Consider the following 72,089-nt stretch of genomic DNA (forward strand, 5'->3'; position numbering starts at 1 on the left):
AGATATGTTCTGGTGTAAATGAAACTCAATTTTTCGGGATTTTAGGGATTTTCAAATAATGTCTTAGTGCAGTACCGAGGAACGATTACCTCCCCCCCCCCCCATGGCACTATAGCTCTTGAAGGGCCTTGGCCTACCAAGTGACCGCTGCTCAGTCTGAAGGCCTGCAGATTACGAGGTGTCGCATGGTGAGCACGACGAATCCTCTCGGTCGTTATTCTTGGCTTTCTAGACCGGGGCCGCTATCTCACCGTCAGTAGCTCCTCAGTTCTAATCACGTAGGCTGAGTGGACCTCGAACCAGCCCTCAGGTCCAGGTAAAAATCCCTACACCACGGGGCCGGCGAGGAACGATTACTTTTATCAAATCATGAAATCCATGCGAGTAACAGTCAGTAACTTATAATGAAGAAAGAAAGAAAGCAAACGAAATAAAAAGAAGTCCGGAGTAAAAAAAAAGAAAAGGTCATAATGAAAAAAGTAACATACAAACTGAAAAATACAAGCAATGCATAAACAGAGCACAATATATAATAAAGTAATGGAAATACAAGTATGGCCATAGACAGTGATCTATGTACATGAGTTCTTCTTTCTGTGGGGTCATGGGTCATACATGTAGATTTGGCCCTGTTTTACGGCCAGATACTCTTCCTGACGTCAATCCTATATGGAGGGATGTAATCACTATTGCTTGTTTCTGTGGTGGTTGGTAGTGTAGTGTGTTGTCTGAATATGAAGAGGAGAGTGTTGGGACATACATAAACACCCAGTTCACGAGCCAGAAGAATTCATCAGAAGCGATTAAAATCCCCGACCCGGCTAGGAATCGAACCCGGGACCCTCTGAACCTAAGGACAGTATGCTAACCATTCAGCCAATGCGTCGGACGATCTATGTACATGAGTTAAAAGTTAAATAGTATATATATTTACACTGTAAGAATAAAAATTGTCCGCCTCTGTGGTGTAGTGGTTAGTGTGATTAGCTGCCACCCCCGGAGGCCCGGGTTCGATTCCCGGCTCTGCCACGAAATTTGAAAAGTGGTACGAGGGCTGGAACGGGGTCCACTCAGCCTCGGGAGGTCAACTGAGTAGAGGTGGGTTCGATTCCCACCTCAGCCATCCTGGAAGTGGTTTACCGTGGTTTCCCACTTTTCCTCCAGGCAAATGCCAGGATGGTACCTAACCTAAGGCCACGGCCGCTTCCTTTCCTCTTCCTTGTCTATCCCTTCCAATCTTCCCATACCCCATCAAGGCCCCTGTTCAGTATAGCAGGTGAGGCCACCTGGGCGAGGTACTGATCATTCTCCCCAGTTGTATCCCCTGATCCGATGTCTGAAGCTCCAGGACACTGCCCTTGAGGCGGTAGAGGTGGGATCCCTCGCTAAGTCCGAGGGAAAAGCCAACCCTGGACAATAAACAGATTAATAATAATAATAATAATAATAATAATAATAATAATAATAATAATAATAATAACCTAATATTAATTATAAGAAACAACAGTGTTCTTCAGCTTACAGTAAAATGGCAATGTTACTAGCCTACCTACCACAATCACACAACCTATAATACGTCAACAATGACACAATCAGCGATATTCAGCAGGTAATCTCTACATGCAGTCTTAAATTTTGATACTGAGTTCTTGAGTTCTTGACAGCATCATAAGTTATGAATTTCATTATGGTCCGTACTGACAACTGATCACTATCAAAGGGTAGGAAGGGTCCACCTATTCAATACTATTAGTTTGTATATTGTCTTAGAAAACTGGGACTAGTTTCGACCCCATATATTGTACCCGAATGAGACGGGTACAATATATTGGGTCATTTTCAGCCACGTTCCAATTGGAAGACAGAACACATATAACCAATAATGATATAAACACTGATATGGCACAATTTATAGCCTTAATTTAAACCATTGATGAAGTCTGAATAACATATCTACACTTTAAACTAAATAACACAGCAGCTGGTAGTGAATTCCGAAGTCGTGACCCAGCCACAAGGAAGGAGCTAGGAGGGATACATTCTCTATTATTTTCTGTGGTGATTTGTGATGTAATGTGTTGTTTGTAAATGAAGATGTATATTGAGACGAACACAAGCACCCAATCCCCGCGGTAGAGGAATTAACTACAGTGGGACCTCGATATCTCGAATCATCCGGGAGCTGAATTTCGAGTTATCGAAATTTCCAGATATAGAGAATACCGATTTTGAGCATGTATGTATGTTGGGTATTCAGCCCGAAGGCTGGTTTGATCCTCTGCAGCTCCGCCAACAGCTGTCATAAATAGCCTAGGCGTCACTGAAGAGGCGTACTAGGGAATGAGGAGTGAGGTAGTTTCCCGTTGCTTTCCTCACCGAGCCAGCCGCTGCTATTACATATCAGTCTGCCAAGCCCACTGAAATGCATGCACCAACCGACCCTATGAGCGATATCTTCACACCATTCATGACAGGGACTGGCTGCATAAGCAATGGTATTACTAGCATCACTCATACCTCAGTCACTTTCATATTGTCAAAGCCAAGGATGAGGCTGAGACAGGTCAATGAAAGTAACACATTTGATATAGCCCATACCAGGAGACACAGTGCACTGTAAACACTACATCTCGCCAGCAAAGGCATTTTGAGCATGTAGAGCACATAATTGAATCATGTATCTACGGGCTTGTACTGAATACATTAGTTTTAACAGTACTTAGAAATATACAAACAAACTGTATTTTACGGCATAATTTTAATCGTAAAACTTATTATAGCAACTTTTAGAAGGCTGAATGCTGTACATACAATAGTAAAACAAGAAGTATACGTCCGTTAACACCTTTGGAAAACATCCACTAGTCTCTTCTGTTTGTTACTGTTAATCTTACCTCTCTTCACGTTGAAACTTCTCGTCAATACCACGCAGCCGAGATTCGTAAATGGAGCTTGTCATCCGTGACTTCGGAGGTTGCTTTCGTACGTGACTGGTAATTAATTCACACCCGAGAAACAACGAGGCTTCGCCGATTTTCCGATCACTAGAAGTTTTATGTTCGATTCCCGTCATATTGGCTCCCAGCATCACTGCAAGCCTTTTTTTGTTTGTTAACTGTTCCTCACAAACCACAAATGCCGTATTGCACAGTTAATATAGCACAAAAATCGAGCTATCGATTTTTTGCTTCGAGGAATCGAGAAATTTATGAAATCGAGATATTCGTGTAACCGAAATTCGAGTAATAGAGAAATAAATACACGCAAAGAATAGGACGAACGGCCGGGAAATTTAAATTACTTCGAGATACTGAAAATTCGAGTAATGGAGGTTCAAGATATCGATCTTCGACTGTATATGCAGTTACAATCCTCTGCCCGGCCAGGAATAGAAGCCGGGATCTCTGAACAGAAACCCAGAACGCTGACCATTCAGCCAAGGAGTTGGAAATTGTGACAGGCAGGCAGGCTATATCACTCTTGCATGAAGTAAAGCCTTCTCCATGCAGGCTATAAAGGCTCCGGGAGCTGTGGAGATAAAGGCTTTCACCATCTGTAACCTCGGCACTAAGCAAATTAGAGTGGTTACTCCTAAATCTAGTCCGGTTCCATGGCTAAATGGTTAGCGTGCTGGCCTTTGACCAGAGGGGTCCCGGGTTCGATTCCCGGCTGGGTCGGGAATTTTAACCATCATCAGGTAATTTTGCTGGCACGGGGGCTGGGTGTATGTGTTGTCTCTATCCTCATTTCATTCTCATCACGACGCGCAGGTCGCCTACGGGAGTCAAATCAAAAGACCTGCACCTGGCAAGCCGAATATGTCCTCGGACACTCGCGGCACTAAAAGCCATACGACATTTCATTTCATTTCCTAAATCTAGCCACAGTGACAGGGGCTGAGTGAACCCCAGAACTGTGTGTCTCTGCAGAAATGGAAATGGAAAAATGAAAATCCACAGATTCTTTCCAGTCAGGAATAGTATGATTTAAGCCCCGTCTAGTGGCGAGGGTAGGAACTGTGTCGGCTGCCGAAACCTGTCGCAGTCTTCTGGAGCAGCGATTAATGGCTGACAGATGAAATGAACTGAAATGATATTCGAGAGTGTTGCTAGACTGAAATATGACAGGAAAACCCGGAGTACCCGGAGAAAAACCTGTCCCGCCTCCTCCTTGTCCAGCACAAATATCACATAGAGTGACCGGGATTTGAACCACGGAGCCAGTGGTGAAAGGACGGCGCGCTGCCGCTTGAGCCACGGAGGGTCTCGGGGCCCCGATTACACATGGCATCAAAATAATACCATATTACAAAAATAAAAAAGAAGTTGAAAATGTTGTGCTTGTAGGTCAGTTATTATTTAATTGAGCGGCCTTGGGCTTTTCTGATATAATTTACAACATTGTCTAGTGTGAAAACTTTCGCTTCATGTACGTAGAACGTTTTCATACAACTTACGTATGAATACTACCTGAAGCTGCAGTGCAGTGAAGTATTTAGAATTTGGAATTGCCTCTACCGAGCGAGTTGGCTGTGCGGTTAGGGTCGCGCAGCTGTGAGCTTGTACTCGGGAGATAGTGGGTTCGAACTCTACTGTCGGCATCCCATTTTCACACCAGAGATGGGCTGGGCTGTACGTTAAATTAAGGCCACGGGCGTTTCCTTCCCACTCCTAGCCCTTTCCTATCCCATCATTGCCATAAGACCGATCTGTGTTGGTGCGACGCAAATCGGAAACACCTGTTTCTTAACCTACCGAGTACTGGGCCGACACAGTGCATTCGGGTAATGTGGCAAATACAGTCAGTCCTCGGCCTAGTAGCGAGCAAGTGATTAAGGGCGAGACGGTGGATAGAAACATGACTCAACCGCTCGGCCGAGTAAGTAACCCCCGCCCCCCTCCACCCCCACCACCACCCCCACTCACCTCGGCGCTTCAATCGGTCAGTGTAATAAGTCAAGTCAGTTGTGTAGGAGTGTTCTTGTTTTTTCTGGCGCCCATTGATTCGATTTCTTCAATAGCAATGGCTAAATAGAGTAGTGAAACAACGCTAAAATTCATTCAAGAGTACAAAACATACCAATTTTAGGAGTTATCGTTTCAAGCAAAATATCAAACTCATGTAACGACAATCTCATAAAAGATCTGTATTCTTTGAGATCTTCAGTTTCAAATTCTCTTAATAGCCAGGTTCTTGTCCATAACTTAATCGTTTTCTTGTATTGCTAATATCATCTTCGATTTCCTCTATTATGGCAGGTATGATCAAGTTGCAATAGTGTTAAAAAATCTCTCTTAATTGTTCTTATTTTCCTGCTTCGCGGAATCGTGTTTACCGTGCCCTTTAAACACTTCAGTGCACTGACTCGTCTACTGTCTCTTCCTCATGTGATCACATCTACTCAGTAAGTTACTTGGCCGAGTAACAAAGCGAGTGACTCGGCCCAGTACTCTGTAGGTGTAATTCCGGCTTTACATCTTACGCATGCATAATGCATGAAGCATGGTACGGCGGGTGGTATAATATGAGGGGCAAACGAAGCTACTACCTGCCTCACAAACATCGCGCTCTATGTACTTCAAGCTCCTCCCTGAGACGAACCATCTGATATTTTAATGCTGAAAAAAAATTCTGAACAGAGTAGGTGTCCCCATACTACGAAAAACGTAAATTAGGCAATTTCATCAATTGTGTCGAAAGTTGAAGGGCTGAAGAGCCTGAAAAGGTTTCAAATTGTGAGTCTCGGATAGCTCTATCAAACTAGAAAAACAAATTTCGAAAATCACTGCCGGCCTAATTGCAGTTCCGGAAAAAAGCCTAACATCGTTTATTTCTTTACTCGTTTTATCTTTTATTCAAATCCTAGCCAAATTAACTTATTTACATAATAATTTCTGTAATGTATTCCTTGGTTCAATACATTCAGGCGTTTTTTTATTTTTTTAAATATCCACACCGAATGTAGTTATAAGGGCTTAAGTGAAACTGTGCGCTGACTCACATTAGTGCTCGTAGTGGTGTTTAAGTGAAACAACGCATTGACCCACATTAGCGCTCGTAGTGGTAGAAAAAGACAAACTGCTGATCTTATCGACCGGATGACGATTAAGAAAATAACTGTAATTTTTGGGATATATTCTCATACTTTATTCTATTGTACGACTCGTTGGCTGAATGATCAGCGTACTTGCCTTCGATTCAGAGAGTCTCGGGTTTGATTCCCAGCCGGGTCGGGGATTTTAACCTTCATTGGTTAATTCCAGTGACCCGGGGGCTGTGATGTTTCCAACATCCCTGCAACTCATACACCACATATAACACTACTCTCTACCACAATAACACGCAGTTAGCTACACATGGCAGATGCCGCCCATCCTCATCGGAGGGTCTGCCTTACCAGGGTTGCACTCGGCTAGAAATAGCCACACGAAATTACTATACTTTATTATATTTTATTTACCTAAAATTCGTAGGTCATATCCCTAGGATGTTTTCAACATTGAGTTGCTTGCCTAAAGGGCTAGAACTGTGGATTTTTTAACTATCATATTTTACGATCTGCATACCTACATTTATCCGTACCCTCCGTGAGATTATTTGTCCTTATCTTCGAAACAACCTGTATAGTTTCGTCGGACGAATCTACATTCCACCTGCTGGAAAACAGTGACAAAATCTTTGCGATTTAGAGATAAATGTTTTAAGGAATATATTTTCACCATGGTGTGCACGTGCTATAAAATAGCAAGTCCCACCAAGTCACAAAATCAACATCTTACGTCACTGGCATATTAAGAGGGTTAGAAGTTCTGAAGTGAGGGGCGTACCCAGGCCATATTTCACCAAATAATGGTGTTCTAATGTAACTGTGGCAACATCAGCTTACGTAATAGAGAGCAGCATTCCAATTAAGCTTTGGTTCACTACATTGTCATTCTTGGGTAATATATCACATGTGAAAAAACAGTTGCTCGATGCGGCCATAAACTAATGGATTCCGAATGATTGTGAAATATGCCGGTGGTGGTGGTGATTATGATGATTGGTGTAGCCCATATTAGCACTAATCGGTTGAAAAAAGATTTTCGACACCTCTAAGAATGAAGGTAGCAGCTTAAGAAATGGAAGGGTCATGAAAAGTGTGTAAATGAAATAAATACTCCCCAGATCTCTCAAATATAAGGGTGTCGTCTCGGAAAACAAAACAAAAGAAAGATAGTGGGACGTAAAACCAATAACAGTAGTAAATTATTATTATTATTATTATTATTATTATTATTATTATTATTATTATTATTATTATTATTATTATTATTATTATTATTATTATTATGTATTCCTTTCTTCATCCGTTTACCCACCAGGGTTCGTTTTTCCCTCAGACTCAGCGAGGGATCCCACCTCTACCACCTCAAGGGCAGTGTCCTAGAGCGTAAGACTTAGGGTGGGGGTGGGGGGTGAAACTGGGAAGGAGGAGCAGTACCTCGCCCAGGTGGTCTCACCTGCTATGCTGAACAGGGGCCTTGTGAGGGGAAGGGAAGATTGGAAGGGATAGACAAGGAAGAGGGAAGAAAGTGGCCATGGCCTTAAGTTAGGTACCATCCCGGCATTTGCCTGGAGTGGAAGTGGGAAACCATAATTGGTTCATTTCGCTGCATGGGGGCTGGTTGTATGTGTCGTCTTCATCATCATTGCACCTTCATCACTACGCGCAGGTCGCCTATGGGAGTCAATCCAAAGGACCTGCACCTGGCAAGCCGAACTTGTCCTTGGACACTCTCGACACTAAAAGCCATACGCCATTTCATACCACAGAAGCGGACATTATTATTATTATTATTATTATTATTATTATTATTATTATTATTATTATTATTATTATTATTATTATTATTATTATTATTATTATTATTATTATTATTATTATTATTATTGTCGTCAAGTCTGGAAACGCACTGTAGTTGACTATGGAGACTAAATAGGAAAAATAATTTCTTGTGCCTAACATTATTAGTCTGGTACTGTCTTCGTAAAGCAGACTTGCCGATGAGGAATCTGCTTGTTTGTGTGGTAGATGGTAGTGTTGTTTGTAGTGTTGTAGGAATGTTGAGGAAAGCACTAACACCCAGTCTTCGAGCCGGGGAATTGAACCATTTACGATCAAACGTTACACGGACGGTCGGGATTCGAACCCGGGACCCGGAGGTCCAAGGAACAAGACTTCAACCTATCAGACACGGAGCATGACGATGAGAAAGATGTAAGTGAGGAGTCTGCTGAAACTGTGGAATGTTAGCTGCTAACTTATGTGGCTATGTTAAAATGGGGCTAAGACAGGGAAGGAAGTGGTATAAGGTATGATATATCCCAGTATTTACCCCTAGGATGGCACAGGTTTCTTTCTTGTCTTCTTTCTTTTCTTCCCTCACGTAGCTATCTGCTTGCATTCGGGAGAATGTGGGTTCGAACCCACCTGCCGGGAGCCCTGAAGATGGTTTTCTGTGGTTTCCCATTTTCACACCAGGTAAATGCCAGGGGTGTACCTTAATTAAGGCCGCGGTCGATTTCTTGCCATTCCTAGCCCTTTCCTATCCTAGCGCCGCCATAAGACCTATCTGTGTCGGTGCGACGTAAAGCACATTGTAAAAAGAAAAAATCTTCCCTCAGCAGTTACCTCTGTTTCAGGTTATTCAAGACCCCTCGAGAAGTGGAAGGTAAAGCATCCCGATACGTAACTTTAATATGATGTTAGCTTAATGCCCAGCCGCGTTTGGGCCCAGAAACTAGTATCGGTTGTAGGCTGAGTAAACGAGTGGACGTTTTAAATTCTGTAATGAGTTTAACCTTTTGCTATTTGCTTTACGTCGCACTGACACAGATATGTCTTATGGCGACGATAGGATAGGAAAGGCCTGGGAATGGGAAGGAAGCGGCCGTGGCCTTAATTAAGGTAGAGCCCCAGCATTTGCCTGGTGTGAAAATGGGAAACCACGGAAAACCATCTTCAGGGCTGCCGACAGTGGGGTTCGAACCCACTATCTCCCGGTTGCTGGATATTGGCCGCACTTAAGCGACTGCAGCTATCGAGCTCGGTGAGTTTAACCTTTAATCTGGGATTTAAATGCCCAGATATCACACACTATACGGTACTTTTAAGTAAGTAATTAACCTTCAAACACCCCAGGTCATTTTATTTCCTAGTGAAATGTACAAATAACTTTCCTGTGCTCTCCCCACTCTTGTACCTTTATGGCTGGATCGCCGCAGAAAGAGTCATTCTTACATTAACTATTTTAAAATCTCCAATTAATACAGTAATTCATATTTTACAACAGAATGATATGTGGGGTGGAAAGCACCCCCACGCGTGTGTCTGCGTCCTAAGATCTGGCGCGTGTGCTTGAGGGTTAAGTAAGTAAGTAAGTAAGTAAGCATTCTCAGTCGTCAACAGCTTCACCATAATCTTTCATAGATAGCTTAGGTGGCTAGGAAAATGAGGAGTAAAGTAGTTTCCCGTTGTTTTTTCTCACTGAGCCAGAAGACGTATTACATATAATTGTGCCAAGCCCCAGTGAAATCCAATCGCATACCATTCATCACAGGAACTGGCAGCAGAAGTAATTGTATTACTGGCAATGCTCATACCTCAATCATATACAAACCAATGATGAGACTTGAGAGAGGTGAATGGAAGTAACACACCTGTTCAAGCCCATACCAGTAGACACAGCGCGCTTTGAGGACTGTGTCTCGCCAGAGATGGATCTGGGTTGTTTTAAGGCATATAATCCTTAGTTTACGTACCAGGCTAGGCTTCTTCATTATTATTATTCTTTTTCTGCGGAGTTCAGTTCGAAGATAGTTTTTGTAGCTGCCTCCCATGTTGCCCGCTCATTAGCTAATCTGTTCAGTTCTACCTGCGGCAAGACTTGTCATTCATTGTTTAACTGATGTATGCGAGCCGTATTCGTCTTCTGAATTTTTTCTCTTCCACACTACCTTCCATAATTGTGTGCAGGAAACTTTTGTTCCTTTATAAATGGTCTATCCATTTGTCTCTTCTTAGGATCAGAATATTCCGCAAACATGGGCTCTCTTCAATCCTTCCAAACGTTTCTTCATTCACGTCTTCTTCTTCTTCTTCTTCTTCTTCTTCTTCTTCTTTATCTAGTTACCCTCCAGGGTCGGTTTTTCCCTCGGACTCGGGGAGGGATCCCACCTCTACCGCCTCAAGGGCAGTGTCCTGGAGCTTCAGACTCTGGGTCGGGGATACAACAGGGGAGGATGGCCAGTACCTCGCCCAGGCGGCCTCACCTGCTATGCTGAACAGGGGCCTTGTGGGGGGATGGGAAGTTTGGAAGGGATAGACAAGGAAGAGGGAAGGAAGCGACCGTTGGGAAGAAGGTTACCTTGCTAACCATTCAACCTCTACAATGTATAAATTGCTCATGTTTTTGAGTAGGCCTACTCAGCCCGAATATTGGCTGGATCGTCAACAGATCCACAATCAGCCTTTATAGGTAGCTTAGGCATCGCTGAAGGTGTGTACTAGAGAAATGATGAGTGCGATATTTTCTGTTGCTTTCCTCTCTGAACTAGATGCTGTTACATATCGGTCTGCCAAGCCCACAAGAAATGCACAGAACAACCGACCGTGTGAGTGACATTTTCTCACCAGTGATCACGGCGAATGTTGTTACTAGTAACACGCATACCTCACTTTTATATTGCCAAAGCCAAGGATGAGACCTAGCAGAAAAAATGAAGAAAAAAAAAACAACAACCTTGATCTAGCCAAGAATACACAGTGCACACTGGATCTTGACAGAAACTGCTCATAAGAACTGATAATTAAACAATTATAATACGAAGTCCATGTTGATTCATAAAAATACACGATAATTAGATCAGTAATATTCTACACTTCCAGATAATTCTGATTTCTCAGTTGTCGAAGTTTACTTCCTGGGTTTTTGTAATTTTTCCAGTCACATTAAGGTACGAAGAAAGGGCCAGGATAAACACTCAGTGGGAATGAACATTCCTTTCAAAATCATAAGATAATAGAGGTTAGAAAGGCAACGGTTAAGTCGGAAAAAATAAAATGGCAACAGCATTTGTTATTCGAGCCTGGAGTAGCGCAGCTCTAATGAAGGACATTCTCTGCAATTGCTCTCGTAATTACATGAATTATTCGCTCTCTTTTTTTAAATGTACTCAACTCTGTAAAAATAAAAGAACATTGAAGATTAAAGATACTTACCAACAGTGAGTGTCTGAATCCATGACCTTGCTCACGACTTGGGATTTACTTCTTTATCTTGGCAGTGAGACTTTAGCTGCGGTCTCGGTGATAACCAGCAGCAAACAATACGGGAAACAGTGACGTAACTTGCAATTAATGTCATCATGGGAGGGAGTTATGCACGGATTGAGTGGCATTCAACATTCCCGTCTACAACTGGCTTTGACTTGCGCCCTGCCAAACTTTAAAGTGACGACTGATTTCTTGTTTATTTAGGATAATGTTTTTAGTTGGTGCTGTAAAGGACCTGGAAATATGTGGGTTAGGTTTTTTCTTTCAGTAAGTTGAGAGATTTAGAAGTGTGACTTCTACACTTGGAAGAGTACATTGCTCTGGGGTTAGCTCTGCCTACAATCGAATTAATTACCAGGAAAGCAGGAGCGATACCGCCTGCGCTCTCAAATAAAATTTAAAAACCTATGAATAACTGATATAAATTTAATTACAGCAACTAGAAGTAATGCAACATATTTTCAACTTTTTTAAACAAGAGATTACTCGTTATTGTAAGATTATTAAAAATAATAAGCTGCTGAACTGTCAACTATGCACTACTTAGATGCCTGTACATAACGAATTAGTTTCATGTTTCAGTAACTCCATAAATATACTCTGTAACCGATACCGAAGCCCCCGTTATAACTAGGGAAAGGATTTTAAGGTGGAAAGTGTGGTCAAAAAAGGGGAGGGGGGAATACATACAAAAAGGTGCAAAAGCAAGTATTAATGAAATCACCTTATTAAGGTTTAAAACAGTTACATGAACTTTCCTTATCCAATTTACTGGGTTCTAATAATTAATAAACACTTTATATTGGATTACACACAACAATTAAAAGTTTTTGGCAGTAAGTCGTTGGCGCTTTGAGCTCATTAGATTCTTATATATAGAGAGAGAAACTCCGTTCGACATCTACAGAAACCAATAAAGCATATCGTTTTTAGGCAATGAAAACCTCGTCATTCCACTCACAAGAAAACCACTTTTATCAATCTGCCTTTTGAAGGCTTGCTGCTTTGCCTGAGGAGGGAACAGAAGACTCCAATGATCGAATAATTGGCCTATCATTGAGCAATGACAGAAACAGTTCTCCAGCTGACCGCTTAGTTTTGGGCTTCTTCTGTAAACTTTACTCCGAAAGAGTTAGGAGGTTTTCTTTGCCCAGTGACGATATCTAGTCAGCACTCGTAAAGGGTGTTTGCTCAAAGTTCCAAAAGTTTTCACATCTGGATTGTTCTTCAAATTTGATTCGAATTTGTCTTTAGCAAATCCATCAACGTTCTCCCTAACACTCATCAACTTCTTCCAAACTCCGAATCACATCAGCCAAATACTTGTAGCCATGCACTCCAAAAAGTTCCAACTCTAAGTCTTTGTTTTTGAGTAATTGTTGGGCCTGCTTGCTGACTTCTGCGTCCATTGAATCTAGGGCAGAAATGAGGCATTTTATTTTATCAAAATACTAGCCCAAGAAAATCTGTAGAAGTAAAGAAAAAATTATGTTTAATCTTTTGATAACGCACACAAAAGTGTGTGTGGGGGGGGGGGAGAAGAAGCATGAAATAGAATGGAATAGGTGGCAACATGGAGTATTCTCACAAAAAAGATGCAAAAGGTGCAACAAATGGTATTTATTTCGCTTGATTTCATGTCCCCAAATGTATGAAAATATCTATATTGTTGGAAAGGTGTTGCACCTTAAAATCCTTTCACTAGTTATAACAATTTATTCGATAACAACACAGAAAAATATACTGACAAAATTAAAAAAATTGTTCAAGTAAAGTTCGAAATAAATCAAACCCCGCAACTGATAACTCTAGTCTAATAATAAATTCGGGCAGAGAGCTCGTTCGAATCTACAGTGGCCACAGAAAGTATTCGTACGTCTATGGAATGTGATGGAACATCATTACGGCTTACGTGCTGAAGCCAGATTTATAAACGGCATAACGATAGACATCAGATATACAAGCTGAACATACAGATCATTTAAAAATGTAACATGATCGGCTCGATACTGTATACAAATGCAGATCGTACCGCCGTACAGTGCGGATGTACTGTCTTTGTGATTGGTAAAATAAGTTGTCGCACAGTTTTAGGTCACTGTGCTTGCAGGAGGGGTTGTTATCTCTTCAGTCATCATTGTGCTGTCGTTGTCGCAAGGTTATTTAGTATGGGGCGAAAGAAGACGGAACTTTCATTGAGTCAACGAGAGAATATAGTGTTTCTGTGTAAACAAGGTAAAAGTTATCGTTAAGTTGGAAAACCGCTCGGCATTAGCTTTACTTACGGTGAGTTCAATAGTTGATAAATACAAGCACAGCGGAAAAACAGGAAACAAACCCAGATCTGGTCGTCCAAAAGTGCTGACAGCACGGGAGCGACGCAATATTGTGCATTCGGCACAAAAGGAACCGTTCCGAAGTGCTGCACCCATCGCTATAGAACTCGCTTCAAGGTCCAACAAAACGGTGAGTGTGCAAACTATAAGGAATGTATTGCACAGTACGAACCTGCGCAGTAGATGTCCACGAAAGAAGCCACTTATATGTGAAAGAAATAGGAAGGAACGCTTCCAGTTCGGGAAAGAGTATTGTGTAAAGACAATGGACTTTTGGAACACCATTATTTTTTCTGATGAAGCGAAGTTTACACAGTTTGGAACTGGTAGGAGCAGCAAGGTATGGCGGAAGCCAAACACCGAACTTAAACCTCAACACATAAACCCCACGATAAACACGGAGGAGCGAATGTATGGTTTGGGGCTACATGGCTGCGAATAGTGTGGGAAACCTGGCATTTTTTATGGTATTATGGATGCCAGGAAGTACATAGATGTGTTGCGCCATAATTTAAGCAGCAGTTCACACAAGCTTCATCTGGAAGGAGTCTTCCCCTTACAACAGGACAATGATTCTAAGCATTGTGCCATGATAACCCGTGAATGGTTGTTGTACAATGCATGCCACTCCACCGCAGAGTCCAGATCCCAATCCCATAGAGAACCTGAGGGATCATCTTGGCAAGGAAGTGCAAAAACGCCATCCTACTAGTAAAGAACATCTTAAAGAGGTGCTCTCAGATGCATGGTCCAACATATCTGAAGAGTACACCAAACGTTTAGTTAACTCAGTGCCAAGACGTCTGGAACAGGTCATCAAAGCTAAAGGCATGCATACAAAGTATTAAGACTGTGTTTGAACAAAGACTTCGGCAAGTGTTTAAATTATCTAGTGGTGTACGAATACTTTTTGTTGTGTTAACAGTCGAGTTTATTTGTTTATTTGTTTATTACGTTGAGCGCTGTGTAACTCATACCAATTATACAGCAAGGTGTCTTTTCTGTATACTTTTTTTTTTTTTGCTAGGGGCTTTACGTCGCACCGACACAGATAGGTCTTATGGCGACGATAGGATAGGAAAGGCCTAGGAGTTGGAAGGAAGCGGCCGTGGCCTTAATTAAGGTACAGCCCCAGCATTTGCCTGGTGTGAAAATGGGAAACCACGGAAAACCATCTTCAGGGCTGCCGATAGTGGGATGCGAACCCTGTATACTTTCGTCTCAGTGGATATGTTTATATTAGTTCATGGTGTTTAATATACAAAGTATACTTTAAAATGTTGGTGTACGAATACTTTCTGTGGGTAGTGTACATTAGTGTCCAAAAGTTAAGCGTAAGTTACGAGTAAGCAGGGCAACAGGAAATAGACCGCAAATCGCACGACATATGCACCTACCAACCTTACGTGTTCGCTCTGTATAGGAAAGGAGTGTTCCCTGCTTTGACTAGCGGCGTAACCGCACGGTAAACACAGCCAGTGCCTGCGCCCCATATTCCCTCAGTCATGTTTGCCCTATTATAGTGTGCGGAGTGTAGCTTCGTGGTGAACGTAACAACATAATGGCACAATGACGCCATTTGGACACCGTTTTGCAGGGTAGAATACTCGGCCGCCTGGATGCAGACCAGACACAGACCGAAGTCGCCGTATCCTTGAATGTGCCACAAAGTGTCATTTCCAGGCTTTGGAGACGATTTCGGGACACAGAAGATGTTAGTCGTAGGCCAGTACCAGGTCGACCAAGGGTAAGCACCCCACAGCAGGACCGATATATGGCTTTAACCGCCCGGCGAAATCGGAGTGTACCTGCAAGACAATTGTCGGCGGAGCTTGCAGCCGTCTCAGAGGTTGCCGTTTCCCGGCAAACTGTGTACCGGAGGCTCAGAACAGCAGGGCTGTTTGCCCGACGTCCAGCGGTGTGCGTCCCGCTCAATCCTGCACAGAGACCGGCCCGTTTACTGTGGAGCCGTCAACATCGAAACTGGACCATGAATGAATGGAGGCATGTGCTCTTCACAGATGAATCCCGCTTCAGTTTTCAGAACGATTCCCGTCGCACATTAATCTGGAGAGAACCGGGTAGCCGAATCAACCCCAGGAACATCGTGGACCAGGACCAGTATAGTGGTGATGGCGACATCGTGTAGGGCGGCATCATGTTGAATGGCCGTACTGACCTGCACATCTTCATGGGTGGTCCGAGGAACACTGTTAACGCTCGGAGATACAGGGGTGAGGTATTGAGACCACATGTTCGACTGTTCAGAGGTGCGGATGGTCCAGACTTCCTCTTAATGGACGATAATGCCCTACCGCACCGCGCTGCTCTGGTGGATGAATTTCTGATTGGGTAAGATATTCATCGCATGGACTGGCCAGCGAGGTCTGCGGATCTGAATCCTATAGAACATGCCAGGGATGCATTGGGGAGGCGAATTGCATCCCGTCAGCCTCCATCTAGGACCCTCCAAGACCTTCGTATTGCCCTTTCTTAGGAATGGCATCGACTGCCACAAGAGCTCTTGGACCATCTGATAGAGCGCATGCCACGTCGCTGCGAAGCATGTGTGGCCGTTAGGGGTAACCACACACCCTACTAACAGCATATTTTGTTGTGGAAGACATGTTAGTTGTTGTCAAAGGTGTACCTTAGCTATCAGAACCTTTCTGACACTGTCTTTTTTAACAAGTTGTGTGACGTATTGAACCCATAATTCTACGGTGAGAAAATTTTTCATTTTTCACAAATATTTATTTGGCATTCAGGAACTACTGTATGTTTGAGGGCAGCCATTTTGCGCTCCCAAGAGCCCGATGTTGCGTGGGGAGGTTCTTCCTTCCCGGCGAGCTCGTGGATTGCCGGGACACCTCGGTGGAACTCGAGTGCCCGACAATTTTCTAAATTAATGAATTCTGCACAACGAGGGATTTTGACAATATAGTAAAGGAAGAAATAAATAAGCAAAATTATTCATACACCCTCTGTAAAGGTAGTGACACCAGGGACAATTTTAGATGCAGTTAAGCCTAAGTGTGTGTTAGCGTGAGAACAGCGAGCTAGTTACACGTGCCAAGGTCGTGGGCAGAAGAAAACGCGCGAAACGCACGGGCAGAAACAATTTATTTCTCCTGTTGTGAATGCAGAAAAATTATAAAATTAACATCGAACATAAGTACAAGTCTGTCCGGAGTTCTGGGACAAATCTTATCAAAATTGGTCTATTAGAAGCAAATTTGGCAGATTACACCACCAAGCCTCATAGAGGGGATAGCGTCCTTCCGGAAATTATAAAAGAAACCCCCCCACCGTAGATTTTTCAGTGTCGATCTGGAACTTGAAGCCGCGGGAGCTCGTGCCCGTCGTCATTAGAATTTCGCGCCAGATTGACCGACGATAACCAAATACATGTTCGTGGCTAAGGTCCATATACTTAGTTAAGAAGAAAAGTGATTGGAGAAGCTGTGAACGTTTGCAGACGAACTGGGAAGGTGTAGGCTGGTTGAAAATTACACAGCAGATTTTATTTTTATCATTTCCTGTACTCTTGTAAGTGAAGAAGGTCTGGGGGAAGCGATTCAAAATAGTTCTACTCCCTTATCGTCCGACCACCTGTTCTTATTGAAACAACGGAGAAAGAAACCACTGGGAACGCATCAGACAGTTGTAGTCGACTGCAGAGCGAGGGAAGTTCGTGGTGCGAGTTACAGAGAAAGTGCATTATTTATATGGTAGTTTTAATCTCGTGTGTGTGAAGGGTAGTGTTTGGATGAGTGAGATTTTAAAAATGAAAATGTTATCTGTAAAAATGAGTGGCTAAGTACGAGGTTGCTGGGATGATGCAATCAGAATGCTGAGAATGTCACCATTGTGCAGGTCTGTCTATTTTATATTATGTTGTAGTTAGTTATTTAGTTACTGTCTGTCCTAAACAAAATTTCCAGATGATTGTCGGGTGATATTCGTAATTATCAGGCGAAAGGCGTTGTAAATTTTGGTCAGCGTGTGAAAATTTCAGTGTGTAAAATTCATGTCAAGAACGGTAAAATGCGACGCTTAAAATTTGGTGTTGAGATGAGATATCATTCAAAGTGCGGATTTGTGAACGTTATAAGTGTAAATTTGTCGTGGCGAACATTGTAATTTCAGGTGTCAGTTGTATTCAGAAATGTTGAATAATAATAATAATAATAATAATAATAATAATAATAATAATAATAATAATAATAATAATAATAATAATAATAATGTCTACCGCGGGATAAGGAAATTCTTCTATGTCAAATTGCATTTAACCAGTTATTTTTCCAAGGATCGTAATCATATTTAGATAATGTCAATAAAATTTTGTTAGAGTCACAGTCATTAACGGGGAAAAAATTTTGAGACATCGTGTATACCAGTATTGCGAAAGGTCGATGTGTGCTCTTGGATTTTTGAGGTTCGAAAGTCGTAATAATAGTAAGGTCAGAGATGTGCTTAATAATGTTGTCGTTTTCACCAGGGGATCGAAGTATGAAAAAGGGTCTTGAAGGAAAAGGGATTGAAAGCGATGGATTTATATGTACGTGGAGATGAGAGAGAAGTGTTACCGCTGAAATAAAGCGATGAGAAAGAGTGTTGAGACATTTTTGTAGAGGAAGTATTTAGGAACAGGCTGTGTTGAAACAGGCTGTATTGTTTTCCGCAATCAATCCGAATTTGAGACGACTATGATGTGAAGCATTGTAAATTTATAGAACGATTCCAAGTGAAAACGACTCTAGTAAAATGTAAAGGTCTTGGTAGTAAACATCCAGTGATTTTTGTTAAGATAAGGTACGGCCTCACGGATTGAAGAGAAATTTTGACACACGGTTGGGTTATATTTAATTTGTTCATTGGAGAGGTCATGGATAAGATGGTTGGAATTGATGATAGGCGATCTGAGAATTTCGAATGTGATGGTGATGATTATTATTTTGAAGGCATCCACTAAAAGGGAAACGTGTGTTGGGAATTTTCATTGGCAGCCCTGACACTTCAGTGCACAGGCTGAGATTGTGTTCGAGGTGGAGAATCGTTCGTCACGTCTATTTATTTTTGAGTTCACATATTATGATGAGATAGACACTTGTTGTATTTTTTTTCGAGAGGTAGGCACTTACCGTGTTTCGACTCGCATTCTTTTGATAAGAGACGTAGTTCCGTCGTGCGTATTTTTTGTCTGACCAGATTCAGTGTTACTGTTGGAGGTTTGTTGGAAATTGCGGTTCGCCTGATATGTTGAGGGAGACGTAGTACGACCCACTGTGACGCCCGACGATAGATTTAGGACGTCACGTGTTTATTCTTGGAGTCATTGGTGATGAGACGTCCTAGGTCACGCCCGACGATAGGATTTGGAAGGCATCATGTATATACTGATTAGGTTTAGGGTGTACAGATTTCAAGTGAGCCCGACGATAGGTCTGGGATGGTAGCTGTACACGCTCAAGTCTCGGTTTAGATGTTCCTTTTGTTTGTTCTTTTGTGGAAGTGGCCTGGTTGAAGGTAGCAGTTACAGTACGATATGATTTATTGTAGAGGGTCTATGCGAAGCTCTCATTGAGATAACGGGACTGTTGTTGATAAATGAGGGCTGTCCAAGTGTGGGACATCGACCCGATCTAGATTAAATATTTTTACTGTGTTTCTTCGTGCGTGTTAAGCTGTATGACTTTGAGATGTTAATTTATTTTTACGAACTTCATTGTTTCTCGTTTTAACGTCCGTTTTCGTCTGATGGTGTGCATATTGACACTCAGTGTTTTAGAATGAGACTTGAGTTGCGAATGCGGTTTCGATTCGTCAGCCAGTATTTTATTTTTATTTTCACCTTGTCGTATTTTCATTCTTATTCATAGTAAGTAAGTAAGTAATCACTTTACCAGTAGTGTGTTGGGACAGACAGTAAATAGAGAGATCTGTACTGGTAGCATTGTTTTTCAAGGGAAAGAATTCCTTAAATTTGTAGTAAATTTTAGCGTGGACTGGTAAATTTATTAAGCATAATAAACCCATTTCTAACCTGAAAATCGGTTCAATAATAATATTTTCAAGTGACTTTTCACTTTTTGATTAACTTCAGTGTTTGGCATTTCTTCTAAATGCATGATTAGTAAGTGTTTCCTGCATTTCGCAGTTTTGTTCCTTTAGAACGACTTAACGTAAGATCCTCCCGGATCATGTGGTTGTTGGTTCCTTCCGAACAGTTGTTTGGGGTGATGCACAGTTAGCATCGGGATTAACGTATCACTTAAGGGTGTCATAAATGACAAATACATGGTGGAATTTAGGTCAATTGTGAATGATGCTGTTAACTTGTAGTGAACACCATGCTTTCCCATAATATTTCGCAACCTATCCAAAGCAACTGATAGTCAGTTTGGTTCGATTAAGGGTCCATTCGGCGGATGTTTCCGTATCCGTGAAGGGTATTTGACTGGTGGATAACCTTAATTGAGAGAAAATCAGGCGTTCTACTTGTTGAAAGTCAGATTTTCCACGGATCGTGTGGATTAACTCTCAGTTCTCGTTTGGAATGATAGGTGCCCGGTTTTCAGGTCTTCCCTTTTTCAGTTTTTCAGTTTCGCTGTCCACTAACATATTAGCTTCTCCGAAGCAAATCTTCGGCATTGTAAGAAACGAAGTGACGTTATGTAATGTGACTGTGTTTGGAACATTCAAAATCAATAATTTATAATTTTTTTTATTTTTGTGGCAAGGATGCATATTAAATTAATTATGTTATCGTGCTATTTCAGTTCAATAAAAGTTAGTAAGCACATTTTTGCTCCTCATTTCAAGTAGTTAGGCTCTCTTCTGAACCCCATCGTTTGGTTAAGATCGTGACCGAATTTATTCCCGCAACGACCCAAGATTTAAGAGTTCTAAATTGTTCTACTGTAGCAGCCGTGGCCGACCAACGATGGAATGGTAAGTTCAAGGGTTCAGTTGTAGAAGTGGCGCCATCAACTGTGGGCCTTAATGTCACGATAACGATGAGGAGCCCAAAGTCACGATAATGATATGATGCCACGATAACGATAATGAAATTATCCATTGAAAATAAATGTTAGAAAAATATAAAATAATGTTGAGGCTTAAGCCACATTATAAATAATACAAGCGGGTGAAAATTATGGCTGAGCCACAGTTAAACGAATTATGCCCAATGAGAGTGCTAGATATTAACACGTTTAATGAGGAGCGTAACTACTTGGTAGATAATAATAATAATAATAACAGTCACAATGCATTTTAGGAAACCAGTATTTAAAGCTGTATTGAAGCTTATGTCATGTTGCCAATATAAGTTTTGGAAGTGGTAATGCTGAATTACATTCAAAGTTTATGCGTTAACATGTTCTTTATTTACTTAATTTGTGGAAGCGAAACTATTTGGGACATTTATCCAGAGTAACTTATTAACTTCAGAATTTTCTTTTATTAAACAATTTTGTGATACCAGCCATGTAAACAAAATTTTATAAGACAACTGTTGGAATGTTGTCAGTTTCGGTATTAAAATTATAACAGCGTTTGTATGTGAAAACGCAGTAGGTAGTGAATTCTTTCCCTAGTAGTTTGGAGTATTCTGGTTGCATCAACAGCCAGCGTACTCATTATTGTATTCTTTGTGGTATTGTGAGATGGAAGGTCAGGTGACCGTGGATCTGCTAAGGCAGGTGATGGAAGAAATGAGTGGTCAATTGAGAGAGGACATGAAAGCCATGAATGATAGTTTAAATGGTAAGATGGAGGACACGAAAGTCCAGAATGAGAATTTGGGTAGTAAGATGGAGATGTTAAATATTAAGACAAATGAGAAGTTGGATAGTAAGATAGATAGTTTGGATAGTAAGATGGAGGACGCGAAAGTCCAGAGTGAGAATTTGAGAGAGGACATGAAGGCTCATAATGAAAGTTTGGATGGTAAGATCGAGGAGTTACAGAGTAGTATCGAGGATACCCAGGCTAGGTGTAGAGAGTCTAGTGATGAGTTGAAGGCTGGATTGAAGAACGTAGTTCAGGAGACATACACTATTTGTACCGAACTTAAAGAGGAAGTTAGGGGTGAGATAGGTAAACTCAACCAGCGTTTTGATGATAGCCGAGTGGAAATTAGGAATGAAATTGACAAACAATTTGCGGAAGTGCAGGTCAGTTTAAAGGACGATTTCGACAAACAATTTTCTAAAATCCATGACAGTTTAAAAACCGATATGGACAAGCGTTTTGACGAAAGCCACGACATGTACAATAGGTTATGTGATAGTCAGGATGAGATGAGAAAGGAACTTGACAAGCATTTACTGGAGAGCCAGGCGGCGCATAAGCAGCTGATCGACAGCCAGGTTGAATTTAAGGACGACATTACACAACAGGTCGTAGAGATGCGGATCTCCAGTGATAAGGAAAAGGGGAAAACGTTAACCATAATAGAGGAACAACGTCAAATATTATCTGCGGACATTCAGTCACTGAACAACAAGGTAGATAAAATTAGTGTGGAATTGGAGAGTCAGGTATTGTCAAAAACCGAAACCATGGAGAAGAAACTGTTGCAAGTTAATGAGGAAGCAATTAGTAAACTCCAAGCGGCTAATGAGGACTCCGAAATTTTAATTAAAGAAATTCAAGAGGAGCTAGTTGAAATGAAAACTGAACATACCAGGGAATTCAATGACAGGCAAATTAGTATAGAACAGGATTTAAGGGAAATCACGTCAGCCCAGGAAGAGACAGACAAGAAAGTTGGGTTCATTAAGAGCGAAGTGAGCAGTTGGATTAGCAGCGTGGTAGATATGCAGTCCAAGGTGGACAAAGTATTAAGTCAAACCTCGACAGCTGTTAACTCTGACCTCAGTGGTCAATTGCCAAATATCAGTCATGTGAATAGCAACGGTCAGAGCTCGAATATAGATACCAGTCGATCTCAAGGCTCAGGGGTCACAAACGTTATTAACATGATCAAGTTACATGAGGACCAGCCTAAGAAATTTAATGGAGGTCCACATACCACGCCGAAGGGATTTCTTAAGGATCTCAGGGAGTACATCCGGGACGCCAAGATTCCTGAGGAACGTCAGTTGAGGGTAGCTGAAAGATATTTAGAGGGGGCACCACTTTTATGGTTTAAAGGCTTCCGATACCACTTTGATACCTTTGATGAATTCCAGAGGGCGTTTCTCAATAAATTTTGGAGTACGGAAATTCAGCAGAGTCTTAGATTAGAGCTATACTCACGTCGGTATACTGCAATAGGCCCTACAAAGTTCAGTGAATACTTTATTGCACAAATGGTAAAGTTCAGAGAACTTGAGGCGCCGCCCTCGGAGCAAGAGTTGGTACAGGCCATCCAGAAGCAGTTACCTCCCGAAGTACAAAGGATGCTCATTGCATCAAAGGTAGAGACCCCCATGCAGGCAGAAATGATCCTTAGGCAATTGGATCATACCCATAATCAAATAGCACCCAGAGGGGGACGATCGCACGAGCAACATGTAAACACGGTTAGCCAGGTTCCAGAGGGAAGTACAGAGGCACCTGAGCAGGGGAAACCACAGCCGACTGAGCGGAGGCGTGAGTTTCGGAATAACTGGGAACCCTCGCATCCACGAAATGAGGATTGGAAAAGACGTAGGGGTAATTGGAATTATCCACAAAGGAGGAACCCTTACTGGAGGCGATACGATGGGGACAGAGAAAACCAGAGGAATTTCAGGAATGGACTTAATAACCGCAGGGACTGGGGAAATAATCGAACCCAGAACTTCCGCCGTGATGAGGATGAACGGTACCGTGAACGTGTTCAGTACACCGACGGGTTAAGGAAGGACCACGAAAGGAAAAAATGGCAGGGGGCTATACAGCGCCAGGACGTCAACACCGATTGTTTCGGGGCTGAAAGTCTGGAATTCCAGAAGGCACATAGGCAAGATCAGCGAAACTCCGGTCTGAACCCGTTTGCGCCGAATTTCGAGCAAGAGTCAATGTCGACTCTTGATAGAAGAAAAACAACTTCAAATTCCCAGTAGGAAAAGGTTCAGAGTCTTTCATCCCAGATTCTGAAGGAGAGACAACCGAATGACGCACATAACATCAATAACAACAGGAAACAGACTTCGAGCAACTCCCAATTAAATGATGACCGCAACCCAACAAGAAATTTACAGATTGACCATAGAGCCGAAGAGAGAATTCCACTACAGGATGACGCAGCCTTACCAGCTGGGGAAATGGTCACCGAAGAAGAAGAAGAAGAAGAAGAAGAGGTACAACCAGTAAATATGATCGTCACGTCGAGAGGAAGATAGGTCGAGGCACCACTCCAAGGACAGGCAAGCAGCGGGAGTAAAGAAGAGAAAGACGCTGAATGTTTACAATGTTCATTCTTAAGAGAAGACTTTGTTGATGACATCTGTAACGCGATCCTATTGTTGGAAGAAGAAAACAGGGAAATACGTGAAAGTAACAGAGCCCTACGTCAAGAGTGAGATCGGCTGGGAAAGTTTACGTAGAATCATGGTTCATCTGTATCAAAATTCCCATGTACACTTTAGAATTTTGAAGGAATATATCTGTTTAAATATTTCCCCTTTCTGGGTAAACATTTCGTCGTTGTAGGAGGATTATGAACCCATAATTCTACGGTGAGAAAATTTTTCATTTTTCACAAATATTTATTTGGCATTCAGGAACTACTGTATGTTTGAGGGCAGCCATTTTGCGCTCCCAAGAGCCCGATGTTGCGTGGGGAGGTTCTTCCTTCCCGGCGAGCTCGTGGATTGCCGGGACACCTCGGTGGAACTCGAGTGCCCGACAATTTTCTAAATTAATGAATTCTGCACAACGAGGGATTTTGACAATATAGTAAAGGAAGAAATAAATAAGCAAAATTATTCATACACCCTCTGTAAAGGTAGTGACACCAGGGACAATTTTAGATGCAGTTAAGCCTAAGTGTGTGTTAGCGTGAGAACAGCGAGCTAGTTACACGTGCCAAGGTCGTGGGCAGAAGAAAACGCGCGAAACGCACGGGCAGAAACAATTTATTTCTCCTGTTGTGAATGCAGAAAAATTATAAAATTAACATCGAACATAAGTACAAGTCTGTCCGGAGTTCTGGGACAAATCTTATCAAAATTGGTCTATTAGAAGCAAATTTGGCAGATTACACCACCAAGCCTCATAGAGGGGATAGCGTCCTTCCGGAAATTATAAAAGAAACCCCCCACCGTAGATTTTTCAGTGTCGATCTGGAACTTGAAGCCGCGGGAGCTCGTGCCCGTCGTCATTAGAATTTCGCGCCAGATTGACCGACGATAACCAAATACATGTTCGTGGCTAAGGTCCATATACTTAGTTAAGAAGAAAAGTGATTGGAGAAGCTGTGAACGTTTGCAGACGAACTGGGAAGGTGTAGGCTGGTTGAAAATTACACAGCAGATTTTATTTTTATCATTTCCTGTACTCTTGTAAGTGAAGAAGGTCTGGGGGAAGCGATTCAAAATAGTTCTACTCCCTTATCGTCCGACCACCTGTTCTTATTGAAACAACGGAGAAAGAAACCACTGGGAACGCATCAGACAGTTGTAGTCGACTGCAGAGCGAGGGAAGTTCGTGGTGCGAGTTACAGAGAAAGTGCATTATTTATATGGTAGTTTTAATCTCGTGTGTGTGAAGGGTAGTGTTTGGATGAGTGAGATTTTAAAAATGAAAATGTTATCTGTAAAAATGAGTGGCTAAGTACGAGGTTGCTGGGATGATGCAATCAGAATGCTGAGAATGTCACCATTGTGCAGGTCTGTCTATTTTATATTATGTTGTAGTTAGTTATTTAGTTACTGTCTGTCCTAAACAAAATTTCCAGATGATTGTCGGGTGATATTCGTAATTATCAGGCGAAAGGCGTTGTAAATTTTGGTCAGCGTGTGAAAATTTCAGTGTGTAAAATTCATGTCAAGAACGGTAAAATGCGACGCTTAAAATTTGGTGTTGAGATGAGATATCATTCAAAGTGCGGATTTGTGAACGTTATAAGTGTAAATTTGTCGTGGCGAACATTGTAATTTCAGGTGTCAGTTGTATTCAGAAATGTTGAATAATAATAATAATAATAATAATAATAATAATAATAATAATAATAATAATAATAATAATAATAATAATGTCTACCGCGGGATAAGGAAATTCTTCTATGTCAAATTGCATTTAACCAGTTATTTTTCCAAGGATCGTAATCATATTTAGATAATGTCAATAAAATTTTGTTAGAGTCACAGTCATTAACGGGAAAAAAATTTTGAGACATCGTGTATACCAGTATTGCGAAAGGTCGATGTGTGCTCTTGGATTTTTGAGGTTCGAAAGTCGTAATAATAGTAAGGTCAGAGATGTGCTTAATAATGTTGTCGTTTTCACCAGGGGATCGAAGTATGAAAAAGGGTCTTGAAGGAAAAGGGATTGAAAGCGATGGATTTATATGTACGTGGAGATGAGAGAGAAGTGTTACCGCTGAAATAAAGCGATGAGAAAGAGTGTTGAGACATTTTTGTAGAGGAAGTATTTAGGAACAGGCTGTGTTGAAACAGGCTGTATTGTTTTCCGCAATCAATCCGAATTTGAGACGACTATGATGTGAAGCATTGTAAATTTATAGAACGATTCCAAGTGAAAACGACTCTAGTAAAATGTAAAGGTCTTGGTAGTAAACATCCAGTGATTTTTGTTAAGATAAGGTACGGCCTCACGGATTGAAGAGAAATTTTGACACACGGTTGGGTTATATTTAATTTGTTCATTGGAGAGGTCATGGATAAGATGGTTGGAATTGATGATAGGCGATCTGAGAATTTCGAATGTGATGGTGATGATTATTATTTTGAAGGCATCCACTAAAAGGGAAACGTGTGTTGGGAATTTTCATTGGCAGCCCTGACACTTCAGTGCACAGGCTGAGATTGTGTTCGAGGTGGAGAATCGTTCGTCACGTCTATTTATTTTTGAGTTCACATATTATGATGAGATAGACACTTGTTGTATTTTTTTTCGAGAGGTAGGCACTTACCGTGTTTCGACTCGCATTCTTTTGATAAGAGACGTAGTTCCGTCGTGCGTATTTTTTGTCTGACCAGATTCAGTGTTACTGTTGGAGGTTTGTTGGAAATTGCGGTTCGCCTGATATGTTGAGGGAGACGTAGTACGACCCACTGTGACGCCCGACGATAGATTTAGGACGTCACGTGTTTATTCTTGGAGTCATTGGTGATGAGACGTCCTAGGTCACGCCCGACGATAGGATTTGGAAGGCATCATGTATATACTGATTAGGTTTAGGGTGTACAGATTTCAAGTGAGCCCGACGATAGGTCTGGGATGGTAGCTGTACACGCTCAAGTCTCGGTTTAGATGTTCCTTTTGTTTGTTCTTTTGTGGAAGTGGCCTGGTTGAAGGTAGCAGTTACAGTACGATATGATTTATTGTAGAGGGTCTATGCGAAGCTCTCATTGAGATAACGGGACTGTTGTTGATAAATGAGGGCTGTCCAAGTGTGGGACATCGACCCGATCTAGATTAAATATTTTTACTGTGTTTCTTCGTGCGTGTTAAGCTGTATGACTTTGAGATGTTAATTTATTTTTACGAACTTCATTGTTTCTCGTTTTAACGTCCGTTTTCGTCTGATGGTGTGCATATTGACACTCAGTGTTTTAGAATGAGACTTGAGTTGCGAATGCGGTTTCGATTCGTCAGCCAGTATTTTATTTTTATTTTCACCTTGTCGTATTTTCATTCTTATTCATAGTAAGTAAGTAAGTAATCACTTTACCAGTAGTGTGTTGGGACAGACAGTAAATAGAGAGATCTGTACTGGTAGCATTGTTTTTCAAGGGAAAGAATTCCTTAAATTTGTAGTAAATTTTAGCGTGGACTGGTAAATTTATTAAGCATAATAAACCCATTTCTAACCTGAAAATCGGTTCAATAATAATATTTTCAAGTGACTTTTCACTTTTTGATTAACTTCAGTGTTTGGCATTTCTTCTAAATGCATGATTAGTAAGTGTTTCCTGCATTTCGCAGTTTTGTTCCTTTAGAACGACTTAACGTAAGATCCTCCCGGATCATGTGGTTGTTGGTTCCTTCCGAACAGTTGTTTGGGGTGATGCACAGTTAGCATCGGGATTAACGTATCACTTAAGGGTGTCATAAATGACAAATACATGGTGGAATTTAGGTCAATTGTGAATGATGCTGTTAACTTGTAGTGAACACCATGCTTTCCCATAATATTTCGCAACCTATCCAAAGCAACTGATAGTCAGTTTGGTTCGATTAAGGGTCCATTCGGCGGATGTTTCCGTATCCGTGAAGGGTATTTGACTGGTGGATAACCTTAATTGAGAGAAAATCAGGCGTTCTACTTGTTGAAAGTCAGATTTTCCACGGATCGTGTGGATTAACTCTCAGTTCTCGTTTGGAATGATAGGTGCCCGGTTTTCAGGTCTTCCCTTTTTCAGTTTTTCAGTTTCGCTGTCCACTAACATATTAGCTTCTCCGAAGCAAATCTTCGGCATTGTAAGAAACGAAGTGACGTTATGTAATGTGACTGTGTTTGGAACATTCAAAATCAATAATTTATAATTTTTTTTATTTTTGTGGCAAGGATGCATATTAAATTAATTATGTTATCGTGCTATTTCAGTTCAATAAAAGTTAGTAAGCACATTTTTGCTCCTCATTTCAAGTAGTTAGGCTCTCTTCTGAACCCCATCGTTTGGTTAAGATCGTGACCGAATTTATTCCCGCAACGACCCAAGATTTAAGAGTTCTAAATTGTTCTACTGTAGCAGCCGTGGCCGACCAACGATGGAATGGTAAGTTCAAGGGTTCAGTATTGTGTGTGAGTCAGTTTTCGTTTGGTTAACACTCCGTCTGACATTCCTATCAGGCGGTATGGCCTCGTTTAGTGTTTACGCTTATCTTTTGGACACTAGTATAAGTTGAATTATTTTTACTACACCAACTTCTTCCTGGCATTATACATTGTTGTTGAGTACAAGTGTGAAAAACGTTAAATGTTCCACATAATTTCTGCATAATACGATCTCAGGCACACTACACATGAACAAAGCACAGTCAAAACCGTTTGTAGCGACATCTCTTTTAACAACGTTATGGATATAACGGCGAAATGTAATGGTCCCGTTTAAATCTTATATAAACGACGTATGAGGTCGCTTATTACGACATGTCGTATAAAACGACGTATTTTAATCACTTTTTCGGATAAGTGTATCGGTTATAACGTCCAATGTTGATTTTTGTTTGTTACATATTTGGGGACTGCTGACAACAATGTACTGCTTACTATTGCTGATTTCAAATCAATCTGTCGGTTAAATAGTCAATACAAGCATCGCTGTGAAGATAACGCAAAAGAAAAGGTAAGTGTTTAATATTGAAGAAAAGTAACACATAATATGGCGATTAGAAAACGGGGATACAAATATTAGCATCACGAAGGAATTGTGTGTATCACACTGAAATATTTCTACAATTTGGAAGGACAGTGAGAAAAATAAGTCCTATCTGAAAGAATACAAGCGAGCCAGATCATCTAAGCACAAAGATATTGAAGAATATTTACTTAGATGGTTTAGCAAAAGCAAAGCAAAGTCATCTCCGTACAGGCCATGAAGGCCCTGGGAGTGGAGGAAGGTAGAGGCTTCCATTATCCGTAACCTCGGCGCTTGAAGGGGTAGCGTGGTTAGCTCTACGCCCGGCCGCCTTTGCCCCCAGGAATTAACCTGGTACTCATTTTTGATGTAGGCTGAGTGAACCTCAGGGCCATATGCACCTCCGGAAGTGGAAATTCATTTCTTAAATTTTACGACTTCCTGACGGGGATTCGAACCCACGTCCTTCCGGGCGAACCGAGTACGCCTTTGCCGCCTCGGCCAAGCAGCCCCTAACTTAGAAGGTTTAAGCAGCAGAAAATAAGTAATGTACCGATCAATGGACCTATTCTTCCAGCGAAAGCTAATGAAATTCCTCGCAGTCCTACTCCACAAATACTGTACTCTACTGTAAATACAGTACTTAATTCAGTTACATTTTTGAAGCTTTACGTTAATTCATTTAATTAATCATCTAAATGTGAAGCCTAAAACTTCCAGATATGTCATTTTTTAGGAAGGAAAGAAAACTCGGTTTATGCGACTCTCGGCTATAACGATCTTGATCGGTAGTCCCTTCGGGTTCGTATAACCGATTTCGACTGTATTATTTTCTAAGTAAAAGACGATATTTTTGCATCAATTTTCACTGCTATAATTATTTTATAATAATTTGGTGCAGGTCTTTTGAGAGGAGCGTATCGCGGTATTGAGCCGACCCCGTGGTGTAGGGGTAGCGTGCGTGCATCTTACCCGGAGGCCCAGGGTTGGATTCCTGGCCAGGTTATGGATTTTTACCTGGATCTGAGGCTGGTTCGAGGTCCATTCAGCCTAAGTGATTAGAAATGAGGAGCTATCTGAATTTGAGATAGCGGCCCCGGTCTAGAAAACCAAGAATAACGGCCGAGAAGACACGTCGTGCTGACCACACGACACCTCGTACTCTGCAGGCCTTCGGACTGAGCAGCGGTCGCTTGGTATGGCAAGGCCCTTCAGAGTTGTAGTTCCATGGGGTTAGGTTAGTATCGCTGCGAGGACAGGCATTGTTTGCGGCTGTGCTATGTTGCACTGAACACAATAAACTGCTGCTAGATGCAACCAAGTGGCAATTGCTCTACGTACAAATTGTAAAACACAAACAACTATTTCGACTGATTCTACAAAACCGCCCTGATCATTTCCGTGCAGCGTAACATTAGGCTACATATGTTTTATTTTTACTTTTTCGCGAGGAGTCTGCGGAGCCCCTTAAAGGCCCGGCCCACCTGCTTTGCAAGCCCTGCAGGTCATAACGTTTCGCCCCTGCAAGAAAGGAAGTCTAAAGAAGGTGAGTAAATTCGTGGACTCGCTGTAGTACTTTTCAGACATACATGGAAGTGAGCCATATGTACGATTTTAACCACAAACAAGCCCTCCCACCAATCTTAAATTTCTGGCAGTACCGGAAATCAAATCCGAGCCTCCGAGGACGGCAGCTACGGAGACGGGTGTCTAAGAAGGTGAAAACAGAGAAGATGCATGTAACCGAGCAAGTTGGCTACGCGGCTTGAGCTGTGAGCTTACATTCGAGAAATAGTAGGTTCGCCAGCCCTCAAGATACTTTTCCCTCGTTTCCCATTTTAACAGCAGGAAAATGCTGGGGCTGTGATTTAATTAAGGCCACCGTCGTTTCCTAGCCCTTTTCCGTCCGAGCGTCGCCGAAAACCGTCCTTTTTTTTTTTTTTTTGCTTTACGTCGCACCGACATAGATAGGTCTTATGGCGACGATGGGATAGGGCAGGCATAGGAGTGGGAAGGAAGCGGCCGTGTCCTTCATTAAGGTACAGCCCCAGCATTTGCCTGGTGTGAAAATGGGAAACAACGGAAAACCATCTTCAGGGCTGCCGACAATGGGATTCGAACCTACTATCTCCCGGATGCCAAGCTCACAGCTGCGCTACTTTAACCGCACGGCCAACTCGCCCGCTCCTTCCATGTGTTAGTGCGACGTTAAATCGCAATTAAAGAGATTGCAACCTCACAGCTGTGCACCCCTAACCGCATGGCCAACTCGCTCCGTAAAGAGAGAGAAAAAGAAGCTCGTGTAGCTAGTAGTAATGATATGCGTGAGGAAATATCCTAGACTCTATCTATGCCTCTTTAAGTGACATAGTGGGTTGGAACCCCACTATCGACAGCCCTGAAGATGGTTTTCCGTGGTTTCCCATTTTCTCTCTAGGCAAATGCTTGAACTGTGCCTTAATTAAGGCCATATCGCTTCTTTCCCACCCCTTCCCCATCGTCGCCATAAGACGTATCCGTGTCGGTGCGGTTTATAAGCAGGTTTTTAAAAACCTTTACGTGACGCAGTGCATAGTTTACAGTAGCATATAATGGGGAATAATACAGAAACAAATGTTTTCATTAATATTGCCTGTGTGGAAAGATTTACATAGCAATTGATTTCGTGATATCATATGGCCTCTTGAGTGTGTGGTGATGATGATGATGATGATGATGATAATGATGATGATGATGATGATGATGATAATGAGTAGGTCCCGGGTGTTGATGACATGTCATCTTTTCATTAAGTGGTCAGGTGCAATGCTCCAATATATACAAATTATGTTCACGGCACCTCGATTACAAATGTATCCTTTTTATCATGCATTAAGTGCATTTTTGCTTTTGTTCTGGATTTTTTAAATTTATTTTAAGGACACTTTCTTTGATTTTGGAGAATTGTTCCGTCATATTTGGGAAAATTTTGTCTCTTTAGGACATTTTGTCCCTTTTGTCCGGTTACCATATTATTTTATGAAATTACGTCTGAAAGTCTTAACTAGTAGTTATACAAATATTGAAATAAAAAATATGCCAATATAATATTAAGTAGTCTTATTCTTGTCCTTTCGACCCTTTATTTGTGAATCATATTTATATTTTGTAGAAATGTATTTCTCAAATTGTTTCTTATAATTTTTAAAATGCTTTTGTAGACTTTAATTTCATAGATCGTCTTGTATTATTTCCAGTTCTTTTCGAACTGTTTCCTTTTCAACCAATAGTCATTGTATTGTGTATTCTTCGTCCTCGAGCAACCTCCAAATAAAAGGCCATTATTACTATTCGCGCACCTTTTAGTGATAGATGGACACGCTAGTGCTGAATCGGTCGACCTCGGTTATCTTCGAGATTCGTATTGGCAACCTTTGAAACACAAACTATGAATCGCTAGCTCGTCAGCTTTTAAAAATGCCTCCTGAAAAATCATGATCTTTGACATATCGGGTTATGCCTTTGTACCACAGATTTATTATTATTATTATTATTATTATTATTATTATTATTATTATTATTATTATTATTATTATTATTATTATTATTATTATTATTATTATTATTATTATTATTATTATTATTATTATTATTTAGAATTTGCTTTACGTCGCACCGACACAGATAGGTCTTATGGCGACGACAGGATAGGAAAGGGTTAAGAGCGGGAAGGAATCGGCCGTGGCCTTAACTAAGGTACAGATCCAACATTTGCCTTGTGTGAAAATGGGAAACCACGGAAAATCACCTTCAGAACCGCCGACAGTGGAATTCGAATCCACTATTCCCGAATGCAAGCTGTCAGCTACGTGCCCCAAAACCATGCCGCAACTCGCTCGGTATTATTATTATTATTATTATTATTATTATTATTATTATTATTATTATTATTATTATTATTATTATTATTATTATTATTATTTCTGATTGCAGGGGAGAAAGCAACACAGAGATTCGATAAGGAGTATTTATTATACAGCCATGATGAGTGGCTCAGATGGTAGAGTCCAAGTTATCGAATTCGATCCTAGTTCAGTCCGGTGATATTTGAAGGTATTCCACCCTCGTGTCAGTAGATATACTGCTACGTAAAAGAACTCCTGAGGGACAATAATATGGCAACGCAACGTCTCTGAAAACCGTGAAAGTAGTTAGTGGGACGAAATAATAATAATAAAAATAATAATAATAATTTTACCATTGGTTACCGTTTGCATGAAGGTGCTAAACCAAATGAATGGGAAGTTTTCATAGTAGCTCTAGTGTGCAAAGGAAAGGGTGATAAAAATAAACCGGATAATTACAGGCCAGGCAGCTTGAAAAGCGGTTTGTTTCTGATTATGTAGGTCGAGTCATAAGTCATGGCAACTATTTTTTTCTCTCGCGAACAGGAGACAACATGAAAAATCTAAGATATGCATCTGGAAACGTACGGTATGTACCTGCGTATGATGCCACTAGATGGTGCATGTAAACAACAGTGTGGGTCTAAGCATGCCCCCAAGTTCAGTGTGTGAGTGAGAGCGTCACAAAATGGAAGTCAACAAGCAGGAGCAAGGATCGTATATTAAAATAGCAGTTCGCGGCAGAAATGCACGCCAATGCCATGCAGAGCTGCGGGAAGCATTAGGTGTGCATGCCTATAGAACAGTGGCGAGGTTGCGTTAGCGATACACATGCAGCGAATGGTATTCAGCGCCTGCCCCACCGTTAGGTGATTATTTCGAAGGTCTGTAACCAGTGGAGACCTGTCCTTTGTAGGTAGTCTAGTGTATTTGCTGTCTGTACCACAATAAAACAATGTTTACCAATGGCCTGTGTTCTAACACTTTCCTATGAGAATATCCTGAAGTCAGAATTTGTCTTCAGGCGCTGATAACTAGAAGAATGGGGGAGAAAGAAACCAGAAAAGGACTTCCGCAGTAGCAAGGGTGGTGTTTGGATAGTTTCCCCTGCTAACCCTCTGGTTTAAGTTGTCCAATATCCCGTCAGCGTCGGGTAGCACAGCTAGTTATGTGTGAAGCTGATATTTTATTAGCATAACTTTCCAGTACAGGAATGGTTATTAAAATGTTTTTTCTTTACAATTGTGCTTTACGTCGCACTGTCACAGATAGGTAGGTCTTATGGCGACGATGGGATAGGAATGGGAAGGACGCGGCCATGGCCTTAATTAAGGTACAGCATCAGCATTTGCCTGGTATGAAAATGGGAAACCACAGAAAACCATCTTCAGGGCTGCCGACAGTGGGGTTCGAACCCATTATCTTCCGGATGCAAGCTCACAGCTGCACGCCCCTAACCGCGCGGTCAACTTGCCCGGTTTGAAAATGTCACCTACATGACATAGTAACGAACCTGACAATGTTCCCAATGAAATCCCCGCTTATGTGATAAATATTGTGGAGGTCAGTGGGATAATGCAATTTTTATTAAGATAATTAGGGACACTTCTGATCACACGCAGATTGATATTGGTAGTGATTACGTCAACGAGTTGCCCCAGAATGACGTCTAGGAATGTTCCAGATTTAGAATTTCTTTTACGACGCGGAATGCAGAGCTAAAAATTAGCAATGTTATATTATTTATAGAGGGACTGCCTGGCCGAGGCGGTAAAGGCGTGCACGGTTTGCCCGGAAGGACGTGGGTTCGATTCCCCGTCAGCAAGTCGTAAAATTTAATAAATGAGATTTCCACTTCCGGAGGTGCATATAGCCCTGAGGTTCACTCAACCTACACCAAAAATGGATACCAGGTTAATTCCTGGGGGCAAAGGCGGCCGGGCGTAGAGCTAACCACTCTACCCCATCACGTGCCGAGGTTAACAATGGTGGAAGCCTTTACCTTCCACTCCTCCAAGGGCCTTCATGGCCTGTACGGAGGTGACTTTGCTTTGCTTTGATATTATTTATAGGCAATGTGTTCAGATCTCCGATAAAATGACTTCTATGCGAAGTTTAGTTAAAATCGAAAATGCCGTTCTCTCACGCGCTTGAATTCCAAGAACATATCAATTGCTGACCTCCTCTCGACGCCTTATCTAAGAAGTACGGAACAGTTATACACTGAGTCTTAAACTGCGTGCCATTCATATTCTTCCTGCCACAGTCATCCAGTTTCTTGGAAATAACTAAAATATTCCCGAACATAGTTCTTTTACAGAAAAATCCTACCTTGCATTCCTGTGGCATATCTACACATTCGTTTTCTATATAAGGAGACTTGGATTATTCTTCTTATCTTCTACTGTTGCTGCTATTAAGCTTATCAGAGGAAATAAGAACAGGTGTAAGGGTCTTTGTCTGCTCGCCCTGATTTCAAGCTGTTACAGTTCCTAGCGATGGGAATGGCACATAAGTCGTGTTTAGATATGCTCACTTCATTCATTGTCCTCCTCCTCGCGATAGAACTGGCTCTGGCTGTTTGGACTGACCTAAATGTAAGGAAGAATAGTACAATTTCTGATTCATCTGGTGGATTAGTCTCGTTCAACTGGACTGAAGAATGGATTGAGAGAAGTTCAGAGTTCATTAATTCCTACGAATGGTCACAAGAGAGAAATTTCACCAAGATTTCGAGGGGAAATGCGTTGGAGAGGATCGTCCAAAAACTCATCACTCTGTTTGAACAAGACGGTGGTGACAAGTACTGTGATGAATGTACACACATTGTCAGCGCGATCTGTTGTCAGTTCTTTCAGAGGTGCTGCTTATGGGTAAGAACAATCTACCTATCCCTTTGTTTATACCAGTGAAAAAATTAGTATAATTTAGTTTAGATATGTATTACCTTATTTCTTAGAAGAGAGCATGATTGGATTCATCTTTATGTCTATAATTTGTTTTATTTTGAATAGACTTAATTTTGCTTTTCCCATAACTGGATGGTGGTGGTGGTGGTGGTGGTTATTGTTTTAAGAGGAAGTACAACTGGGCAACCATCCTCTATTAACGCTATTCAGAGGGTAAACATGGAAGGAGTCCAACACTTCGAAAAATGAAAGCATTTGCCGAAGAAAGACAAGGGCCACCAAGAGCGTGAAAAACAAAGACTTCATTGGCCTCCACTCTTAACACCGTTGGGGTCGAAAAACAAGCAAGATTTGACCAAGGGAGGTCGGATATGATAGATGAAAGGTTTTTTTTTTCTGACAGGGAAAGGCTAGCAGTGGGAAGGAAGCGGCCGTGGCTTTAATTAAGGTACAGCCCCAGCATTTGCCTGGTGTAAACATGGGAAACCACGGAAAACCATCTTCAGGGCAACCGACAGTGGGGTTCGAACCTACTATCTCCCGAATACTGGATACTGGCCGCACTTAAGCGACTGCAGCTATTGAGCTCGGTAAATGATGAAAGTGAGGAGCCTGGCACATGTAAGTGGAAGCACCCATAATTGTAGGCTTTCTAGACTGATAAACACCGAGCTGCGACCCGCGGGTTTTTTGTTTTTTTGTTTTCTTACCGACCAATGCGCAACATTTTACATTCTTGTCTTCTCTTTGTCTGTGTGTACCTATACCGAAAAATAAATACCCAAGATATTTCAAACAAACTTTATTTATTAAGGATACTTCCTGGGAAGCATGAAACAGAAAAATGCAAATTTCTCCGCTGGTATTGGGTTTGTGGTTAGTGTGATTAGCTGCCATCCCCGGAGGCCCGGATTCCATTCTCGGCTCTGCCACGAAATTTGAAAATTGGTACGAGGGATAGAACGGGGTCCACTCAGCCTCGGGAAATCAACTGAGTAGAGGGGTTTCGATTCCCACCTAAGCCATCCGCCGTCCTCGAAGTGATTTTCCATGGTTTCCCACTTCTCCTCCAGAAGAATGCCGGGATGGTACCTAACTTAAGGCCACGGCCACTTCCTTCCCTTTTACTTGTCTATCACTTCCAATCTTCCCATCCCCCATAAGGCCCCTGTTCAGCATAGCAGGGTGAGGTAACGGTCCTCTTTCTCAGTTTTATCCCCGACCCAACGTCTCACGCTCCAGGAAACTGCTGTTGAGGCGGTAGAGGCGGAATCCCTCGCTGAGTCCGAGGGAAAAACCAACCCTGGAGGATTAAGAAAGAAAGATATTGGGTTTACGAAAAAAAATGTTACATGATATAAGAGATTTAAATGTAATTCTAATCAACTTCTGTTTGGTGCAAGATTTCGGTACGATGCCAAGTTTCTGAAATGTTGTTACTACGCCGGGATGACCAAGACTTGTTAAGTGCCAAGTCTGTAGCGGTAACTTATGTCAGAACCTGAAATAGTATAGTGTTAGGTCAGTTTTAATATAAGTGTTTGTTTCCTTCTGCCAATCAGTCCGCTAGATATGTCAAAAGAATATAGTTTTGTACGTAAACAGTCTTTTTCACGATTTTCACTATTCTAAAATACACTACAAATAATAAATTATAAACTATTGCAACAAACTGTATTCATATTGTCGAAAGATTTGATGAAGTATATTTAATTCTATGTAATTTTGTTCATACGTAAATACGTCCAACTCCTTGGTTGAATGGCCAGCGTTGAGGCCTTCGGTTCAGAGGGTCACGGGATCGATTCCCGGTCGGGCCGGACACCAGAGAAACATGCAATAGTGATTACATCCCTCGACAAAGGATTGGCGTTAGGAAGGGCATCCGGCCGAAAAACATGGCCATATCGACATGTGAGACGCAGTTCGCATTCACGACCTCACAGGCATGGGGAAAGCGGTAGAAGTAGAAGAAGATGTAGGCCCTATACGTCATTATAAACTGTAATATAGGCCTACTTCCACAATCAGTTTACAAGACTCTGTAAATTAAGTGGAAGTGGGAATCAGTCACTAACACAAGTTCAAGGTTAACTGAAAATTTTGTTAGTTGAGAATGTCTAGTAGATTAGTTCGCTTATCAGTACAATTCAGAATACTTTCGAGATGGCCACTTCTAAGCCATTGGAACGTCACCTGATTGTTAGAGCGCTTTTAGTCGTTACCTGAGGTTTACACTAAAAAGCTGCACTAAGAACTGTATACTGCTTTCTATAAGGGGAAAACACCTTTCTTCATCTTATCCTAGTTATTTCTGGGCTTGCTGGAGCCACCAAGGTTTATTTTGGTTTCTGTTTTTGCTATTTGTTTTACGTCACACTGACACAGATAGGTCTTATGGCGACGATGGGATAGGAAAGACCTAGGGATGGGAAGGAAGCCGCCGTGGCCCTGATTAAGGTACAGTCCCAGCATTTACCTGGTGTGAACATGAGAAACCACGGAAAATCATCTTCAGGGGTGCCGACAGTGTGGTTCGAACCCACTATCTCCCGGATACAAGCTCTCAGCTGTGCGCCTCTAACCGCACGGCCAAATCGCCCGGTATTTTGTTGTTGTTTTGGCCAGATGCCCTTCCTGATACCACGTGATTATTGAGATGAAAGTCTCGGCCCAGGATCGACCGAGATTCGAAATTCTGCCTTCCGGGTGGGAAACCAGCAGTTAAACCACTGAGCTAATCACGCCCCCTACAATCTTACTATATATAAAAATGGATGTATGTGTGTAAATGACACATCTCCTCCTAAACCACTCAAGCAATTTCAACCAAACTTGGTACACTTATGATTTACTATCCGGAGACGAGCACTGTGGGGGTAAGCCATCCGTAGCTCCCTTAGGAGTGGGGGGTCAGGGGGGGGGGCAAGTTATAAAAAAAATTGAAGAAGGTGTCGAATCCACAGTTTTCGGGGTCATTGAGATAAATAGTTTAGCTCCCTTTTGGGTAGGGGGCGACGGGGGAGTGATATATAAAATTAAATGAAAATAGTGTCGAATACATAGTTTTCGGGGTCGCCGAGGTTAAATTGTACACTCCGAATTTTTAGTATCAGGAGACAAACCACGTGGGGGTAAGACAGCCCAGGAACCCTTACGGGTGAGGGGGGCGAGGGGGTCAGATATACAAATTAACGAAAATAGTGTCGAATCCATACTTTTCGGGGTCGCTGAGATGAATAGTGACACTCCGGATTTTTTAAAAGTCCATGTTCTTCCCCCTCTGGGGTGGGGGTGAGGGGGAGTGATATACTTTAATACTTAATACTTTACAAATCAATAGTGAATGTCAGCTGGAGGGCGTCTACTGTTGTAATCAGTACTCCCCACATCGACTTTAACTGGCAGTAGGAATGGGGACCTCCTCCAACACCTGTGTACAATTGTAATTTATAATTCCCTTCTCGATTTGACTAGCAGACAGCAGGGAGCGTGCATTTTTCAAAACTCTTTTAGCTGATTCTCTTTATCTTTAGGAACAGGTGCCCCCTTGCAAGGGTGCCACCGATTATAAAAAAATTACCCATCAAAATGTGACTGATGTTACGCATAGTGAATTGCCGTAGACAAGTGGACCTGTCATTATCATCACAACTCCTCAACTCGCACTTTACATTGGAAACAACGTCTGCGTACCTTCTTATGCTGTTTCTCGGATAACGTCAAGAGACATGCAGTTTTAAAAATGTTATTCACTTCATGTACAGTAATTTACTTTGATATCCGTATACATTGTAGAATACCGTAGTGAAGCACGGGTATATTTGCTAGTAAATACTAAAATAGTTTAAATGAAAGAGGTTCCGAAATTGAATGTCACTGTGTTACCTTGTCTGCAAACTAAGTTGTTGCGTACGGTGGGAATTGTGTACTTTCTTTACTAATTAATCAAGATGAAGCAAACTACAATATTCTACCCACAGATTATCAAGACCTATAGAAGGGAGTAGAAGGTAAAAACCTTCCAACATTCATACCTCAGCACCAACTGGAACAGGGTAGTTAATCCTATGTTACACGCATTCCTGCTGTACATTGTAGTCTGAGTGAACTTCAGGGACATTTGCCTTTCCGAGACGGAAGTCCCATTTCTAAATTTCTCGACTTCTTCGTGGGAAATAGAATCCATGGTCTCCCAGGTGAACCAAGCACGCCTTTACCAGCCCAGCTAAGCATCCTCTTGGTGGTGGTGGTGGTGGTGGTGGTGGTAGATATCCCAGGGTAATTATTAGGGGGGGGGGGATTAACATGGACAAGGGCGTGTGGAATGATGAAAACTATTAATGCAAACAATTATATTAACAATATTCACACTCAAACAGTAAAACAGAACAATAAAAGAATTTGTTTCTCAAGTACATTTTCTGAATCAATCTTACGTACGGAGTTTTCAATAATATTCACAAATAAACAACAAAATATACAACTTGATTAATAAATATATGTTTTGATGGAATATACAGAGTTTCCAAAAATAACCACAAGTACACAGAAAAGGCAGAACGTGCTTCACAAACACGTTTTCTGAATAAATGTCTTATTACTGTGTATTGTTCATTTCATGATAAAATAAAAACCAAACCCAAACCCCATGGTGCAACAACCAAGCGAACCCACTATCTCCCGGATGCAAGTTGAAGATTACAAGGTGTCGTGTGGTCGGCACGACGAATACTCTCGGCCGTTATTCTTGACTTTCTAGACCGGGGACGCTACCTCACCGTCAGATAGCTCCTCAACTGTAATCACCTAGGCTGAGTGGACCTCGAACCAGCCCTCAGATCCAGGTAAAAATCCCTGACCTCACCGGGAATCGAACCCTAGTCCTACGGGTAAGAGGCAGGCACGCTACCACTACACCGCAAAACCGGCTTCAGTTCATCATATGAAATGTGAAAAGCTCTACCATCAGATGTATCGCCTTAACAGTCTCCATTGCGAAATGTAGTTCTCTGAAAGAATGTCCTCCTTCTAATCTCATTTTTTGATATAAAATCATCTACCACCTTCTCCAGATCTAACGCATTAGCAGCCTCCTTGTGTATACGCCGAACTCCACGTTTCAGTCTAAAGGGACTTAACATCTAGGAGGAGATTTTTTTCTTGGTGGTGGGGGGGCTAAAGGATACTCTACCTCTCCCCTTTCTAACATCATTTGTTGGGGGGGGGGGGCAAAAAACGCCTTGTCCCCCAATGTCGGCAAAGTTTGTTTTCTCAATATAAGATGTAGTGATTTGTAACAACAATGTTAATGGTTTTGATATTCACTACGGTTGTGGGAGGCGCCGCGAATTATGTCTGACGTGCTGGTAAAATCTATCTGCTAAGATATTTGGCCACCTTAACCAGCGGCCATGCCTTTGCTGACGAGATGTAGTGTTTACAGTGCACTATGTCTTCTGGTATGGGCTATATCAAATTTGTTACTTTCATTGACCTGTCTCAGTCTCATCCTTGGCTTTGACAATATGAAAGTGACTGAGGTATGAGTGATGCTAGTAATACCATTCCTTATGCAGCCAGTCCCTGTTATGAATGGTGTGAAAATATCGCTCATATGGTCAGTTGGTGCATACATTTCAGTGGGCTTGGCAGACTGATATGTAATAGCAACGGCTGGCTCGGTGAGGAAAGCAACGGGAAACTACCTCACTCCTCATTTCCCTAGTACGCCTCTTCAGTGACACCTAGGCTATTTATGACAGCTGTTGGTAGAACTGCAGAGGATCAAACCAGCCTTCGGGCTGACTACCCAACATACACATACAACCAGCGGCCTGAGCCATGGCTGCAATAATTTTAAATGATCACTTACACTAATAACTTACATTATTCATCATTATGTTAGACTACGCACTGATTCCACCCTGCACCATGTACAACGTTGGTAAATCTAGTACTAAATTAGAAAAAAGTTTATTCGCTAACTGTGAACGTGACCCTTCTCTTAGATTCGAGAAAAAAGTATACCTACTGTTAACTATTTCAAAGACAAATATAAGCTCAAATGCATTCATGTAATAGGTCTACTGAAAGGAGCACGACGTACCACACCTAGGTGTTTTTTTTTGTTTTTTTAGGAATTTCGGAACAATATCACATTCCAACTCCCGTACGAGATGAGATAGTCACCATAGTCCTGAAGAGTTGTCGAATTCTGAATCACCACTTTAATCCACATCACTATGTGTTGTTTGATAACTTATAACATATTTTTAATATTGTAATTATAATTTTAATGTTTATTATTGCTGTCTTGTTGGTATAGAGTTCTTTGGGGTACCTCCATAGGGAGGTTCGACCTGGCTCAGTCCGGTGTTATTTGAAGGTGCTCAAATACGTCAGCCTCGTGTCGGTAGATTTACTGACACGTGAAAGAACTCCTGCGGGATTAAATTACGGCACCTCGGCGTCTCCCAAAAACCGTCAAAAGTAGTTAGTGGGACATATAAACAATAACATTATTGAGTCCTTTAAAATGTACTTATTGCGTTAGTAATGTAAAATGAGCGGGAAAATTCTCTTATCCATTGCACTGTATAATAATTTGCTGCTTATTCCCTATTTGTTCTTTTATAATGCATTATTTTTGTTTATCTTCTCCAAATGAAGTAATTTAATGTCATATTTTAGTAGATTAATATTAACACCAATGACTTCTTCTTCCTCTTCTACCCCGTTCTCCTCACCTGTGGGGTTGCAGGTGCGAATTGTGTCTCACGTGTGGATTTGGCGGATTCCCTTCCTGACGCCAATTATCTGTGGAGGGATGTAATCACTATTGCGTGTGTCTATGGTGGCTGGTTGTGTGAAGACTGCTGGGAGAAACAGGAATACTCAGTCCCGGAGCCAGAAGAATTAATCAGAAGCGATTAAAATTCTCGACCCGGTCAGGAATTGAACCCGGGACCCTCTGAACCGAAGGTATCAAAGCTGACCATTCAGCCAAGGAGTATTGAATAGGTGGAAACCTTTAGCTTTTGTTTTACATTATATTGATCTTCAGTACGGAATAATATGAAATATATAACCTATGATTGAATTGTTTGGGACAGTTATAGAAATCTTCATCTCCCTGGCCTCTTCTTCCACTTATTGAGATCGGCGCTTGATGTGGATGTGGTCCAGTTTAACAGCCAGATGCCCTTCCTGCCATTAACCTTATGTGGAGGAATGCTTTCGCTATTGCGTATTTCAATGTGGTTGTATCTGGATTAAGAGATGTGTTCTAGGAACAGAAACATCCAGTCCCCGAGGCAGGGGAATAAACCACACACAGTTAAAATATTCGACTCGGTCGGGAATCGAACCGGAAACCTATGAACCGAAGGCCACTACGCTGACCATTGAGACAAGGAGCCAGACTGATACAATTAAGGCCGGACTGTATGGCGCTGGCTCAGTCCAGTGGTGTTTGAAAGTGCTCAAATACGTTAGCCTCGTGTCGGTAGATTTACTGGCATGTAAAATAACTCCTGCGGGACTAAATTTCGGCACCTCGCGTCTCCGAAAATCGTAACAGTAGTTAGTGGGACGTAAAGCAAATAACATTATTATTATTATTATTATTATTATTATTATTATTATTATTATTATTATTATTATTATTATTATTATTATACCGGGAGGTACACCCCAACGCCGCGCATTTAAATCTAGCGCCTAAAAGAACTCCTCTACTGGAGAAACCGTGAAATTGAAACTAGACCAACTTATAAATTTACTCAGAAGATGTCACCACAGAAATCTGATGTGAGTTTGTTATTGTGAAGTTTCCTGAACTGACTGTATTTCTACTTGTTTTGTTTGCCATTCATCAAGAAGCTTGGACCTTCTTCCATAGATGTCACTACAAAAACCATGATCATGCACCCCGGTGCGAAGTGAAAGAACTTTTGATTTAAAGAAGTTTTGTATTCATAAGTTTCTTCTTCTTTTTTTTTTTTTTTTTTTTTTACTAATTGATGTTAATTTATTTTTGGGTTGGCAATATTTATCTTTTCTTTCCGCCAGTTTTGAATCTAGCCAGTCCCTAATTTCTGTAATTAATTTTCTACCAATCACTCTCTTGTTCTTCGATCATGAGAGTTACTTTTGAAATCTACCAATAAAATTATGTGGGTGTGTCTTGATTATTCATGAATGATCTCGAACTTTACCCGAGGGTTTATAAACTGCGGATTTTCTCGTCTGTTGGGCAATTGATCGTCATCTAGCCACATAACATCTTTCTTTCTTTCTTTCTTTCTTTCTTTCTTTCTTTCTTTCTTTCTTTCTTTCTTTCTTTCTTTCTTGCTAGCTCCGCAGTTTAACCCGAGGGAAAGGTCCGAAATCGTTAACCATGTAACCTTATTTTCTAAAACTGTAACTTTCTGCCGGCTAATGTAATGACTTCATAAAATATCCAACTGTAAATCGGGGATAGGGAGTGCTGTACCCTCTCGAGCTCCCCTTCATCTTGGTTTGAGGTGCCACGTTTTGTTTTCTGCAATGTATTAGAGTGATTTCCTTGCGTGCTACCTCAGTAGTTTGGTAATAGCCCCTGTTTCATCGGCTAGTGCCCTTTAGGTTTTAAGAATTCATGACGCCTCCATTCAATTTGTGTTTCGGTCCATTTACTTAACCTGTTCTTTTCCGCAAAGGCCCAATAGGTTGGGTACTAGGTAGCCCTGTTTCAAATTTGTAAGTTGTGCCTTGATGGCGAGTGACTGTAATTTTCTGATATTGCCTTGAATAGGCTTGGAAAACTGAGAGCACGTCAGCTCTTTTCAAGTGTTGTAAAAGTGCCTCTGGGAGGCTTGATATTGTAAGTTGGGAACAAGTGCTCCATGTATTGAGGGATTTCTGCCCTTTAGTAAATTGGTGCTCTTTTGTAAATTTGAGCTAGGAGCTCAAGAATTGTAAAGCGAGGGACTTGAAGCCCAGATTGTTAAACTGTCACTAAATTTTGAATTTGCTTGTCTTGTCTAAAATTTGTCATTTTACCTGTTATGAAAATTTTCTAAGGTTGAATTTAAGAAAATATAACCTTCAGTTTAAGTTTTAAATTCTTTTCTTGACATTGTAGTTAGACCCATTCATCCCGGCACCTTCTTTCACCTCTGCGGTCCACAAACACCACGGAACAATTATTATTATTATTATTATTATTATTATTATTATTATTATTATTATTATTATATTATTATTATTATTATTATTATTATTATATTATTATTATTATTATTATTATTATTATTATTATTATTATTATTATTATTATTATTATTATTATTATTATTATTATTATTATTATTATTATTATTATTATTATTATTATTATTATAGAGATATAGCCCTACAAGAAAAATATATTGTAGCATTTTTTAAAACATTAAACTTAATATTTTGATCATTGGAACCTGAAGTTTCAGAATGCAGTGATTTAAAAATCAAGTATTATTTATGTAGTACATTGAATAAGAAGCTTATTTATCTAGAGTATTGTGAAAAAATGTTGGCAGCACTGAATGAACCACAACCAAAACCGTGTGGCATATACATCCCGTTAAGGGTTTTGGACTTCTACGGCAACTGCTGCCCAGTCACTTAGTCGGCGTAAAGACTGCCATAACTCTATTGCTTGGCTTTCATGACCGGATCCACTGCATCCCATACTAGCCTGTTCCTCTGTTACTCTCGAGGACCGAGCGTGCTGAATGCATAGTACTCTCCATGTAACACTAAGCTTCAGTGGTGGGTTGGCAGCCCTGAAGATGCTTTTTCGTGGCTGCCCATTTTCACAATAAGCACACACTTAGACTGTGCCTTAATTAAAGCAACGGACGTTTCTTTCCCATCATCACCGAAAACCTGCGTGTGTTAATGTGACGTTAAACTACGAGCGAAAGGAAGAACTCTTGAGACTAATTGAACCTTTTTTCAGGATTTAAATCGTTGGATGGGTCAGGAATCAAACCCAGAGCCTTTGAAAAATTGGCATAATATCAGAATAACTGTACATTATAAGGTTGACGAATTAAATTTAAACGTTACAGAAATATTCTCTATTAATTGTATTCTTACTGTAGAGTAATGATATGACTCGGCCTGCAACTTAGTACAGTATATTTTACACATGATAAAGCACATGTAGTTAAGTGTTTCGGATATTATGTGACTGCGAAAAGGCACAGGGTAAAAGGAGGTACGTTCGTGTTACAGGTAACGTGATAAACCTTTGAATATGTATAATATGTCCGCCAGAGCGACGAAGACCTATGCAAGTAGCTAGAGACATCTGTTGAGAACTCAGGGTACTAGAGTGGTAATGTTGAAATGCTTAGTCTGCAAAAGGGAATTTCATTATACTTATTTAAATATTTCTCACGAACTCACCTGTATCACGAATATACCTCCCTTTGCATATAGTTAGTGACTTACGGGGACAGTTGGAGATAAACAGATATTTTACCTAATGCATGGATTTTCATGAAACTTTGTAGGAATGCCACCTGAATAAAATTAGGGATATATTTCATATGCATTTAGTAGTTTTCCAAAAAATGTTTTTGAAAATATTTTTTGAAATTTTTAAATTAATTTTTTCATAAAATTTAATTGAGGTGTTAATGAAGATTTTTAATTAGGTAGATAATACTTCTTTAAAAAGCACTGTGTATTGATTTTTCTGTACATAATTTATATAAGGAGATATAGTGGACTAAAATTTATGTAATTTTTATGTTCTAAAATTTTGGATTTAAAGATCTCTACTACCTGGAAAAATTCTGTAATTAAAAATTCCATACACAGGTTTCCTAATATAGCTGTGATGCACATACCATACAAATTTTGTTACATTTGTCAGAATATTATGGGAGAAAATGGGAATAATATGTAAAATTATGATTGGTGGGAAAAAGAAAGCAAAGCAGACGCTACGCTCATTCATGCTTTTTTTTTTTTTTTTTTTTTTGTCAAAATCACCAAACATGTTTATCTCCAGACTGCCCCTTAAGTAACACCAGTTTATATTATCACATAACTTCCTGCAAAACATACTTTATTTACTAAATTTGCTTTCAACTTCACTCTGAAAAAAAGCAAAGCAAAGCCACCTCCGTACAGGCCATGAAGGCCCTTGGAGTGGTGGAAGGTAAAGGCTTCCACTATTCGTAACCTCGGTATGTGATGGGGTAGAGTGTTAGATCTCTACGCCCGGCCGCCTTTGCCCCCAGGAATTAACCTGGCACTCATTTATGCTGTAGGCTGAGTGAACCTCAGGGCCAAATGCACCTCCGGAAGTGGAAATCTCGTTTCTTATATTTTACGACTTCCTGACGGGGATTCGAACCCACGTCCTTCCGTGCGAACCGAGCACGCCTTTATCGCCTCGGCCAGGCAGCCCTTAACTTCACTCTGCATGCATTTTAAATATCTATGACTGAATGTATAAATCAGAATTACAGCAGGTGTACTGAAGTCGGAAGAAACTGAGTGATAGTGTTACTGAAATGATAGTGAAAAAAACATTTTATTGCAATGAATAACTTACATTAATATAGTGGCCACTCGTCTTCGTAAAAGAACACTTCGTTTATAAGACACTCAATAACAGTAAATGTCGCTACGCGGAGTAACTGTTTATCTCACGCAAATCAAAGAAGAATTTAACAGTGACACACTGTGATAGAGGAAGTTGATCGTATAACGTTATCTGTATCGGTATTTCAAGATTACATGAAGAAACAAACTAAACTAAACAATGTTATCATACAGGTCTACTTGACATGATTTCATTTTAATATATGGGATTACGCAGTTCCTCGTTGAGAAATGCGCTACTGAAGGAAAATAAAAAATGGCAGACTGCGTCATTCTTATTTTCAAGGCCTCCTTGTTCTACAAATTAGTCTTCTTTCTTTCTTAATACGTTTACCCTCCAGGGTTGGTTTTTCCCTCGGACAGCGAGGGATCCCACTTCTACCGCCTCAAGGGCAGTTTCCTGGAGCGTGAGACGTTTGGTCGTGGGATACAACTGGGAAGCAGGACCAGTAACACACCCAGGCGGCCTCACCTGCTATGCTCAACATAGGCCTTGTGGGGGGATGGGAAGATTGGCAGGGATAGATAAGGAAGAGGGAAGGAAGCGGACATGGCCTTAAGTTAGGTACCATCTCGCATTTGCCTGGAGAAGAAGTGGGAAACCAAGGAAAACCACTTCGAGGATGGCTGAGATGGGAATCGAACCCCCTTCTACTCAGTTGACCTCCCGAGGCTGAGTTGACCCCGTTCCAGCCGTCGTACCACTTTTCAAATTTCGTGGCAGAGTCGGGAATCGAACCCGGGCCTCCAGGGTGGCATCTAATCACACTAACCACTACACTAAAGAGGCGGACTCTACGAATAAGTTCTTAGTAAAATAAGCAAAGGCATCTCAATAGAGGCTATGAAGGCCCTTGGAGGAATGAAAGGTAAATGTTCTGTACCGAGTTGGCAGGTTTGTTAGCTCTATGCCCGACAGCCTTTCCCCTTAGGAATTAACCTGTAACACGAGAAAAGCCTCCACTTTGAGATTGTACATCCGCATGTCTCCTGGGCAACAGACTAGGGCATTTCCTACACGGCTGATTCACACCAGAAGCAAAGAAGGAATCATTATGAGATTAAATCAAGGGCACTTTTCAGAGCAGCCTTCACTGTAATATCTATTAAAATTGAAGGCATGCTAATTTCTGGTACACCCACAATATGTATGTCGAAACATGAACATTTGGTGCACAGTTTCTTTTTATTTATTTTCATATTTTCTATAGACCTTTCTTGTACATCTTTATAACAGGGTGTCCCAGGAGGAACGGTGAATATTCAGGGATAGGACAGGAATGATTATTTGAAGCAAAAACTTCATATGGTTCCCGAGATAGAACACATTTAATGCAAGCTTGTTTTTGGGCTACTGACCCGCATGTATGTGTTAAAACGTCAAAGAGGTGCGCGCCACTGGCTCAGAAACAAGTGTACATCAAGTGTGTTCTATCCGTTAGTGTATATGTAGGGGGTGCCCTAACATGTGGACTGTCATCCGCCCATGTTGGAGGCAATTTAGTATATTTAGTAGGGGTGGTGCCTTGCCTGGTGTCTGGTATTCCGCCCGTGTGGGGGGCCACCAAGTTAGTTGTAAGATTATAGGGTTGTAGGGTGGGCCTTACATGTGGACTGGTCATCCGCCTGTGTAAGTATTGTAGTTAAGGTGGTGCTGGATATCCGCGCATGTGTGGGGTGCTACAGAGTAGATTAATAGCCTTAGATGATTCAGATTAAATTGGTTATAGATTTAGTTGTAGTTAAGCAGTTAGCCTAGCTCTGCACTATTTTCTTTATTCCCTTATACCGATGGTTTGTAACTATGGTGGGATAATAAAGAAGTAATGTAAATGTAAATGTGTTCAAATGAGCGTTTCTATCATATCCCTGAAAAATGATAATTTCTCTTGGGACATACTGTATATATGTATGTAACTCTGCTTCTGACACGAAATAAAAAATAAATAAACAAATACCGGTAACTCATTTTTGATGTAGTCTGGGTGGACTTCAGGGCCACATGCCGTTCCTAAAATAGAATTCTCATTTTTAAAATGTTTCAACTTTCTGACGGAGAATTGAACCCACGTCCTTCCGGGTGAACGTAGCACGCCTTTAATGCCTCACTTAGGCGTCCTCTAATAATTTCCTAGTATTCGACTTAAATTTAAAGATGTCGTTGTTATTACTGCTAACCGCGTCCTTTTTTCCTAATGCCAGCCAGCGGAAATCTTGAAAAATGAGTATGTATTGTACTGTCGTTTTCTGTTTCAAGATACAGTTGAAAATGCAGCCGAATCTTCTTACGTTTATTTTTCCTCTTATTTCTGGTCTTTTCCCAATTACTTTGGGTTGACAGCCTAGTTTTGTGACCGTATGCCCTTCTTGGTGTCAATCCATTGTGGAGGGGTGTCTTCACTATTGCGTGTTTCTGTAGTGGTTGATAGTGTTATATATTGTATTGGAATATCTGTACCTTTAGAATAACACAAATACCCAGCTCCCATGTCAGAGGATTTAACCAGACACGGCTGTATCCCCGACCCGGCCAGGAGTCCAAGGCGACTACCAGCGTTGCCAAAAGTACGGTTCGAACCATACATTTACGATTTTCAACCCTCTATGTTCGAATGTTTAACCGTACGCATGTTCAGATTTTACATGAAAAATTGTTTTTGCTCCTGTTTGAACATACCGCATTTCCTGGATATTTATGACTTGTCTTCCATTTCTCCAGGGGACTCCCAAGCTTTGAATGTTGTGATTAACCTATGAGCTGGTTTCAGATCAACCAATAATAATTATGGCGTATGGCCTCCAGAGAGGCCTGGTGCAGGTCTTTTTCTAGTAGACGGCCTATTAGGCGATCTGCACGTCTGTGAAGAAGAGGGCCCTACCTAGGATGATTTCTAATGTTGAATACTCCACAGACACCCAGCCCCCGAGCCATTAAAATTAATAAATCGAACCCGGGACCCTCTGAACCGAAGGCCAGTACGCTGACCGTTCAGCCAACGAGTCGGACAGATCAACCAATGAAGCGCCTGAATAGTCTGACGCGTGAGAATTTTCTGTCTCACTCTGCGGCCGGGATTACCTTATTTCAAACTTAATCAACTGTGAATCTCATAGTTGGATTTTTGTTTACAGTCACGCTGTTGGATGAACCCACACCGAACTCCGTCAATTGTTTCTTAACGAGTGTGAAGTGTCATGTAACATCAAACATGTAACAGTGCAGCGTCTAGTTGTAAATCTTATGGATAACGTGATTTCGTCAAACTTATGAATAATATTGTGATGTAATTACAAATTCCTTTGCGTGACAGTGCAGTGCTTCAATTTCTTGTTGGTTAGCTTACGATGTATTAATGAAGTATAGCCTATATTATTTTCGGCGTTTATATTGAATGTTAAATAAGTAAACATGCGATTAACTTCTATTTTAAAAAATAAATCAGGTCCTTTAACACCCAAAAGAATTAAAACTTTCTGTTAAAACATCCAGAAGGCAGTCGTAGGAGACTATAGACAGTATAGAAAGTGGCTGCGTCCTGAACCAACATGCGAAGAAGGAACAAAATATGTGTTGCACGTTCTTACTTATAGTAACACGTTTCAGTTAAGTATTCCTATTTGATATTACTACTACTTGCTATTATTGCATGCATGCTATTGAATTAAAGTGTATTTGGGTGAATATTAGTATTGTACGGTTTTACGATAAAGAATATGGTTTATTTTGAATTTCTGTACGGTTTTTCAATTTTCGGAGGTTGGCAACGCTAGCGACTGCACTGACCATTCATCCAAGGAGCCAAACGAGAAGTGTCTGGACGTCAGAGGTGAACTATCGTAAGTGACATTTCACTAATTTTACAGGAGAGGAGAAAGAAGCTGCTGAGGCGCACACTTTGCTACGTTTAAGGCAGGTCGAATCGACAGTTTGACCATGGTAAACTGTCGTAACAGCCAATGTGATAAGGAGTGTGGTCAATGGTATAAGGCTGAACTATTATATGATCACATACCATTGTTTATCGCTTGGTTCTCCTTGAACAAACGATAGTATTACATTACTTATCTTCAATCCTGCGAAACATGCACATACAATAGTGTACCCATAAGAAGACACGACCAAAACAAACCACATGTGATACGAATATCAAAATCGTCGTTTTTGAATTTACGATAGTTTACCCCTGCCGTCCAGAAATGTGGCCTCCAAGATTTTCCTATATGTAAGGACCATTTAAAAAGAAACGAACCGGAGGCTATAAAATGAAAACCTGTACCGTTATTTCAAAAGTATTGCCCAGCACTGTTGAGGCACTTGTCCCACTGCGACACAAGGCGGTGAATGACCGTCTCATAAAATTCCTGGGCAGGGTTGTCAGACATCCCGGATTTTACGGGACAGTCCCATATTCATGCTAAATGTCCCGCGTCCTGGACAGTTCTTATCCGGGACGGTTATTGTCCCGTATTTCCGAGCGTTTTGTAACTCGAGAGAAATGCGTCTGTTTTTACACCTCTGGTATACTATTTTTTTTCAAAAAATTATGTTTACGCCTTTCTGTTTGAATGTTCCATTGCAAAGAGGACTTACTCTGGTATATTCGTTCGTAAATACCGAAGAAACTCTTTGGTTCATTGCTTACAATTTTGGCGAGTTTTGGATAGGCCAGCCTGGCTAATATTATGGGTAAAAATGGCCAACTGCCATCAGGGCAGCAGGCGCCGTACTCTTTTCCATTGGCTCATTTCTGTCTCAAAGGAATGTTGTGCTTTATGCCTTGTGAAGTTAACACGTGGTTGTTTTGTAAAGGGGTAAATCAATCATGGAAATGGATAGCAATTCGAAACGCAAAGGTGCTGAATGGCGTAGTATCGGCAAGGAAAGAAAATTTTAGTTTCAGTATATGTATTACTGGTAAATTTATTTATTATTTATTAATAATCTGCCCTGTGATATCATTATAACTTCTGTAAAATCATTCTTAAAGGAAGTTCACTATTTGTCGATTATGTCACTCACCGATTTCCTATACAACACGCCTGTCCCTTATTTTGTATTCAAAAATCTGGTAACGCTGTTCCTGGGACTGCGTTGTGAAGCAGTTCTGAACGCTGACGTCGGTATCCGAGGTAAATCGTTTAGCTCACATTGGATTTTTTGGTTGTCGACGACCCTGCATGCTTCCATTGGAGACTTTGTCGTTTTGACTCTGGTTTGAAGTGATAACACCATGTCTCGTCTACAGCGACCACTCGTAACTTGAACTCATCCTCTTCCTTGGCATATTGCAGGAGACGTTCAAGGGAGAGCTCCGTTCGACATTCTTCCTGTGCTGGTTGAATACTGTGAGGCACCCATTGGGCACATTTTTAGCGAAATTTTAGTCTGTTCTTAAGATGACGTGAACACTTCCGTCGCTCACTCCGACCTCTGCGGTAGTAGCTGCTACCGTAACTCGTCCGTCTTACATAATGAGGGCATCCACCTTGCTGGACAATGGCATCGGTAATGGGGTGTGGCGTTCCAGACCGTGCATCATCGGCCAATGACACGCGTCTTTCACTGAATCGCTTGTTCCATACCTTGAACCTTGCAACGGACATGCAGTGCTCTCCATACTGAACCCTTTTGGTCCACTATGAAGGATACATACCTTCCTTAACTATCAGCAAAATTTCATGAGATCTCTCTCTTAGGTCGTATCTGGTTCTTCGTCACTTGCTGAGGTAAAGGTAGGGTTCAGTAATTCTAATCTATCTACTCAGATGAAAGGTCTGTTTAAGAAATATTCCTATTTATTCAAGTAATCCCTGAAGAGTTAATCATTTATCATCGGTATCATTGGGATCCAATCGTGTCCACTGGACACCACAATCATTTTACACAGAAGGTCTGAACACTGATGTGAGCCTTTGACATAACTGCCTGATGGACATCCTTATTAGAAACCATTGTCTCAATTATTAATTTAAAAAAAGACTGGAAATCCTTAGATTCGGCTTCCATGTGAGACTACATATACCACCATAGCGATTATTTATGGTCCAGTCCTCGTAACACGAACTCTGGACTCTGGGTATAATTAAGGCAGTCCAATCGGTGTGTGCCACACAGTGGTTATACGGCATGGACCCTTAATTGAATCGATGTGACCTGCGACTATGTCATGGACCGACATCTAAACTTCTAAGTTACTTTAAAGTTATTGTGGATGATGACCGCAAGGAAAATGATGCTACGGTGACATATGGCCGTACTCTAAGTCACTGAGGTTGATGACCCCATGACCATCCAAGTTTCTAAGCTGAAGGCTAAACACAATTAAGTTACATCGGTTGATGACCAAAGTTTCCACTTTACTAACCCCAGAACATTTACTGCTCCATCTAATCAAAGCCAAATAATGCAACAAAAACAATGCTCACAATACTTTGTGGCAGTAAAATCCATTACCTTCGGATATGTCCCCTTAATCGTTACGTTAACATTTACACATTCCCCTGAAAAATAAACTAAGATTTCCAGAATGCATCTTCAAGTTATTCGCTTGAGTTAAAGTTATTTCAAAATACGTTTCCACTGAATTTAATAATTAAATAAATAAAAACTGATTTAATGAAATCTTAATGAACAACAAAGTATGTCTCCAAACGACGAATGGTTTCTTTCACAAGTCCCTACTTAACGTCTTGACGTAATTCATTTTTAATCATGTTGGATGTATATCGTCGGTAGCTGGAAAAATTTTACATCACTTATTTCCAGTATTTATATTGTTTCGCGACATCACACTTTAATTTAATACTAACCATCATTACTACTTGGATAACCCTGATAAATTAAGTACAAACGATAAGTAACTCGCCGTCCAATGTAAACCGATTACGATGTCATATCTTGTCATAATATTTCCGCGAAGCTTTGTGCGCCCCTCACAAACAAAACAATCATCATTACCATCGCTCTATATTTTGGACAACCCTAAAATTGGCTAACCTTACTCATCATACTCTAAGTTCGTGGTCTCAAATGTACATTACAGTCTCAATGAAATAAATTTACAGTATCTAATAACACACACGTTATTCCCGGATGAAAATTTCAACTAGATTCCGTAGTTATAATGATTTCCGTTGCCAAGAAATGCGAACTCAATTCTAACACACTACCCAAATCCCGTTACACGAGCTGCGAACTCCTATCAGCTGACGGCATTGAGACACGACCCCGCTCTGCTGTGATATGAAACATCTGCTTCGTCTTGCTTGACTGGCCTCTCAGAATGAAACCTGGCCGACATAATTAAACAAATACGATATTTCTGACCAACAAAATGCACATAAATTATACTTCAAAATGCCCTACAATAATTGTACACGTCGCAAATTAATACCGGCATGGATTCTCTAGTTCTACTTTCCATCCCAAACATTACACAAAATCTTCCTCGGGCTTATACATATCCCGGCACCTTTACAGGCTTCCAATCACCTGATTCAAAAATCCTCAACTCATACGACAACTCTGAACTCTGCCTCAACTCGACGGCTCTCACTAACAAAGAAATGGAATTTAAAAAATCTAGAATACACGACGCATAATACGCACAATTACATTAATAATGAACACTTCGCAAAATGATCTCGTATTTTCCAAACCTGGATTTCAAAAACGACTGTCAAATTCTACTATTTTTCTATTGTCAGTCAGACACAATTTAAATGGACATAGAATAACGTTTCACTTCGTGACAAAATTCACCACTCTACATTTCTCAACCCGACAGCGCTCTTCCACTCGATTGAAAATGGGCAACCATGTACTTCTTACATTAATTCCACCAAATTTCAAACAGAAAATTTTTACGTCAGATAAAATATCTGAATTTGACATCACAAAAGTATAGGCAATAAATTCACGGAAATCACGATCTACTCTGGACGTGATATCACTTCGAAGCCCTCACTAATAACTTTTACATGTCACACGGCACTCGCAATATTTTAAATTTATCCAAGCAGAAAATAAAACAAATGACCTTTCGTCACATTTTGACTTTCGCCAAAAACATAGGGGTGACCAACTGCGTCATAAAAACCCATTTCAAATGCACTTAAGTTTGACATCACAAAACAAGATATAGTAGGTGGTAAGATGGCAAGGCACCTACCTCAGATGACGTCGGATTCCATCCTTCGGCTCACCCGTTACCTTCCGCCGCTTATCTAGCCATTTTACATTTCTGGCTGTACATCATAATATTTATTTTCCTGGAATAAAACATAAAAAAAGAAATACCCTTCACTTGTTGATTTTGTTGATCGCACTCGACTGATAGTCTTTATTTCCCGCACACGAATCACTTCCCTTACCACACACAAATATATAAAATACTTATTCCTCTATCTTGGCCGTCCTTTTTATACAATTACTTTTGCTCAAAGAAAAACTATCTCCACATGGAGTCAAGATCACAGACACAACGGCTAAAATCTGTTGGTTGGACTTAGTCTACTTTTGTCGATCGATTTACAGAGCAGTTCAACCCTCTGTCTTCAGCCTCACGATACAAATGCAGGGGTTTCAACATAGCGTCCCTTCTATATTTATAGACAGTACCCCCTCTCTCCAGGCATTTTCCCTTTGCCGCCAAGAAAATTTGCGTAACTTTTCTGACTTAAATGAACCGCATTTAAAAGAGTTTTGGATGTAACCACATACTTGCTACGTGGCTATCGGTAGTGGCCCTGGACATTTAAAATTTATGCACATTAAATTAACTGGTTAGATGACCTCATTTGATAGGCACTACTTTTCTGTCGACTTCGCATGGGGACGCTAGACACACGCGCCCTTCTGAAATAATCCCCAGAAATGGCTTAGCAGTCCGAAATCCGTCTTACTAAAGACCAATTGTCTTAAAGATAAATACAGGACCATTATTATATTGCATTCACCATTATTTCTTTCATTTAATTATATTTATTCGACATAAACTCCCTTCTGTATCCTTCCACTACCGACACGTGCAGATGACGTCACGTATCCCAGCGTGGGAATGAAGGTAGCCACCCCCTGGCCACGTGCTGCTTCCGTGATATCAAGACTATGCTCAAGCTCCTCATCACCATTGACATGGGGCCTCATGAAGCAACTTTCACACTTAAAATTCTAAGGGCACAAAGGTCATGGGTTCTATACATTTGTGCCATTCTTCAATAAATTTTCGTTCCCTTCACTCCTTCTGCTGTCAGGAAAGTAGTAAGTGGGTACGTTCACCGTGTTTGCCATTTTCCGAAATTCTACTCGCGGCAGTCTAAAAAAATCCCCATTATTTTATAGAAAAGTAAAGAATGCGCCAAACGTACCCATGTACAACGAAATAGGACTAAAAATCCCAGAAATTTATTTAAAAAGAAGATTAGTCGCTATCACCAATGCTATCACTAATGGTTTAATTGTATTTATAATACATTCTTATTGACAAACGGATTTAAATTCAATTAAAAAGCATTGAATTAGCTTGTATCCGCCTCTGTGGTGTAGTGGTTACTGTGATTAACTGTCACCCCCGGAGGCCAAGATTCGATTCCCGGCTCTGCCACAAAATTTGAAAAGTGGTACGAGGGCTGGAACGGGGTCCACTCAGCCTCGGGAGGTCAGCTGAGTAGAGTTGGGTTCGATTCCCACCTCAACCATCCTGGAAATTGTTTTCCGTGGTTTCCCACTTCTCCAGGCAAATGCCAGTATGGTACCTAACTTAAGGCCATGGCCGCTTCCTTCCCCCTTTCTTGCTTATCCCTTCCAATATGCCCATCCCCCGCAAGGCCTCTGTTCAGCATAGCAGGTGAAGCTGCCTGGGCGAGGTACTGGTCATCCTCCCCAGTTGTATCCCCCGACCCGGAGTCTGAAGCTCCAGGACACTGCCCTTGATGTGGTAGAGTTGGGATTCCTCGCTGAGTCCGAGGGAAAAACCGACCCTGGAGGGTAAACAGATAAAGAAGAAGAATTAACTTGTATATATCCTCCATTTTTTTATAAACCAAGGAGGAAGGGCTATTTTGAAGCAGGAAATGCTCGCAAATAACAGATAATAGCTTCAACCACAGGATCATAATGGCTGCCGGTAAACCGATAGCTTCTGACACCTGACGGAAATAATAATTTTAAAAAATACGCCATCTGTTACTTTCAAGTAGAAATTATAAGAAGTACGCCATCTATCGGATTATATAGAAACTACTAGTATTCCATAGTTATCTAAGTAATATATCCTATTAGGTTCACTTCGTGCTATGCCACTGATAGTTAAGTTTTTATAATATTAAACTTAGTACTCCGCACATTCCCGGTTCATATCTGCCTTCTTCCAGAAATGTTTTCATTACATTCAACGTTAACTAAGTATATATACTCTTAAATTAAACGCAAATCTTTGCCTGCCGTGCTAGCTCAAGCGGCTAGGTGTTGGTATGTTTAGGATTTGTTCTCTTAGAAGTGTCAGGGCCCATACTTCTCTGGTTCAAATCTCTATTCATTCCTTCAACAAAATATTGAGTGAGCAAAGAGGCGGAGTTAGAGGAAAGAGAGGCGGTGAGGTTAATTTATCCATTGCGTCCTGTAGATCGTTAGCAGATAGATTTAAAAGACTGAGGCTGTTTGGAAACCTACAAATTCCTTGCCGAAATAACTTCAGAGAAATGGTAACTTCGGGTAAAGGAAAGAATAAAGTGTGAATGTGTGAGAACCTCTGGCGTAGGTGTAAAATCTCGTAAGCTCTGAATGCGAAGTAAAAAAAACCCTTGGGTCCGACGAGGAATAGAAAACCAGCGCTGGCTTCGGAGAGACCCTAGGGGTTTCTCCGCAGAATCGGAGTTTTGCATTTTTTTTCCTTATGTTCGCTTTTTTTATCTCTTCCGGTCAACTAGAGCCGTGCTCTGCTCACATATCAGCTAATTACAAACGCGGAAGTTCGTGGCGCGCGAACTGTCGCCTCATAAATTATTATTTATTATCACTTATGTGCATCTCAATATACGAAGCACATCAATTCGATTCTAAAAACAAGTAAAAAAATTTTAATGTCTATAACTCAACCATTTATGGACCGATTTTAATGAAAAGAAGTTTATTGAACTATATATTAATAAGAATCAAACTGTTATATTATTATTATTATTATTATTATTATTATTATTATTATTATTATTATTATTATTATTATTATTATTGTGATATATAAGCAATTTATTTTAGAAAGGAGACAGTAAGTAACTCAAGAAATTCTTTAAACTTATTTTCCATTTATTATTAATTGTTTTCAGTTACTATTCCGTGTTTAACATCATACGTGAAATTCTTTTCACCCCACATAATTATGTAAGCAAGTGTGTTATCAGGAATATTAGCATTAAATGTCGCACAAAGCTTCATAGTAGTTTTCTGAGTTGTCACCACATTTTTCGTCTAATCATATTGATAACATATATACGATAATAATTAATGAACTCCCGAGAATTAACAAAAGGAACCGATTTTAAAGCAGTTACACGCTTAAATTCTAAAAGTTGTTCCACATTTCTTGAAATTTCTCGTTTCTTCCATTTTTCACGTAAATATTTTGAAGTTGAACGTGGTCAAACTTAGAAGAATCTAGATCTTGGTTACCTTTTCTAATAGTTTAGGACAACAAAAATAAAATACGGCGTATCAAATTGCATTGTATTGCAGTAATTTGTAATATCTATTTCGAAGTTCTTTTTTCCTCTAATTCCAGGTCATAGAATGATACAGGTATTTTTGGTTCTTTTAAGATTTAGGTGATAAAGAACTGTTGAGGAAATATTTGATTGATCAATTCGACAGGTAGTATCTCCTCGCCTAATTAAAGTTACTGTTTCCCCTAACTGAGTGGGAAAATTGTCAATTAGCCTCACGTTTGATTTTCCTTCATAATGAGTATAATCAGTTCCATCGGCATGAGTTGCATCGAAAGTAGGATACAAATTGGCATCGTTATAAATCCAACCATCTCCAACTTTAATACCTATTTCTACATCCTTGTTAGGTAAAATTACATTATTTTTAGTTTTTTCATTCATAGGAAATGACTGCCACTGACAACCTTCTACTTTATCCATTTATTACAAAAAAAAAAGAAATTTTCAAATTTTTATTTCATCTCTAAAATTTCTGTTACTTTTGCACCATTAAATTTATCGATTCATCATGTTCATTGGTTATAGTTATTTTTAAGTTTTGAATTATATCGAAAACTGAACAAAATATTGCATATTTTGGTTCATAAATTATTGGTGCCCCAAATATTAAATCAGGTTTAAAAGAAGCAATTATAAATGTTTCACGGTGAAAATGCTCAGAATATTTTATAAACATACCATTAGCATAGATAAAATGGATTTTAATCATTTCGAAAGGAATTATTTTTGGTAAGTTGAGAGCAAGTATTTTGGTATTTGGTTCTACAATTTGGGTATTAAAACCTAAAATTGAACCAACATTTTTCTTTATCAAAATTCGTGTTATAATCACAAATTATTTCCAATCTGTTTAGAATTTTATTTTGTTCAATACTTACCTTAGGGTCTTCACTTTGAATAGTTTCTTTTTTTGTAAATTTTCTACATTATATTGTCCTGGTGGAATAAGCATTTCAGTTATCGTACCTGATACTTTTCATAGTAAAGTTTATTATTTTTGTTGTAATATTTTGAGTTAAGAAAGTTGAATAAAATCCTATTAATCAATTTTTTTAAAATTCATCTCGCAATGAAATATTTAATCTTTTTCCAAAAAACTGATGATGTGCCACTTAATTCAAAAAACAATTCATTTATTATATAATAAATAAATAAAATTAGTAAAAATAAAAAGTAGATTGGGATCCAACAGTAATACTTCCTGAGAAAAGTAAAACATACACATGGAGAACTTATACTAAATTCTATTCGTTACGCAATCATTGGACCTAGTGGCTGCGGAAAAAACAACTTTAATGATTGATACTTATGTTTTAAAACCTGGGTGGTTAAACTGGAGTAAAATAAATAAACTTTATATTTATTCTAAAAGTTTGGATCAACTAAAGCATCAGCAGTTTATGAAAGGAAGAAAAAATTTAGGAAAAATTAGGAAAATCAATTGTTCATTTTATTAGTGATGAAGAAAGTATAGTTCCTTTAGGTGAATGTGAAGAAAACTCAGTTGTCATTTTTGATGATTTTACATTAGAAAACCAAGATATTGTTCGTGAATATTATACTCGGGGAAGACGTACAGGCACTGATTGTTTTTATTTAGCTCAAACATATTCGGAAATACCAAAACAGTTAGTTAGAGATAACTAGAACATTTTAAACATATTTAGACAAGAGGATACCAACTTAAATCATATTTATAAAGAATTTGTGAGTGGAGATATGTAGTTTGAAAATTGTAAGGCTATTTGTAGCAAATATTGGAATGAAGATTTTGGTTGTATTACTATTTATATGAATCGCACAACTAATTGTGGCAGATACAGAAATAAAATTAAAACATTTCTACAATTATATAAACGTTAACATAAACATAAACATTTCTACAAACATAAACGTTAGCATAAGCATAAACGTCATCATAAACATGAACGTTAACATAATTTTTTGTTAATAAATAATGTTTGCTCATTATGATGATGAGGCTGTTAAGAAAGCGAAACAATATAGGACGAAATTTGTAGAAATGAAAGAAGAATTTAAGAAATGGAAGAAGCAGCCTATAACAGAATATGATAAATACAAAAAGATCAACCTGTTATAGATGCTGGCAGTGTTTTCGGACATAAGTTGGATAATATTGGTGAAAATGTCATTAAACTATAGAAGAAAACAGAGAGGTTGAAAACCAATTAATTCCTTATAAAAACGAGTATAAATATTATTTTCTTTCTAGTTCTGTACATTCAATTGTTATAGATGAATTTGATGTTAGTATTAAGAAAAAAAGCTTTAAGATTTGCAAGAAAATGCAAAAAATGTAGAATCAGAACTTGAAAAACAATTAATTCCTTATAAAAATGAGTATAAATATGATTTTCTTTCTAGTTCTGTACATTCAATTGTTATAGATGAATTTGATGTTAGTATTAAGAAAAAAAGCTTTAAAATTTGCAAGAAAATGCAAAAAATGTAGAATCAGAACTTCAAAAAGAAATAACTAATTATTTTACTACACACGTAGGACCAATCATTTCAAAATATTTACCTAGAATGAAAGATCCTAAATTTGGGTTAATATATGATGAGAATTTCTATAATTGTTTTATAGGTGATTCAAAAGTTGAATTTCATAATGATGATATAATAAAAGGTATTAATTTTAGAGCAACAGAAGTTTTAAAGTTATTGTTAACATCAAAGGATTTACCAAAAGATAACGACCATACTGATTAAGACAAAACTACTTATCAAGCAATTTTAAAAATAACAAATGCAATTCTTAGAGATAATGACCCAAATAATCCAAAACCAAGAAGTAGTGTTGGAAAACATAGAATATGTTGATTAGTGATATATGACATTCTGATAAACCAAATAAAATACAAAGATCTGCATCGCTATCCACTCCTCCTAAATCTGGATTTGGTTTTGTTAAAAAATATTCAGAAACACCAATTGAATATATTTGGATGAATGATGGTATATTTAATAGATAGATTAATGGTTATTCATGATGAAGAAAATGCTGGAAATAAGGCTTATCACAACGAAAAAGTTGGAATAAGAAAGATGATTACGAGTAAATTTAATGATTTTATTATTGACATTCCTAAAGGAATTCCATACCTAATTTGATTTTAAATAACATACCTTATACATTCTGGAAGTCAGAAAAATATGGAAAAGTATTACTTAATTGGACAATTAATAAAATAGGTGAAAGTAATATTGATTTAACACTACCTGGTTCTAAATGTTGTGGTCCTGGTAATCCATTAGATAAACAATTAGCAGAAGGTGTTAAAGGTTCAAATCCATTAGATGAAGCTTGTAAACAATATGATATGTCTTATAGAGATCACAAAGATTTAGAACATAGACATGAAGGTGATAATCAATTACAACAAGCTGCAAAAGCAAGAAAATTTTGTAAAGATGTGGATTTTAAAGAAAGATTAACAGCAACAGCTGTTACTGGAATTATGTTTGGAAAAAGAAAATTAGGAGTGGCTATTGAAACAGATGAAATTGGTTGGTGTCTAAAAAATATATATTAATATTTTTCCTTTAATAAATGAAAGGAGTATTGATTGTAAAATTTCTGCAAAAGGTGATGCAAAACCTAAAGGAATTAAATTTAAATTATCAAATGAAGATTAGAAAACTCATAAATTTTAGATAACTACTTAACTGATACACAAAAAGAATCAGAACACAACAAAAATTAAGAAAGGAAGAAGTCTTCATTAATATTAGCTATTCCAATTGTGAAAAAGTATATGATTATCTAAAAAGAAAATAGAAGTTTCTGGATTAACAAAACTAGAAGGAGGATTTTTACCAATATTACTGGCAGTATTAGGTGCTATTGGCTCATCAGCTGGTAATTGGCAATTACAGGTGCAGTTCATAAAAAGCAAATAGAAGATGCTCAACCATCTGAACAAAAAAGACAAAATTTGAAACTGGATAAGAAAGGTAGTGGAGTTAGAAAACATGCTGGTACTCACTGGATTTGTTATTTTAAAATAAATAATGAAAAATGTGTTTTTGATTCATTTGGAGGTAATATACCTAAACACTTAGTTAATTATCCAGGTTCAAATAATTTGTTTTATAATACACAAAAATTAAAATGTTGATGAATATATATGTGGTCACATGTGTATTTTTGTTCTAAATCTGTTTTCAGAAAGAGGTGGTAATTCACCATCCCTAGGATTCAATGAAATTGTAAATAAAATAAATGGATATATTCAGAAATAAAATCAAAGAAGGTGATAATAGTATAGCAAAAGGTATAGTGATAAAATTAACCCTTTGTTATCTCAACAAAATTTTGGTAAAGAATCCAAATAAATATTAGAATTAATAAATAATATTAATAATAATGTTTGTAAAAAGGCATATTTAGATAATAAAATAACATTTCGTCATCTAAATTTAATAAAGAAATGTTAGGAATATCGAATTTAATAAATAATTTTTATAAAAAGAAAGACGTAGATGAAAAAATAATATTTGATATCTATAGATAAATTTAATATGGAAACGAAAATGTATCAGATATCTTAGACGTTGCAAAATGCGACATCCATAATAGAGATGATAATGTTTTTCAAAAGACAGATATAGACAATAAAAGATTTGATATCTAAAGACATATTTGGTGATGAATTCAAAAGTAAAATATGGTATACTGGTGACTATTTTGGATTTAGAAAAAGATATTAAGAAATATTGGTGATGGTGTTGAGGATGGTGATGCAATTAATGTGAAATAATTGATCCTATAACAAATGATATTCATAATCTAACACAAAAGGTACATAAAATGAAAGTGTTTGGATAAATTGCAATAGAAAAGAATTTTTCAACTGAATTAGATACTGAAAAACATATATTTTTGTATGAAGTAGATATAAGGAAAATAATTGTTTCAATTATTGATTCTAAAAATCCTAATCTAAAAGTATATATATTGGTGCTCATATACAAAATGTTATCCTGTATATCTTAAAAAGATATATTTAAATACACTATTACACATATAGATTTGAGTAAATCATTAAAAATTGTTTCCTTACAAAGATTAATTTTTAATTGTGATGATAGTCTTAAAATCTTACCATCTCAATTGAAAATTATTATTTTTGGAGAAATAATTCTTGATCATATAGAGAAAGAACCTGATCCTGGTGAAGGTATTATTTAAATAATTATATTTTTCTCTTAATAAACGCATGGTCATATTTGGTGTTTGAAATGCAAAAAATTTACTGAAACATCTCATCCTCATAGAATTGGAACTAAAAATGGACAAACTAGAATTTACGGTTTATGTTCAGAAGGCGGAAGTAAAAAAGTAAGTTTTTAAAAACTTAGAAAATTTTAATATTAGGGAAGAAATAATAAATGAACTCCATAAACCCATGAGAAAAAGATTCCAAGACAAAAGGTTATAACTTATGATACAGATGATCTTTGGCAAGCCGATTTAGTTGAAATGGAATCTGGAAACTTAAAAGGTATATCTAAAATTAATAAAGGATATAAATATTTATTGACGGTTATAGAAGTTTTTCAAAATATTCTTGGGCTATTCCCATTGAAGATGAAACTAGTAAAAATATTTCTAAAGCTTTCAGAACTATTTTTAAAAATAGAATTCCAAAAAAGGAATATAATATTAAACATTATCCAACTTATTCAACAATAAAAGCAGTTAGAATATAATCAAATCACGAGAGATACAAAAACAGAAAATTTAGTTAATAAAGGTGTTAAAAAGAAACTTTTCATTTCAATGTGATAAAAGAGTTATTCTTAGAAATTTTGATACACTTCCCTATGGTTATTAATTCTCTACAATTTTCCCCCCTAACAAATGGAGACTTTGAAAAAGATTAAACAAGTAGGTCAATGTCAAAACATGCCAAAAAATTTACTAAAAGTCTTAAAAGTCGATGATACATTTCCTATAAAATAATTTAAAGAAATTCAAACTAAATTTGGAAAATGCATAATTATTAAATTACAAGAAAAGGAAGGAGAATTTCAGGTATTTCTACCATATCGTTTCAGTTAAACATTAACCAAACATGATATTCAACAATTAAATAATTCACAAAAACTCATGATGGTTTATCAAGGTTTACATGATCTAGGAGATGGAAAGCAAGTACATAACATTGATTTCACTAATGATAAAGTTGACAGCGATAGCAATAGTGATAGCGTCTAATCTTCTTTTTAAATAGATTTCTGGGATTTTCATTGTAAATGGGTACGTTTGGTGTATATTCCACTTTTCTATAAAATTCAATTTTGGCAGTTTTACCTAAAATGAGTAATTTTTTGGAGACTGCCGAGAGTGGAATTTCGGAAAATGGCAAATATGGTGAACGCACCCACTTACTACTCAGGAAACACCCCTTTACTCTTCTTTTGAAGTCTCCATTTCGCTGTTTTCAGCACGACTGTGAGCATTGAACGATCAACGCGTGCACGTGCTCGCTGTGTCGTCACGTGGTGTGCACCCGTGTACCTCCAGTGGCGAGTTTAGGAACTCAGCGCTCTTATAGGGACCGCACCTTCTTCCGCTGGCAGGCAATTGCATTACGATCTTTTCAGCGGTATTCATTATATATACTGTATATAGCCTCCGGCTCATTTCCTTTTGAATGACCCTCATAAATTATGAAAGAATCAATAAATCATCCCGTACATATAAAAGTTAACAAATGTCACCCCTTCAACCATTCCTGACTCCATGCTAATCTCATTACTCCATGAAGCCATTTCATCCCTGCCTTCCCATTGTATTTCACCATTTCAGATCAAATTTCATCCATTCCCGCTGCTTTATAACAATGGAGTTTATTTACTATCCTTTCCACTTCCTCGAGCGTAATTTCACGATCAGTGTCCTCCTCCCCATGAGCTCGTTTGTTTCCGACGTCAACAGAAAGATTTCCTTTTACGTAGAGAAGATGTTCAAAATATTCCTTCCACCTGTCCAGTGATTCCCTCGGACGTGTTATTAGTTGACCTGATTTATCGGAAACACTATTCTTTTCCTTTTTCCCTCCCTTTCTAAGATTATTACTATCCAGAAAGGTTTCCCTGATGCTGCTTAATGTAGCTCTTCCACGTTATCACCAAAACCTTCCCATGACTTCTTCTTGGATTCAACAACTGTTTGTTTCGCTCTGTTTCTTTCAACTACTTATCAGTCCTTGTTTGGAACTATTTTTGATACGCCTTTTGTATACGTTTAACAAGCTGCTCTCACTTCATAATTTCACCCAGATATCCGCTTTTTCCTGTCTTTACACACAGTTGCTCCTAGACAGTCCCTTGCTGTTTCTACTAGAGCAACTCTGTACGCCACCCATTCTTTTTCTCTCTCCTCTAGTTGGTAGTTGGTAGTGTGAATTGTATATAAATGAAGTTGTGGTGAAACAGTGGAAGAGACACATTCTTTAAGATTCTGTAGGGGACAAAATCACTTGGAATCAAGTGTATATTCATCGTGAATATAAGGTTAAAAGAGAGAGAGATAAATCCACGGAATTGTCCACGTTTTAAATAAAGAGTGGATTTTACAAGGAAAGAAAGCAAAATTATTTGTATTGTAAAAAATATGTGGCAGAAGAAAATAAAAGAATATAAAGTAAGCACAAATATAAATTAAAAAGGGGAGGATACTTTTTGTCCTAGAATGAATAACATCGTTTAAAATGTAGTGCACCCTTGCAGAGCTCCTTCGGTGTAGATTAGATGTCAATGTTGCCTCGGCTGCCCTAAAAAAATATATATACTTACCGAAGGTGGTGAGGTCCTCTTCTCAGGCGCGATCAGTCCCTGTCGTCGAATCAGGATGCATAGGGATAGTGCATTCGGTAAACTATTGACTACAATAATTTATGACTCAGACTGATTTGAGTTTAAATATGTATATAATATTTTATTTATAAATCAAAAGAGAAAAGTAAATAAATTTTATAAAATATAAATAGGATTGGTTAATGTTACCTTATTACCTTATGAGACTGTACAACTAGAATTCTCAATAATGACACACATAACTACCTCATTAATCCCTAAAGTATAATATTTATAATTTTCCATAAAATTTTGTTTTAAATGATGTTTCCCATATTTGTTCATCCAATTATATAATGTCTGTGTAACTGTACATATTTACTAGGATAATGTTGTTTATAAACCAGGTGGATCAATTGAATAACAATATAATCATGATAACCCTTAGTGATGATAATAATAATAATAATAACAATAATAATAATAATAATATTGATGTGAATAAAATTTTGTATAGCCAATTCAAGTTATTCATCAAAAAAAACTACTTGCCATCAGTCAAAATAGTTATAATAGATAAAATTGCTTTATATAAATATAAAAAAATAAAGTATCGATTAACTAATTAATAAAATTGTTTTGATATCACTGAATTGCACTGTAAACCAATTAAAAGAATACAGGAAAGTCTCCACAGTATATCCCAAATGCATATCTGTAGTTTGGAAAACCAACCTAAAATGTAATACAATAGTAATAATAATAACAATAATAATAATAATAATAATAATAATAATAATAATAATTGAAATAATACGACGATTTTGCGCAGATCAAAATCTAGGAATGTCACTACTAACCTCTCAGATATGTGAAATAAGTTTGCAAACAAACATACCAAAAGTTACCATAATATAATAATTAATTAATTTTACTAATTTGATTGTACTCAAATTTATTAATTACATAATTAATTGTCTAACTGACCACTAGAAATCATTATCTTGTGACTCAAATCCTCCAATATAGTGATATCAGTGAATTTACAATGCATCGAGATGATAATAATAATAATATTGTAATAACAATAAAAATAATAATTATTATTATTGAAACGATACTAGTAATATCACTTAATGAATATTATTTCTGTGTTGGATATCATAAAAAAAATCCTAAAGAATTTATAATCGCCTACCAGAATCCAATACTGTTGTCAACCAAATCGTAGATAAATTGAATAAAAAAAATATAAAATGTAAATTATTTAATTAATTAATAAATCCACAATTGATTGACACAAGTGATTAATATGGTATTCATCAAGATTCCCTAATTGCTTGTGAATTGCATTGGTAAAATGTTAAATAATAATATTCAATATTAATAATAATAATAATAATAATAATAATAATAATAATAATAATAAAAAAATAATAATATCTTAACATGACCTGTAATTACGGTACTCTTGATCCACCATCCTGATAAATTATAGTATGTTTATGTCAGTTATCTTAGAACATTCATTTGCCATGAGTAACACCATTTGAATAGAATCTTTCTTAACAGTGCTTATTGGGTTTTCTTTATCTATAAAACCATATTTGCCATAATTTAATGAAATACCTAATCCACTGTGTAAAGGCATAACCATAAAATTCTCATAATAGAGTTCACCAATATTAATAATAATAATAATATTTCTCTAACCAAAACTGTTACTGAGTTCCCATAATTACAATATCTTCCTTCCAAGTGCAATAAACAATACTTGCTTTAACCTGAGAATTCAGTAACTTTATCTCACATAATGGACCTTGGTTGTTGTTGCACACAAATCTAAAGCTTTACTTTCGATATATGCGAGTGACCCTTACTTAGATATCGTAAAATTAATCTGGAAAAGACAAACTCTCCTACTTTAAATAAAACATACACTAACTTATGCTAATACGTACACCAAGCGAGGTAACGCAGCCAGAAATCCTAACCTAATACCACATTTCCACTAATATATACATATATGAACCTTGTCATCAGCACATACCACACTTTTGGCCTATTTCAGCGTCTCAACATATTATAATTCGCTGAAATATAGCCATGACCCATTGCAAATGTTACTGTGGTTTCTTCAGAAAAAAATGCATAGACAATGCACAGACAATAAAAGAATGTACCTAAATGATGGCTGATACGAGGCAAATAAAATAATAAATATATTTAATATTAATAATAATAATAATTATCTGTTAAAACCAATAAAATAGTTCCTACTGGCAAGCATCCACACCAGCCCAGTTGCGTGATCCATGTTACCAACCTAACTTTGAAATATCATTTAAATGCGTACTATAACTTTCTCTAAATAGAACGATATTGTGTCACGGCTAAACCATTTATATGTATCATCTGGTCCTTCTAACTCGTATACCTTCTTTAACTGGCTTATTTGTTTCCTCACATTTATTCATTTACGACGTCATCATCATTTCTTATTCTGCACGAATTCTATTACCTCTCAGCTATCACGCTGATACTTATATTTCCAGTTTTATTGAGAATATGTTCACCATACTCTTTGTTCTCCATAATTATCTTCAGGTAAATAACCCCATGTGTTACCATATACTCTCAACTACGGACCTTCAAACATCTCAAATAAATTACCGTCGCTCAATATCGTTCATATTATTCGACAACACTTTGATTTACCTGAGCCAAAATAAATCCTTTTATTTAGCATTGTTCACTCAACTGTCTAACCGCGTTACTTGCCATAGCAACCAATATGTGGATGTATCAGTGTTACTGTCGTCCCAACAGAATTCTCGACAGTAACTATTGAATATATATATATATATGTTTATTATCATTAATTGACTTCATCACTCCTCCACCACGATAACTGTGCTTGCGTGAAACAAAAAAATTCCGCCTAAATGCAATACTGACAATGCTACTGATAATAATAATAATAATAATTGCCTCAAAAATATAACTTGTTCGATACTAACAGATCAATTTAGTACATACACGATTAAAAACGATAATAATAATAATAAATATAAATATTTACACTACTCATAAACGGAATTATCCTAATTTTCTGGCTGTGTACTCGGGTTTATAGTTACATCATCGTCACTCGCATACCTATTTAAATAAAGATACCATTATCAAAGGAAAGCTTTAGATCTTAAATCAAACATGAGATTGTGTACTCACATTGAGGGCACTTCGGGATCGCCAGGACTAAAGGCAGCCATGTTGTCTTACAGATTCATGACCAACATGTTAATATCATTGACCATTCTTGCTGTATCCGGCATTGGCTTATATTACTACTTTCCACTCTTGCTTGACACTGTGCACACGCTTATTTCCTACCCATAATATTAAACACGACAACTTGTCTTAAAACTAGACATTACACTGTAATACATATATACACACATACGCAGTACTCAGATATTTTGGAACTTAGGCCGGATTTTACGTACTCTGCTTTAACACACTGCTGCTTCTCACGAAGCGAAGTCTTTCACGGGCTTAACGGTTTCCTTTGTAAAGACCCGGCGGCGGGAGAAAGTGTCCACCCCCACTCGACCTAAATACTTATAGAGAGGGAGAGTATTTCCTCCGCTCAAATGTTTCAAACATACTACCAGCTGCGCTGTAGCAGGCTAATTGTTCTCCACTATTTACGGCTTACACATATATTTTAAAACTGTTCGGGTTGCTCTGCGGGCTACACACTCCAACTGAATTTACCTAAGATGCAATTACTGCACAATTCAAAGTTTCGTCTTCGCCCTGCATAGACTGAACACTCGTAAAATCTGTCAATTTAATACTCCACTCACTTGGGTGGTTTTAAATACCTTAACAGCCCAACTACTGTTTATAAAGCATATTTCCACCTCCACTGTAGTAATAAATACACACAATTCTGTACCTTTGTACTTGAACACGGAGCAAAGTTAAGACACGTCTGACCCCCCACAAGACTCTTGATGATGACTGACCCGTGAGAAGCCGCTACTCGGGGGATGTTGGCGCACTAATCGGCGTAGGAACACTAATTCTTGCCACTAAAAATCCCAACCAAAGGAATGCTGGGTAGCTCCAAAACCAAGTTATCAAAAACATGAAATGCTTTGTACACACAAATTGCATCAATTCTTGTTACTACCATGATGCATCGTGACTCTAAAATTGTTCGTAATTTCTTTTACAATACAGTAGGCATTAGTTGGACTATATCTTCTGCCGCGCTGATAAACCACTCTCCACGCTGGCAAGGGGTTCCCACTGCCGGTGATAACAAACATCTGGATACACAATATTCCAATCCATTTGCCACAAACCAATAAGTTAGTTCAGAATTACTATAATAATTACTGACATCTCCTCTTAATATAATCTTCCTTAAATACTGACAGGGATTAATTACAAGCCACATGTCATTTAGTCGCGCTAATTTTGAAATTATTTAAATGCAGCAATCTGATTGGAGCACATACTCCGCTGTTCATCTATATGGACGAGTTCATTCCAAAATAAGGGGATTCGGGTATTTAGAACCATGATTCTCCATCTCAGTCACTCCTGCCAGTACTTTTCCACTCTAACTACGCAGTTCCAAAAGATGATGTAATAACAGGTGTCCCAATAATTTATTTTTAGCAGAGAGAGAAGCGTGGGTTCCTATCAAGGCTTCATTCTCACGAGCTAGCTACCAGAAATTTCCAATGCTGTCCCTTTGTTTAAGAACACTGGCTATTACTATTTATTAACAAATACAATTATTAAAATGTTGCCAATCAGACTCATCCGATGGGTGCAGTAGGATATTAAAATTTTAATAATGTGTACAATGTATATAATACAATTCCTAGATCTGATCATAATGTTTAATGTGTTTATAGGCAAATAAATTGTAATAAGAATTATCTAAT

Source organism: Anabrus simplex, chromosome 1 (assembly GCF_040414725.1).
Source record: "Anabrus simplex isolate iqAnaSimp1 chromosome 1, ASM4041472v1, whole genome shotgun sequence".
Taxonomy (NCBI): domain Eukaryota; kingdom Metazoa; phylum Arthropoda; class Insecta; order Orthoptera; family Tettigoniidae; genus Anabrus; species Anabrus simplex.